At 46.9% G+C, this 69,880-nt stretch overlaps 2 protein-coding genes and 1 long non-coding RNA gene across 4 annotated transcripts in view; all 3 read left to right on the top strand.

Moving 5' to 3' along the window:
- Positions 1-46,709: 46,709 nt before the first annotated feature.
- Positions 46,710-52,421, top strand: LOC124018127 (trinucleotide repeat-containing gene 18 protein-like). The gene is made up of 5 exons (XM_046333401.1): positions 46,710-46,867; positions 48,500-48,607; positions 48,682-48,869; positions 49,550-49,914; positions 52,418-52,421. Exons 1-5 carry the CDS (start codon positions 46,741-46,743, stop codon positions 52,419-52,421), a joined length of 792 nt encoding a protein of 263 aa, XP_046189357.1. The 5' UTR covers positions 46,710-46,740.
- A 1,646-nt stretch (positions 52,422-54,067) lies between these two features.
- On the top strand, positions 54,068-58,592 carry LOC124018125. Of its 2 annotated transcripts, none has more exons than XR_006835577.1 (3): positions 54,068-54,215; positions 56,335-56,483; positions 58,568-58,592. It is a non-coding gene; the product is annotated as an uncharacterized LOC124018125 (long non-coding RNA). The 2 variants fall into 2 exon arrangements; XR_006835576.1 differs by having other exon boundaries at positions 58,571-58,591.
- A 6,418-nt stretch (positions 58,593-65,010) lies between these two features.
- Positions 65,011-69,880, top strand: part of LOC124018136 (trinucleotide repeat-containing gene 18 protein-like) — a 329,221-nt gene continuing 324,351 nt past the window's right edge. The window contains exon 1 of the mRNA XM_046333410.1: positions 65,011-65,271. The gene's annotated coding sequence lies outside the window, so the exon portion shown is untranslated. The remainder of the gene's footprint in view (positions 65,272-69,880) is intronic.

Genomic DNA, 69,880 nt, shown 5'->3' on the forward strand with positions numbered 1-69,880 from the left:
AGCTGCTACATGTTAATGGTTAATGGACCCCAGGTAGAGTAGCTGCTACATGTTCAGTGTTAATGGACCCCAGGTAGAGTAGCTGCTACATGTTCAGTAATGGACCCCAGGTAGAGTAGCTGCTACATGTTCATGTTAATGGACCCCAGGTAGAGTAGCTGCTACATGTTAATGGACCCCAGGTAGTAGCTGCTACATGTTAATGGACCCCAGGTAGAGTAGCTGCTACATGTTCAGTAGTTAATGGACCCCAGGTAGAGTAGCTGCTACATGTTAATGGACCCCAGGTAGAGTAGCTGCTACATGTTCAGTAGTTAATGGACCCCAGGTAGAGTTACATGGACCCCAGGTAGAGTAGCTGCTACATGTTAATGGACCCCAGGTAGAGTAGCTGCTACATGTTCAGTAGTTAATGGACCCCAGGTAGAGTAGCTGCTACATGTTCAGTAGTTAATGGACCCCAGGTAGAGTAGCTGCTACATGTTCAGTAGTTAATGGACCCCAGGTAGAGTAGCTGCTACATGTTCAGTAGTTAATGGACCCCAGGTAGAGTAGCTGCTACATGTTAATGGACCCCAGGTAGAGTAGCTGCTACATGTTCAGTAGTTAATGGACCCCAGGTAGAGTAGCTGCTACATGTTCAGTAGTTAATGGACCCCAGGTAGAGTAGCTGCTACATGTTCAGTATTAATGGACCCCAGGTAGAGTAGCTGCTACATGTTCAGTAGTTAATGGACCCCAGGTAGAGTAGCTGCTACATGTTAATGGACTGCTACATGTTAATGGACCCCAGGTAGAGTAGCTGCTACATGTTCATAGTTAATGGACCCCAGGTAGAGTAGTGCTACATGTTAATGGACTGCTGCTACATGTTAATGGACAGTAGAGTTAATGTTAATGGACCCCAGGTAGAGTAGCTGCTACATGCAGGTAGTTAATGGACCCCAGGTAGAGTAGCTGCTACATGTTAATGGACCCCAGGTAGAGTAGCTGCTACATGTTCAGTAGTTAATGGACCCCAGGTAGAGTAGCTGCTACATGTTCAGTAGTTAATGGACCCCAGGTAGAGTAGCTGCTACATGTTCAGTAGTTAATGGACCCCAGGTAGAGTAGCTGCTACATGTTAATGAACCCCAGGAAGAGTAGCTGCTACATGTTAATGGGCCCCAGGTAGAGTAGCTGCTACATGTTAATGGACCCCAGGTAGAGTAGCTGCTACATGTTAATGGACCCCAGGTAGAGTAGCTGCTACATGTTAATGGAGCTACATGTTCAGTTAATGGACCCCAGGTAGAGTAGCTGCTACATGTTAATGGACCCCAGGTAGAGTAGCTGCTACATGTTAATGGACCCCAGGAAGAGTAGCTGCTACATGTTAATGGACCCCAGGTAGAGTAGCTGCTACATGTTAATGGACCCCAGGTAGAGTAGCTGCTACATGTTCAGTAGTTAATGGACCCCAGGTAGAGTAGCTGCTACATGTTCAGTATTAATGGACCCCAGGTAGAGTAGCTGCTACATGTTCAGTAGTTAATGGACCCCAGGTAGAGTAGCTGCTACATGTTCAATGGACCCCAGGTAGAGTAGCTGCTACATGTTCAGTAGTTAATGGACCCCAGGTAGAGTAGCTGCTACATGTTCAGTAGTTAATGGACCCCAGGTAGAGTAGCTGCTACATGTTAATGGACCCCAGGTAGAGTAGCTGCTACATGTTCAGTTTAATGGACCCCAGGTAGAGTAGCTGCTACATGTTCAGTAGTTAATGGACCCCAGGTAGAGTAGCTGCTACATGTTCAGTAGTTAATGGACCCCAGGTAGAGTAGCTGCTACATGTTCAGTAGTTAATGGACCCCAGGTAGAGTAGCTGCTACATGTTAATGGACCCCAGGTAGAGTAGCTGCTACATGTTCAGTAGTTAATGGACCCCAGGTAGAGTAGCTGCTGCATGTTCAGTAGTTAATGGACCCCAGGAAGAGTAGCTGCTACATGTTAATGGACCCCAGGAAGAGTAGCTGCTACATGTTAATGGACCCCAGGTAGAGTAGCTGCTACATGTTAATGGACCCCAGGTAGAGTAGCTGCTACATGTTAATGGACCCCAGATAGAGTAGCTGCTACATGTTAATGGACCCCAGGTAGAGTAGCTGCTACATGTTCAGTAGTTAATGGACCCCAGGTAGAGTAGCTGCTACATGTTCAGTAGTTAATGGACCCCAGGTAGAGTAGCTGCTACATGTTCAGTAGTTAATGGACCCCAGGTAGAGTAGCTGCTACATGTTCAGTAGTTAATGGACCCCAGGTAGAGTAGCTGCTACATGTTCAGTAGTTAATGGACCCCAGGTAGAGTAGCTGCTACATGTTAATGGACCCCAGGTAGAGTAGCTGCTACATGTTCAGTAGTTAATGGACCCCATGTAGAGTAGCTGCTACATGTTCAGTAGTTAATGGACCCCAGGTAGAGTAGCTGCTACATGTTCAGTAGTTAATGGACCCCAGGTAGAGTAGCTGCTACATGTTCAGTAGTTAATGGACCCCAGGTAGAGTAGCTGCTACATGTTCAGTAGTTAATGGACCCCAGGTAGAGTAGCTGCTACATGTTCAGTAGTTAATGGACCCCAGGTAGAGTAGCTGCTACATGTTAATGGACCCCAGGTAGAGTAGCTGCTACATGTTCAGTAGTTAATGGACCCCAGGTAGAGTAGCTGCTACATGTTCAGTAGTTAATGGACCCCAGGTAGAGTAGCTGCTACATGTTAATGGACCCCAGGTAGAGTAGCTGCTACATGTTAATGAACCCCAGGAAGAGTAGCTGCTACATGTTAATGGGCCCCAGGTAGAGTAGCTGCTACATGTTAATGGACCCCAGGTAGAGTAGCTGCTACATGTTAATGGACCCCAGGTAGAGTAGCTGCTACATGTTAATGGACCCCAGGAAGAGTAGCTGTTACATGTTAATGGACCCCAGATAGAGTAGCTGCTACATGTTAATGGACCCCAGGAAGAGTAGCTGCTACATGTTAATGGACCCCAGGAAGAGTAGCTGCTACATGTTAATGGACCCCAGGAAGAGTAGCTGCTACATGTTAATGGACCCCAGATAGAGTAGCTGCTACATGTTAATGGACCCCAGGTAGAGTAGCTGCTACATGTTAATGGACCCCAGATAGAGTAGCTGCTACATGTTAATGGACCCCAGGTAGAGTAGCTGCTACATGTTAATGGACCCCAGATAGAGTAGCTGCTACATGTTAATGGACCCCAGATAGAGTAGCTGCTACATGTTAATGGACCCCAGGTAGAGTAGCTGCTACATGTTAATGGACCCCAGGAAGAGTAGCTGCTACATGTTAATGGACCCCAGATAGAGTAGCTGCTACATGTTCAGTAGTTAATGGACCCCAGATAGAGTAGCTGCTACATGTTAATGGACCCCAGGTAGAGTAGCTGCTACATGTTCAGTAGTTAATGGACCCCAGGTAGAGTAGCTGCTACATGTTAATGGACCCCAGGTAGAGTAGCTGCTACATGTTAATGGACCCCAGGAAGAGTAGCTGCTACATGTTAATGGACCCCAGGTAGAGTAGCTGCTACATGTTAATGGACCCCAGGTAGAGTAGCTGCTACATGTTCAGTAGTTAATGGACCCCAGGTAGAGTAGCTGCTACATGTTAATGGACCCCAGGTAGAGTAGCTGCTACATGTTCAGTAGTTAATGGACCCCAGGTAGAGTAGCTGCTACATGTTCAGTAGTTAATGGACCCCAGGTAGAGTAGCTGCTACATGTTCAGTAGTTAATGGACCCCAGGTAGAGTAGCTGCTACATGTTCAGTAGTTAATGGACCCCAGGTAGAGTAGCTGCTACATGTTAATGGACCCCAGGTAGAGTAGCTGCTACATGTTCAGTAGTTAATGGACCCCAGGTAGAGTAGCTGCTACATGTTCAGTAGTTAATGGACCCCAGGTAGAGTAGCTGCTACATGTTCAGTAGTTAATGGACCCCAGGTAGAGTAGCTGCTACATGTTCAGTAGTTAATGGACCCCAGGTAGAGTAGCTGCTACATGTTAATGGACCCCAGGTAGAGTAGCTGCTACATGTTCAGTAGTTAATGGACCCCAGGTAGAGTAGCTGCTGCATGTTCAGTAGTTAATGGACCCCAGGAAGAGTAGCTGCTACATGTTAATGGACCCCAGGAAGAGTAGCTGCTACATGTTAATGGACCCCAGGTAGAGTAGCTGCTACATGTTAATGGACCCCAGGTAGAGTAGCTGCTACATGTTAATGGACCCCAGATAGAGTAGCTGCTACATGTTAATGGACCCCAGATAGAGTAGCTGCTACATGTTCAGTAGTTAATGGACCCCAGGTAGAGTAGCTGCTACATGTTCAGTAGTTAATGGACCCCAGGTAGAGTAGCTGCTACATGTTCAGTAGTTAATGGACCCCAGGTAGAGTAGCTGCTACATGTTCAGTAGTTAATGGACCCCAGGTAGAGTAGCTGCTACATGTTAATGGACCCCAGGTAGAGTAGCTGCTACATGTTCAGTAGTTAATGGACCCCAGGTAGAGTAGCTGCTGCATGTTCAAGTAGTTAATGGACCCCAGGAAGAGTAGCTGCTACATGTTAATGGACCCCAGGAAGAGTAGCTGCTACATGTTAATGGACCCCAGGTAGAGTAGCTGCTACATGTTAATGGACCCCAGGTAGAGTAGCTGCTACATGTTAATGGACCCCAGATAGAGTAGCTGCTACATGTTAATGGACCCCAGATAGAGTAGCTGCTACATGTTCAGTAGTTAATGGACCCCAGGAAGAGTAGCTGCTACATGTTAATGGACCCCAGGTAGAGTAGCTGCTACATGTTCAGTAGTTAATGGACCCCAGGTAGAGTAGCTGCTACATGTTCAGTAGTTAATGGACCCCAGGAAGAGTAGCTGCTACATGTTCAGTAGTTAATGGACCCCAGGAAGAGTAGCTGCTACATGTTAATGGACCCCAGGTAGAGTAGCTGCTACATGTTAATGGACCCCAGGTAGAGTAGCTGCTACATGTTCAGTAGTTAATGGACCCCAGGTAGAGTAGCTGCTACATGTTAATGGACCCCAGGTAGAGTAGCTGCTACATGTTCAGTAGTTAATGGACCCCAGGTAGAGTAGCTGCTACATGTTAATGGGCCCCAGGTAGAGTAGCTGCTACATGTTAATGGACCCCAGGTAGAGTAGCTGCTACATGTTCAGTAGTTAATGGACCCCAGGAAGAGTAGCTGCTACATGTTAATGGACCCCAGGTAGAGTAGCTGCTACATGTTCAGTAGTTAATGGACCCCAGGTAGAGTAGCTGCTACATGTTAATGGGCCCCAGGTAGAGTAGCTGCTACATGTTAATGGACCCCAGGTAGAGTAGCTGCTACATGTTCAGTAGTTAATGGACCCCAGGAAGAGTAGCTGCTACATGTTAATGGACCCCAGAAAGAGTAGCTGCTACATGTTAATGGACCCCAGAAAGAGTAGCTGCTACATGTTAATGGACCCCAGGTAGAGTAGCTGCTACATGTTAATGGACCCCAGGTAGAGTAGCTGCTACATGTTAATGGACCCCAGAAAGAGTAGCTGCTACATGGTAATGGACCCCAGGTAGAGTAGCTGCTACATGTTAATGGACGCCAGGTAGAGTAGCTGCTACATGTTAATGGACCCCAGGTAGAGTAGCTGCTACATGTTCAGTAGTTAATGGACCCCAGGTAGAGTAGCTGCTACATGTTCAGTAGTTAATGGACCCCAGGTAGAGTAGCTGCTACATGTTAATGGACCCCAGGTAGAGTAGCTGCTACATGTTCAGTAGTTAATGGACCCCAGGTAGAGTAGCTGCTACATGTTAATGGACCCCAGGTAGAGTAGCTGCTACATGTTAATGGACCCCAGGTAGAGTAGCTGCTACATGTTCAGTAGTTAATGGACCCCAGGTAGAGTAGCTGCTACATGTTCAGTAGTTAATGGACCCCAGGTAGAGTAGCTGCTACATGTTAATGGACCCCAGGTAGAGTAGCTGCTACATGTTAATGGACCCCAGGTAGAGTAGCTGCTACATGTTAATGGACCCCAGGTAGAGTAGCTGCTACATGTTCAGTAGTTAATGGACCCCAGGTAGAGTAGCTGCTACATGTTAATGGACCCCAGGTAGAGTAGCTGCTACATGTTAATGGACCCCAGGTAGAGTAGCTGCTACATGTTCAGTAGTTAATGGACCCCAGGTAGAGTAGCTGCTACATGTTCAGTAGTTAATGGACCCCAGGTAGAGTAGCTGCTACATGTTCAGTAGTTAATGGACCCCAGGTAGAGTAGCTGCTACATGTTAATGGACCCCAGGTAGAGTAGCTGCTACATGTTCAGTAGTTAATGGACCCCAGGTAGAGTAGCTGCTACATGTTAATGGACCCCAGGTAGAGTAGCTGCTACATGTTCAGTAGTTAATGGACCCCAGGTAGAGTAGCTGCTACATGTTCAGTAGTTAATGGACCCCAGGTAGAGTAGCTGCTACATGTTCAGTAGTTAATGGACCCCAGGTAGAGTAGCTGCTACATGTTAATGAACCCCAGGTAGAGTAGCTGCTACATGTTCAGTAGTTAATGGACCCCAGGTAGAATAGCTACATGTTCAGTAGTTAATGGACCCCAGGTAGAGTAGCTGCTACATGTTCAGTAGTTAATGGACCCCAGGAAGAATAGCTGCTACATGTTAATGGACCCCAGGTAGAGTAGCTGCTACATGTTCAGTAGTTAATGGACCCCAGGTAGAGTAGCTGCTACATGTTAATGGACCCCAGGTAGAGTAGCTGCTACATGTTCAGTAGTTAATGGACCCCAGGTAGAGTAGCTGCTACATGTTCAGTAGTTAATGGACCCCAGGTAGAGTAGCTGCTACATGTTCAGTAGTTAATGGACCCCAGGTAGAGTAGTTGCTACATGTTAATGGACCCCAGGTAGAGTAGCTGCTGCATGTTCAGTAGTTAATGGACCCCAGGAAGAGTAGTTTGGCACGTCAACCATTTGTTGATGCATGAAAACTTCTGAGCAGGGGAACGCAACCATTGGTTGATGTAGATATGTCATCCAACTCTGGTCCTGTGATCCAATAGGAATTAAAGGTAACTCTGGTCCTGTGGTCCAATAGGTATTAAAGGTAACTCTGGTCCTGTGGGCCAATATTAATTAAAGGTAACTCTGGTCCTGTGGTCCAATAGGAATTAAAGGTATCTCTGGTCCTGTGGTCCAATAGGAATTAACGGTAACTCTGGTCCTGTGGGCCAATATTAATTAAAGGTAACTCTGGTCCTGTGGGCCAATATTAATTAAAGGTAACTTTGGTCCTGTGGTCCAATAAGAATTAAAGGTAACTCTGGTCCTGTGATCCAATATTAATTAAAGGTAACTTTGGTCCTGTGGTCCAATAAGAATTAAAGGTAACTCTGGTCCTGTGGTCCAATATTAATTAAAGGTAACTCTGGTCCTGTGGTCCAATAGGAATTAAAGGTAACTCTGGTCCTGTGGTCCAATATTAATTAAAGGTAACTTTGGTCCTGTGGTCCAATATTAATTAAAGGTAACTGAATCTAATCTATAATAAATTGTATCAGCAGCTAGGTTGAGTCTGAGTGGGTAGAGACCTGTGGATGGGATTAGGGCTGTGAGAGATGGGTTATTCAGAATGTTGAGAGGGGTTGATGGGTAGAGAGACCTGTGGATCGGATTAGGGCTGTGAGAGATGGGTTATGGGTTATTTAGAATGTTGAGAGGGTTGATGGGTAGAGAGACCTGTGGATGGGATTAGGGCTGTGAGAGATGGGTTATGGGTTATTTAGAATGTTGAGAGGGGTTGATGGGTAGAGAGACCTGTGGGTGGGATTAGGGCTGTGAGAGATGGGTTATGGGTTATTTAGAATGTTGAGAGGGGTTGATGGGTAGAGAGACCTGTGGGTGGGATTAGGGCTGTGAGAGATGGGTTATGGGTTCAAATCAAATCAAATTTTATTTGTCACATACACATGGTTAGCAGATGTTAATGCGAGTGTAGCGAAATGCTTGTGCTTCTAGTTCCGACAATGCAGTGATAACCAACAAGTAATCTAACTAACAATTCCAAAACTACTGTCTTATACACAGTGTAAGGGGATAAGGAACATGTACATAAGGATATATGAATGAGTGATGGTACAGAGCAGCATACAGTAGATGGTATCGAGTACAGTATATACATATGAGATGAGTGTGTAGACAAAGTAAACAAAGTGGCATAGTTAAAGTGGCTAGTGATACATGTGTTACATAAGGATGCAGTCGATGATGTAGAGTACAGTATATACATATGCATATGAGATGAATAATGTAGGGTAAGTAACATTATATAAGGTAGCATTGTTTAAAGTGGCTAGTGATACATGTGTTATAAGGATGCAGTCGATGATAGAGTACATCATTGCATATGAGATGAATAATGTAGGGTAAGTAACATTATATAAGTGCAGTCGATGATGTAGAAGTACATATATACATAAGGTAATAATGCCATCAATTCCCATTATTAAAATGGCTGGAGTTGGGTCAGTGTCAATGACAGTGTGTTGGCAGCAGCCACTCAATGTTAGTAATGGCTGTTTAACAGTCTGATGGCCTTGAGATAGAAGCTGTTTTTCAGTCTCTCGGTCCCAGCTTTGATGCACCTGTACTGACCTCGCCTTCTGGATGATAGCGGGGTGAACAGGCAGTGGTTCGGGTGGTTGATGTCCTTGATGGTTATTTAGGATGTTGAGAGGGGTTGATGGGTAGAGAGACCTGTGGATGGGATTAGGGCTGTGAGAGATGGGTTATGGGTAATTTTGAATGTTGAGAGGGTTTGATTTAACATGTTGTGTTTTATGCCATAAACACTGTGATAAACATACAGCCTACACCCCTCCCCTTGCATATAGGTGCCATTACAGACCATAATGCATCACGGTCATACAGCTGTTACATTAACACCCATAACACTGCTTGTAACGCCCCTACACACTATAACAGCATTTATTGCGTTTAACGGGCCAGAGTCGCCCCCCCTCCTGCCTGACTGCAGAGCTGTGTGAGTCTCTGCTGCGGTCCTGAAGTCTCTCTACACAGACTTTTTCTATCAGCAAGGAACACCAGGGCCGCCTGAAACCGACTCCCCCCCAAAAATTCCCACTGCTTGTTTTTGAAGGCAGGGGCCATTTGAAACAGTCAGACTCCTTGGGCCATAATTGGTTTTTATAGAGCTGGCGCTGGACCCAAGTGTATACATCCGGGTGACTGACACCTCCCTCGGCCAATCAGAGAGTGAGTTGCGGAGGTCCTTGTAAAAACAATGCGCGTTTCATTGCGGTGGATTTTAATGGTCTGACGAGGGGCCTTGTCCCCCCCCCGGCTCCTTTAGGACGGCCCAGATGGACCACAGAACAGAACGGCCTGATAACAGTACAGAACCAAAGGACCGATTCAGACCAAAATACGGATTTTACTGGTTTCTAAACACGTTTCCTTCTCAAGTAAGAGGCTAACTTGTTCTCCGTACTGTCACACTCGTCGCCTTAATATCGCGAAACCTTGTTAAAAAAACCCTGTTTTAACATGTTTCTACTTAAAGGTTAATCAGTAAAAAAAAGGCGGGGGGTTGCTGTGTTTATCGTCACTTTGAAACGTTGTTGAATCTGTTCGTTGTTAGATACAGGAGAATAACCGCGTTTGCTGCTTTAAAGTTTAGTTTCATAATAATGGACCTGAGAAAAGTTTGAAACGTGGCCGCCGGAGCCTCTCCCTGCGCCGCATGGCCTGCAGCACCGCACCCCTCCACTAACCGGGTGTCTCGGTGCCTCGGAATCAAATATTATCGCTTCTTTATAGAAATATACACCGTCCAAATAATGTAATTAAAATATATATATATATATATTTGATCAGATCTGCTGCCTGCCACGACTCAAAAATCCGCGGTGTGACCAGGAAGGTTAAAATTAAACATTTAGCCCGTTGTTTACTAAAATAACTTAATGAAAAATTATAATTGTACTTTTAATGAGACTTTTAGCGTATATTTATTTTTTTATAACACAAATAGCGTTTTGTTAACCTTGTACCTAAGCAGACTGTATGTAGAATCCACAACAAGAAGCAACTGCTGAGAAACCTGGGATTAATTACGGAGGATTTGGACGAGTTGACCATTCAGGTTTTCTTTTCCAGCACGAAAAGTCCGCTTTTTATTTGTGATGTTTTAATGATTCAGATCGCCTACATAAGAGTCATTCAAGACTACCGTTTAGATAATTATTCTACATTTAAAAACAACGCGAGACTAGCCGAGTCTACTCGCTTGGCTGCATTTGGCACAAAACACACATTAAATGTTATTATCGGGCTGTTTAGTGTGTTGTAAACGCACACCAACTAAATAGACTCGGCAGTAGGCTGCCATCTAAATCTTTATAGAAATAGTGTTTTCTTACATTTGAAACCTTTTCCGTGACCAACACGGTCGCCGAGGAGTGGTGTGAACAGCCGCCTGGGTGTGAACGGGTTGGGGTCAGATCCTCCAGGTGGCCTCGGGGATATCTGAACACTAACTGCGGATCAAGAGGCTCCAACACACCGCTCAACTCTTCTGATCAACGAGACGGGCTCTTCTGCAACCGTATTTTTTTTAAAATCTCTATTGGTTTTGATATATATTTGATGCGCCTGTGATATTTACGGTGTGTTTGTTTCATGTGGAGCCTTTTGGTCGGTGGAGCTGGCTGGTTCAGGGCTGGCGGAACAACTCGGCCATCGAGGCTATTCGAGAAGGAATCCATATTATAGAAGGAATCCATTTGACGACGAGTGTTTTTGGCTGAGCGTTTTTTTTGGGGGGGATCATTGGGATCCTGATACCTCCAGTCTGGTCCAACTAACCGCTCAGTCCCCTGCCCCGTCAGCGGGAAGAGCGACGGCTTCACCGTCTGCCCGAGAGTCGCGGAAGAAACGCAGCTGGCCAACTAAACCTTTTCAATAATCATATTATTATTATTATTATTAGCACACAGTGGCTCATAGGAAGGGTCTCTACAACCGCTTAACAGTTATTCCCATTTGCGCGTTTATGGAAGATTGTAAATTAAGTTTTTAAAGTGTTTTTCCAAACTGCGTCATTACCCCTCTAATGGACCGAGCTCCGTAGATTCCGGTAGGCTCTTGGGTAAAAAAACGACTGAAAGTCCCCTAAAAAAACAAACCGTCTGTTACTAGTCGTATGATCTGACCTCGCCAGAGACAGACGTACGGTGTGATTGTATGTCAAGCGATTTGCTTGGTGTTTTTATAGGTCAGGATGTCGATGGGCATGGATCCACAGGAGACCCGCCGCCAGCCTAGCCTTTAGCGGCTCTTTGGGAACACTATCCCGGACACAGGGCTAGCTCCGGACGCTCCACTCCCCTCCACACACTGGAGAATGGATGGCCGAGATTTCGGACCCCCTCGGTCTGTCCATGTTCCCCCTCCCCTGTTGGCCATGGAGACCCACCGACTCGGAGCTGCTGCAGCAGCCAGGAGGATCCCTCCCTCGCCCGGACACTTGGGCACAGGGCATCCAGCAAACCTCCACGTCGGGAAATTCCTTCCAACGGTCATGAACCTCCATCCACATCACAGTAAGATCTATCGATCTATCCATCTATCGTTCTATCGTTCTACTTCACAGATATATATATATATATTAGGCTTTATGTAGGTTAATGTAGTAATGACACTTCACATATATATAGGCTTTATGTAGTAATGACACTTCACAGATATATAGGCTTTATGTAGTAATGACACTTCACAGATATATAGGCTTTATGTAGTAATGACACTTCACAGATATATAGGCTTTATGTAGTAATGACACTTCACAGATATATAGGCTTTATGTAGTAATGACACTTCACAGATATATAGGCTTTATGTAGGTTAATGTAGTAATGACACTTCACAGATATATATAGGCTTTATGTAGGTTAATGTAGTAATGACACTTCACAGATATATATATAGGCTTTATGTAGGTTAATGTAGTAATGACACTTCACAGATATATATAGGCTTTATGTAGGTTAATGTAGTAATGACACTTCACAGATATATATAGGCTTTATGTAGGTTAATGTAGTAATGACACTTCACAGATATATATAGACTTTATGTAGGTTAATGTAGTAATGACACTTCACAGATATATATAGGCTTTATGTAGGTTAATGTAGTAATGACACTTCACAGATATATAGGCTTTATGTAGGTTAATGTAGTAATGACACTTCACAGATATATAGGCTTTATGTAGGTTAATGTAGTAATGACACTTCACAGATATATAGGCTTTATGTAGGTTAATGTAGTAATGACACTTCACAGATATATAGGCTTTATGTAGGTTAATGTAGTAATGACACTTCACAGATATATAGGCTTTATGTAGGTTAATGTAGTAATTACACTTCACAGATATATAGGCTTTATGTAGTAATGACACTTCACAGATATATAGGTAATTGAGGTAGCTATGTACATATTAGGGGTAAAGTGACTAAGCAACAGGATAGATGATAAACAGTAGCTTTAGTGTAGGCCTCAGTTCAGCTGGTGGCTAGGACAACTTGTCTTCTCATATTCCCTTAAAAGATTCACTTGGGGGAAAACAAGAAGGCGCAATAGTACTGTTTGTCCATTTTCAGACGCCGTAGCCAGTATGCACTTTCTCAAAAATAGTATTGAGTTCCTTTTTAAGATAATTGGATAGATCTTTGCGATGGGACAGAGTTGTGGGATAATGTAAACAGTCTCTCCACTGCTCAACTAGAATCGTCTGTGCAGCTGCCAACGCCTCCAACACGTTGATCCGTTAGAACAAGCAACCCCCAGAATTCATACCGCCGGAGCAAGACAGAAACTCAACAAGATAATCAACTTCATCTCCCCTCTGCATTCAAGCAGCCCTTTTACAGTGGAGTATGTGTCTATCTGTGGATAGGGGTCTGTTCTCTGAGTACTAGACATGTTTCTAGTGTGGATAGGGGTCTGTTCTCTGAGTACTAGACATGTTTCTATCTGTGGATAGGGGTCTGTTCTCTGAGTACTAGACATGTTTCTAGTGTGGATAGGGGTCTGTTCTCTGTACTAGACATGTTTCTAGGTGGATAGGGGTCTGTTCTCTGAGTACTAGACATGTTTCTAGTGTGGATAGGGGTCTGTTCTCTGAGTCCTAGACATGTTTCTAGTGTGGATAAGTACTAGACATGTTTCTAGTGTGGATAGGGGTCTGTTCTCTGAGTACTAGACATGTTTCTAGTGTGGATAGGGGTCTGTTCTCTGAGTACTAGACATGTTTCTAGTGTGGATAGGGGTCTGTTCTCTGAGTACTAGACATGTTTCTAGTGTGGATAGGGGTCTGTTCTCTGAGTACTAGACATGTTTCTAGTGTGGGATAGGGGTCTGTTCTCTGAGTACTAGACATGTTTCTAGTGTGGATAGGGGTCTGTTCTCTGAGTACTAGACATGTTTCTAGTGTGGATAGGGGTCTGTTCTCTGAGTACTAGACATGTTTCTAGTGTGGATAGGGGTCTGTTCTCTGAGTACTAGACATGTTTCTAGTGTGGATAGGGGTCTGTTCTCTGAGTACTAGACATGTTTCTAGTGTGGATAGGGGTCTGTTCTCTGAGTACTAGACATGTTTCTAGTGTGGATAGGGGTCTGTTCTCTGAGTACTAGACATGTTTCTAGTGTGGATCTCTGAGTACTAGACATGTTTCTAGTGTGGATAGGGGTCTGTTCTCTGAGTACTAGACATGTTTCTAGTGTGGATAGGGGTCTGTTCTCTGAGTACTAGACATGTTTCTAGTGTGGATAGGGGTCTGTTCTCTGAGTACTAGACATGTTTCTAGTGTGGATAGGGGTCTGTTCTCTGAGTACTAGACATGTTTCTAGTGTGGATAGGGGTCTGTTCTCTGAGTACTAGACATGTTTCTAGTGTGGATAGGGGTCTGTTCTCTGAGTACTAGACATGTTTCTAGTGTGGATAGGGGTCTGTTCTCTGAGTACTAGACATGTTTCTAGTGTGGATAGGGGTCTGTTCTCTGAGTACTAGACATGTTTCAGTGTGGATAGGGTCTGTTCTCTGAGTACTAGACATGTTTCTAGTGTGGATTCTGTTCTCTGAGTACAGACATGTTTCTAGTGTGGATAGGGGTCTGTTCTCTGAGTACTAGACATGTTTCTAGTGTGGATAGGGGTCTGTTCTCTGAGTACTAGACATGTTTCTAGTGTGGATAGGGGTCTGTTCTCTGAGTACTAGACATGTTTCTAGTGTGGATAGGGGTCTGTTCTCTGAGTACTAGACATGTTTCTAGTGTGGATAGGGGTCTGTTCTCTGAGTACTAGACATGTTTCTAGTGTGGATAGGGGTCTGTTCTCTGAGTACTAGACATGTTTCTAGTGTGGATAGGGTCTGTTCTCTGAGTACTAGACATGTTTCTAGTGTGGATAGGGTCTGTTCTCTGAGTACTAGACATGTTTCTAGTGTGGATAGGGGTCTGTTCTCTGAGTACTAGACATGTTTCTAGTGTGGATAGGGGTCTGTTCTCTGAGTACTAGACATGTTTCTAGTGTGGATAGGGTCTGTTCTCTGAGTACTAGACATGTTTCTAGTGTGGATAGGGGTCTGTTCTCTGAGTACTAGACATGTTTCTAGTGTGGATAGGGGTCTGTTCTCTGAGTACTAGACATGTTTCTAGTGTGGATAGGGGTCTGTTCTCTGAGTACTAGACATGTTTCTAGTGTGGATAGGGGTCTGTTCTCTGAGTACTAGACATGTTTCTAGTGTGGATAGGGGTCTGTTCTCTCTGTTTCTAGTGTGGATAGGGGTCTGTTCTCTGAGTACTAGACATGTTTCTAGTGTGGATAGGGGTCTGTTCTCTGAGTACTAGACATGTTTCTAGTGTGGATAGGGGTCTGTTCTCTGAGTACTAGACATGTTTCTAGTGGGATCTGTTCTCTGAGTACTAGACATGTTTCTACTGTTCTCTGAGTACTAGACATGTTTCTAGTGTGGATAGGGGTCTGTTCTCTGAGTACTAGACATGTTTCTAGGTGGATAGGGGTCTGTTCTCTGAGTACTAGACATGTTTCTAGTGTGGATAGGGGTCTGTTCTCTGAGTACTAGACATGTTTCTAGTGTGGATAGGGGTCTGTTCTCTGAGTACTAGACATGTTTCTAGTGTGGATAGGGGTCTGTTCTCTGAGTACTAGACATGTTTCTAGTGTGGATAGGGGTCTGTTCTCTGAGTACTAGACATGTTTCTAGTGTGGATAGGGGTCTGTTCTCTGAGTACTAGACATGTTTCTAGTGTGGATAGGGGTCTGTTCTCTGAGTACTAGACATGTTTCTAGTGTGGATAGGGGTCTGTTCTCTGAGTACTAGACATGTTTCTAGTGTGGATAGGGTCTGTTCTCTGAGTACTAGACATGTTTCTAGTGTGGATAGGGGTCTGTTCTCTGAGTACTAGACATGTTTCTAGTGTGGATAGGGGTCTGTTCTCTGAGTACTAGACATGTTTCTAGTGTGGATAGGGGTCTGTTCTCTGAGTACTAGACATGTTTCTAGTGTGGATAGGGTCTGTTCTCTGAGTACTAGACATGTTTCTAGTGTGGATAGGGGTCTGTTCTCTGAGTACTAGACATGTTTCTAGTGTGGATAGGGGTCTGTTCTCTGAGTACTAGACATGTTTCTAGTGTGGATAGGGGTCTGTTCTCTGAGTACTAGACATGTTTCTAGTGTGGATAGGGGTCTGTTCTCTGAGTACTAGACATGTTTCTAGTGTGGATAGGGGTCTGTTCTCTGAGTACTAGACATGTTTCTATCTGTGGATAGGGGTCTGTTCTCTGAGTACTAGACATGTTTCTAGTGTGGATAGGGTCTGTTCTCTGAGTACTAGACATGTTTCTAGTGGATAGGGGTCTGTTCTCTGAGTACTAGACATGTTTCTAGTGTGGATAGGGGTCTGTTCTCTGAGTACTAGACATGTTTCTAGTGTGGATAGGGGTCTGTTCTCTGAGTACCAGACATGTTTCTGTGTGGATAGGGGTCTGTTCTCTGAGTACTAGACATGTTTCTATATAGGGGTCTGTTCTCTGAGTACTAGACATGTTTCTAGTGTGGATAGGGGTCTGTTCTCTGAGTACTAGACATGTTTCTAGTGTGGATAGGGGTCTGTTCTCTGAGTACTAGACATGTTTCTAGTGTGGATAGGGGTCTGTTCTCTGAGTACTAGACATGTTTCTATCTGTGGATAGGGGTCTGTTCTCTGAGTACTAGACATGTTTCTAGTGTGGATAGGGGTCTGTTCTCTGAGTACTAGACATGTTTCTAGTGTGGATAGGGGTCTGTTCTCTGAGTACTAGACATGTTTCTAGTGTGGATAGGGGTCTGTTCTCTGAGTACTAGACATGTTTCTAGTGTGGATAGGGGTCTGTTCTCTGAGTACTAGACATGTTTCTAGTGTGGATAGGGGTCTGTTCTCTGAGTACAGACATGTTTCTAGTGTGGATAGGGGTCTGTTCTCTGAGTACTAGACATGTTTCTATCTGTGGATAGGGGTCTGTTCTCTGAGTACTAGACATGTTTCTAGTGTGGATAGGGGTCTGTTCTCTGAGTACTAGACATGTTTCTATCTGTGGATAGGGGTCTGTTCTCTGAGTACTAGACAATTCATTGATCACTTAAGCAAGCTAAAGTGGTCAATGAATGGGCCAATGCACCCTGTGTTGGGCTAACTAAAGATTGAACTGACCTCCAGAGAGGTACCTAACAGTGACATCACATGACCCTGTAGTGGGGTGCACCCTGTGTTGGCCTAACTACAGATGAACTGACCTCAGAGAGGTACCTATAACATCATATTTATATAACCCTGGAAACGTGGGTCATATTTATATAACCCTGGAGACCAGACCTCTGGTAACGTGTTTCATATTTATATAACCCTGGAGACCAGACCTCTGGTAACGTGGGTCATATTTATATAACCCTGGAGACCAGACCTCTGTCAACGTGGGTCATATTTATATAACCCTGGAGACCAGACCTCTGGTCTGTGGTCCTTCTGTAGCTCAGTTGGTAGAGCAGACGCTCGCCAGGGTAGTGGGTTCGTTCCCGGGACCACCCATACGTAGAATGTATGCATGACTGTATCGCTTAAAAGACTGGATAAACCCTGGAGACCAGACCTCTGGTAACGTGGGTCATATTTATATAACCCTGGATACCAGACCTCTGGTATAAATGATACAAGTCAACTCAGACTGGTCTGTGGTCCTTTGTAGCTCAGTTGGTAGAGATGATACCATTGGGTATCCCGGGACCACCCTAAAATGTATGCAACACATGACTGTAAGTCTGGATAAAAGCTCTGGTATTTTTATATATATATAAGTCAGACTGGTAACAGATGATACATTGTATCAACATAAAGTCAACTCAGACTGGTCTGTGCTCTTGGTTTTAACAGATTAAATGATACATTGTATCAACATAAAGTCAACTCAGACTGGTCTGTGCTCTTGGTTTTAACAGATTAAATGATACATTGTATCAACATAAAGTCAACTCAGACTGGTCTGTGCTCTTGGTTTTAACAGATTAAATGATACATTGTATCAACATAAAGTAAACTCAGACTGGTCTGTGCTCTTGGTTTTAACAGATTAAATGATACATTGTATCAACATAAAGTAAACTCAGACTGGTCTGTGCTCTTGGTTTTAACAGATGATACATTGTATCAACATAAAGTCAACTCAGACTGGTCTGTGCTCTTGGTTTTAACAGATGATACATTGTATCAACATAAAGTCAACTCAGACTGGTCTGTGCTCTTGGTTTTAACAGATTAAATGATACATTGTATCAACATAAAGTCTGCTCAGACTGGTCTGTTCTCTTGGTTATAACAGATTAAATGATACATTGTATCAACATAAAGTCAACTCAGACTGGTCTGTGCTCTTGGTTTTAACAGATTAAATGATACATTGTACCAACATAAAGTCTGCTCAGACTGGTCTGTGCTCTTGGTTTTAACAGATTAAATGATACATTGTATCAACATAAAGTCAACTCAGACTGGTCTGTGCTCTTGGTTTTAACAGATTAAATGATACATTGTATCAACATAAAGTCTGCTCAGACTGGTCTGTGCTCTTGGTTTTAACAGATTAAATGATACATTGTATCAACATAAAGTCAACTCAGACTGGTCTGTGCTCTTGGTTATAACAGATTAAATGATACATTGTATCAACATAAAGTCAACTCAGACTGGTCTGTGCTCTTGGTTTTAACAGATTAAATGATACATTGTATCAACATAAAGTCAACTCAGACTGGTCTGTGCTCTTGGTTTTAACAGATGATACATTGTATCAACATAAAGTCAACTCAGACTGGTCTGTGCTCTTGGTTATAACAGATTAAATGATACTTTGTATCAACAAAAAGTCTACTCAGACTGGTCTGTGCTCTTGGTTATAACAGATGATACATTGTATCAACATAAAGTCAACTCAGACTGGTCTGTGCTCTTGGTTATAACAGATTAAATGATACATTGTATCAACATAAAGTCAACTCAGACTGGTCTGTGCTCTTGGTTTTAACAGATTAAATGATACATTGTATCATCATTGGAGCAGTGAGCAAAGCCAGCAATGTAAGGAATGTAGAAATCTAACAAGCGATGACTCATCAGGGTCTGGTGTCTGCATCCCTCCTCGCCAACGCTGACGGAAGAATAGATGTTTATGAAGAGAGGGGGACGGGGAGGCGCGAGCGACTGAAGGCTGGTAGTGGATGTTAGCGCGTGGATTACAGCTGCAACACGTGATCTGCGCATGAAAGCTAAGAGGGACGTTGGACCTGCGCGTGCGTTCAAGAGACACAAGTGGCAGTTGGGTTTAAATTCAACAGGATTTCAACAGCGGGTTTATGATTGATCGGTAGGAAACGGGTACTACGGTATTCTGAAATGCTGGTATCGCGATGTTTTGGTGTTACCGTGCAATAAATACTACTGTGCATGTGACTACATTTAAAAAAAAAAAGCGTATTGTTGTTTTGGACTATTGTCCAAGAGAACATTAGACCTTTTAAAAAATATATAATTTTATGTAACCTTAGAGATTAGTCTTATTTCCAGTTTTAATGCAAGATATGAATTTGCCACAATGTTTGTTCTTCAAATGAGGTATTTCATAAAAACTATAATGTAAATAAGTAAGTAAATAGCCCACATAAACTTGAAAAATGTATTTAAGGTTTTGTTTTTCCAGTTTTCAGGGTTTTCACTCTCAAATCGCACGTTGTTTTAATAGAAAATCCAATATGGCTTTTCTTCTAAATCCACAACGATGCTTAAACCACATCAGGAGACCACTACTGAGGTCTGGGGGAAAATCTGAGACATTTCGATATTTGGGTGAAGTTACCCTTTAATACAAGTGAGAACCGAGCAAGAGGCTGTTGTTGGTTGTTTAGCACCTAGCAAGAGGCTGTTGTTGTTGTTTACTACCTAGCAAGAGGCTGTGGTTGTTGTTGTTGTTTAGCACCTAGCAAGAGGCTGTGGTTGTTGTTGTTGTTTAGCACCTAGCAAGAGGCTGTGGTTGTTGTTGTTGTTTAGCACCTAGCAAGAGGCTGTTGTTGTTGTTTACTACCTAGCAAGAGGCTGTTGTTGTTGTTTACTACCTAGCAAGAGGCTGTTGTTGTTTAGCACCTGGCAGGGGGAGGCTGTTGTTGTTTAGCGCCTAGCAAGAGGCCGTGGTTGTTTAGCGCCTAGCAAGAGGCCGTGGTTGTTTAGCGCCTAGCAAGAGGCCGTGGTTGTTTAGCGCCTAGCAAGAGGCTGTGGTTGTTTAGCGCCTAGCAAGAGGCTGTGGTTGTTTAGCGCCTAGCAAGAGGCTGTGGTTGTTTAGCGCCTAGCAAGAGGCTGTGGTTGTTTAGCGCCTAGCAAGAGGCTGTGGTTGTTTAGCGCCTAGCAAGAGGCTGTGGTTGTTTAGCACCTGGCAGGGGGAGGCTGTTGTTGTTTAGCACCTGGCAGGGGGAGGCTGTTGTTGTTTAGCACCTAGCAAGAGACTGTTGTTGTTTAGCACCTAGCAAGAGGCTGTTGTTTGGCACCTGGCAGGGGGAGACTGTTGTTTGGCACCTGGCAGGGGGAGACTGTTGTTTGGCACCTGGCAGGGGGAGGCTGTTGTTTGGCACCTGGCAGGGGGAGGCTGTTGTTTGGCACCTGGCAGGGGGACGCTGTTGTTGTTTAGCGCCTGTCAGGGGGAGGCTGTTGTTGTTGTTGTTGTTTAGCGCCCAACAAGGGGAGGCTGTTGTTGTTGTTTAGTGCCCAACAAGGGGAGGCTGTTGTTGTTTAGCGCCCGGCAAGGGGAGGCTGTTGTTGTTGTTGTTGTTGTTTAGCGCCCGGCAAGGGGAGGCTGTTGTTGTTTAGCGCCCGGCAAGGGGAGGCTGTTGTTGTTTAGCGCCCGGCAAGGGGAGGCTGTTGTTGTTGTTGTTGTTTAGCGCCCGGCAAGGGGAGGCTGTTGTTGTTGTTTAGCGCCCGGCAAGGGGAGGCTGTTGTTGTTGTTGGTGTTTAGCGCCCGGCAGGGGGAGGCTGCTGTTGTTGTTGTTTAGCGCCCGACAAGGGGAGGCTGTTGTTGTTGTTTAGCGCCCGGCAAGGGAAGGCTGTTGTTGTTGTTGTTGTTGTTTAGCGCCCGACAAGGGGAGGCCTTTGTTGTTGCTGTTTAGCGCCCGGCAAGGGGAGGCCGTTGTTGTTTAGCGCCCGACAAGGGGAGGCTGTTGTTGTTGTTTAGCGCCCGACAAGGGGAGGCTGTTGTTGTTTAGCGCCCGACAAGGGGAGGCTGTTGTTGTTTAGCGCACGACAAGGGGAGGCTGTTGTTGTTTAGCGCCCGTCAAGGGGAGGCTGTTGTTGTTGTTGTTTAGCGCCCGGCAAGGGGAGGCTGTTGTTGTTGTTTAGCGCCCGGCAAGGGGAGGCTGTTGTTGTTGTTGTTTAGCGCCCGGCAAGGGGAGGCCGTTGTTGTTGTTGTTTAGCGCCCGGCAAGGGGAGGCTGTTGTTGTTGTTGTTTAGCGCCCGGCAGGGGGAGGCTGCTGTTGTTGTTGTTGTTTAGCGCCCGACAAGGGGAGGCTGTTGTTGTTGTTGTTTAGCGCCCGGCAAGGGGAGGCAGTTGTTGTTGTTGTTGTTTAGCGCCCGGCAAGGGGAGGCCGTTGTTGTTGTTGTTGTTGTTTAGTGCCTGGCAAGGGGAGGCCGTTGTTGTTGTTGTTGTTTAGCGCCCGGCAAGGGGAGGCTGTTGTTGTTGTTGTTTGGACTCATCGTTAGTGTTTACTGGTGGGAGGGGTAGAACCATTAAGAGAGCATGGTGAGGACAGGGGAATGTGTGTTAGTGTTTACTGGTGGGAGGGGTAGAACCATTAAGAGAGCATGGTGAGGACAGGGGAATGTGTGTTTACTGGTGGGAGGGGTAGAACCATCAAGAGAGCATGGTGAGGACAGGGGAATGTGTGTGTGTGTGTGTGTGTGTGTGTGTGTGTGTGTGTGTGTGTGTGTGTGTGTGTGTGTGTTCTTGCTGGTCATCAGAAGTGATATGATTTCTCAGCTCCACAACCATCTCTAAACACTTGTGTGATTTGTAGCTGTGGGGGATTAGAGATGAGGTGTGTGTATGTTGCAGCGCGGTATGGCAGTTGAAATACTTTTCCATGAGAGGAGCCATTTTGTTCACACACAGTTTTTTGTTGAAGTTTTTTTTGTGTGGAATTTCAGATAAATATCCTCTGGTTTCTTCTCCTCTCCAGAATGAAGGGTATTTATCTCTGTTGACCCACCTTCTCCTCTCCAGAATGAAGGGTATTTATCTCTAGTGACCCACCTTCTCCTCTCCAGAATGAAGGGTATTTATCTCTGTTGACCCACCTTCTCCTCTCCTGAATGAAGGGTATTTATCTCTAGTGACCCACCTTTTCCTCTCCTGAATGAAGGGTATTTATCTCTAGTGACCCACCTTCTCCTCTCCAGAATGAAGAGTATTTATCTCTAGTGACCCACCTTCTCCTCTCCAGAATGAAGGGTATTTATCTCTAGTGACCCACCTTTTCCTCTCCTCTCCAGAATGAAGGGTATTTATCTCTGGTGACCCACCTTCTCCTCTCCAGAATGAAGGGTATTTATCTCTAGTGACCCACCTTCTCCTCTCCAGAATGAAGGGTATTTATCTCTAGTGACCCACCTTCTCCTCTCCAGAATGAAGGGTATTTATCTCTAGTGACCCACCTTTTCCTCTCCAGAATGAAGGGTATTTATCTCTAGTGACCCACCTTCTCCTCTCCAGAATGAAGGGTATTTATCTCTAGTGACCCACCTTCTCCTCTCCTCTCCAGAATGAAGGGTATTTATCTGTAGTGACCCACCTTCTCCTCTCCTCTCCTCTCCAGAATGAAGGGTATTTATCTCTAGTGACCCACCTTCTCCTCTCCAGAATGAAGGGTATTTATCTCTAGTGACCCACCTTCTCCTCTCCAGAATGAAGGGTATTTATCTCTAGTGACCCACCTTCTCCTCTCCTCTCCAGAATGAAGGGTATTTATCTCTGGTGACCCACCTTCTCCTCTCCAGAATGAAGGGTATTTATCTCTAGTGACCCACCTTCTCCTCTCCAGAATGAAGGGTATTTATCTCTAGTGACCCACCTTCTCCTCTCCAGAATGAAGGGTATTTATCTCTAGTGACCCACCTTCTCCTCTCCAGACTGAAGGGTATTTATCTCTAGTGACCCACCTTCTCCTCTCCAGAATGAAGGGTATTTATCTCTAGTGACCCACCTTCTCTCCAGAATGAAGGGTATTTATCTCTGTTGACCCACCTTCTCCTCTCCAGAATGAAGGGTATTTATCTCTAGTGACCCACCTTCTCCTCTCCAGAATGAAAGGTATTTATCTCTAGTGACCCACCTTCTCCTCTCCAGAATGAAGGGTATTTATCTCTAGTGACCCACCTTCTCCTCTCCAGAATGAAGGGTATTTATCTCTAGTGACCCACCTTTTCCTCTCCAGAATGAAGGGTATTTATCTCTAGTGACCCACCTTCTCCTCTCCAGAATGAAGGGTATTTATCTCTAGTGACCCACCTTCTCCTCTCCTCTCCAGAATGAAGGGTATTTATCTCTGGTGACCCACCTTCTCCTCTCCAGAATGAAGGGTATTTATCTCTAGTGACCCACCTTCTCCTCTCCAGAATGAAGGATATTTATCTCTAGTGACCCACCTTCTCCTCTCCAGAATGAAGGGTATTTATCTCTAGTGACCCACCTTCTCCTCTCCAGAATGAAGGGTATTTATCTCTGGTGAAATTGTACCATTGATCTGTGTGTGTGTAGTTGGGTTTAGAGGCAGAGTTGTTTGTCAGATAGTGACGTCAAACCCTGGGTATTTTAACGTGCCATGACACACACACACACACACACACACACACACACACACACACACACACACACACACACACACACACACACACACACACACACACACACACACACACACACACACACACACCCCACACACAACAAGCCCAACCCTCTGTGTGTGACAGCTGCTGTGTGTGGTGGAGTGAGGAGAGGATCGTGGGTGTATGTACGCACATTGTGTGTGTGAGCAAGTGTTGGTACAGTGTGTGTGTTGGTACAGTGTGTGTGTAGCGACAGTGTGTGTGTGTTGGTGCAGTGTGTGTGTGTGTGTGTGTGTGTGTGTGTGTGTTGGTGCAGTGTGTGTGTTGGTGCAGTGTGTGTGTTGGTGCAGTGTGTGTGTTGGTGCAGTGTGTGTGTTGGTGCAGTGTGTGTGTTGGTGCAGTGTGTGTGTGTGTTGGTGCAGTGTGTGTGTGTGTTGGTGCAGTGTGTGTGTGTGTTGGTGCAGTGTGTGTGTGTGTTGGTGCAGTGTGTGTGTGTGTTGGTGCAGTGTGTGTGTGTGTGTGTGTTGGTACAGTGTGTGTGTGTGTGTGTGTGTTGGTACAGTGTGTGTGTGTGTGTGTTGGTACAGTGTGTGTGTGTGTGTGTTGGTACAGTGTGTGTGTGTGTTGGTGCAGTGTGTGTGTGCGTTGGTGCAGTGTGTGTGTGTTGGTGCAGTGTGTGTGTGTGTGTGTGTGTGTGTGGTCATTATATCAGTGACAGCTTTATGCTATCTTGTTTCCTCTCTATTCATCTAAGACACACTGTGTGAGCGCTGACCAGTGGACATGGTGCCATGGTAACAGAGAGACTCAGCCTATAAGCGTTCCCTACTCCTCTCTTCTTCTGTGGTTTGTGTTTTATAATGGAGCTCTAGTGGTTTATATGAATGGAGCTCTAGTGGTGGTGTATATGAATGGAGTTCTAGTGGTGTATATGGATGGAGCTCTAGTGGTTTATATGAATGGAGCCCTAGTGGTGTATATGAATGGAGCTCTAGTGGTGTATATGAATGGAGCTCTAGTGGTGTATATGAATGGAGCTCTAGTGGTGTATATGAATGGAGCTCTGGTGGTGTATATGAATGGAGCTCTAGTGGTGTATATGAATGGAGCTCTAGTGGTTTATATGAATGGAGCTCTAGTGGTGTATATGAATGGAGCTCTAGTGGTGGTGTATATGAATGGAGCTCTAGTGGTGTATATGAATGGAGCTCTAGTGGTTTATATGAATGGAGCTCTAGTGGTTTATATGAATGGAGCTCTAGTGGTTTATATGAATGGAGCTCTAGTGGTTTATATGAATGGAGCTCTAGTGGTTTATATTAATGGAGCTCTAGTGGTTTATATGAATGGAGCTCTAGTGGTGTATATGAATGGAGCTCTAGTGGTGTATATGAATGGAGCTCTAGTGGTTTATATGAATGGAGCTCTAGTGGTTTATATGAATGGAGCTCTAGTGGTTTATATGAATGGAGCTCTAGTGGTGTATATGAATGGAGCTCTAGTGGTGGTGTATATGAATGGAGTTCTAGTGGTTTATATGAATGGAGCTCTAGTGGTGGTGTATATGAATGGAGCTCTAGTGGTGGTGTATATGAATGGAGCTCTAGTGGTGGTGTATATGAATGGAGTTCTAGTGGTTTATATGAATGGAGCTCTAGTGGTTTATATGAATGGAGTTCTAGTGGTTTATATGAATGGAGCTCTAGTGGTGTATATGAATGGAGCTCTAGTGGTTTATATGAATGGAGCTCTAGTGGTTTATATGAATGGAGCTCTAGTGGTGTATATGAATGGAGCTCTAGTGGTGTATATGAATGGAGCTCTAGTGGTTTATATGAATGGAGCTCTAGTGGTGTATATGAATGGAGCTCTGGTGGTGTATATGAATGGAGCTCTGGTGGTGTATATGAATGGAGCTCTAGTGGTGTATATGAATGGAGCTCTAGTGGTGTATATGAATGGAGCTCTGGTGGTGTATATGAATGGAGTTCTAGTGGTTTATATGAATGGAGCTCTAGTGGTGTATATGAATGGAGTTCTAGTGGTGTATATGAATGGAGCTCTAGTGGTGGTGTATATGAATGGAGTTCTAGTGGTGGTGTATATGAATGGAGCTCTAGTGGTGTATATGAATGGAGCTCTAGTGGTGTATATGAATGGAGCTCTAGTGGTGTATATGAATGGAGCTCTAGTGGTGTATATGAATGGAGCTCTAGTGGTGGTGTATATGGATGGAGCTCTAGTGGTGTATATGAATGGAGCTCTAGTGGTGTATATGAATGGAGCTCTAGTGGTGTATATGAATGGAGCTCTAGTGGTGTATATGAATGGAGCTCTAGTGGTGTATATGGATGGAGCTCTAGTGGTTTATATGGATGGAGCTCTAGTGGTTTATATGAATGGAGCTCTAGTGGTTTATATGAATGGAGCTCTAGTGGTGTATATGAATGGAGCTCTAGTGGTGTATATGAATGGAGCTCTAGTGGTGTATATGAATGGAGCTCTAGTGGTTTATATGAATGGAGCTCTAGTGGTTTATATGAATGGAGCTCTAGTGGTGTATATGAATGGAGCTCTAGTGGTGTATATGAATGGAGCTCTAGTGGTGTATATGAATGGAGCTCTAGTGGTGTATATGAATGGAGCTCTAGTGGTGTATATGAATGGAGCTCTAGTGGTGTATATGAATGGAGCTCTAGTGGTGTATATGAATGGAGCTCTAGTGGTTTATATGAATGGAGCTCTAGTGGTTTATATGAATGGAGCTCTAGTGGTTTATATGAATGGAGCTCTAGTGGTTTATATGAATGGAGCTCTAGTGGTTTATATGGATGGAGCTCTAGTGGTGTATATGAATGGAGCTCTAGTGGTGTATATGAATGGAGCTCTAGTGGTTTATATGAATGGAGCTCTAGTGGTTTATATGAATGGAGCTCTAGTGGTTTATATGAATGGAGCTCTAGTGGTTTATATGAATGGAGCTCTAGTGGTGTATATGAATGGAGCTCTAGTGGTGTATATGGATGGAGCTCTAGTGTTTTATATGAATGGAGCTCTAGTGGTGTATATGAATGGAGCTCTAGTGGTGTATATGAATGGAGCTCTAGTGGTTTATATGAATGGAGCTCTAGTGGTTTATATGAATGGAGCTCTAGTGGTTTATATGAATGGAGCTCTAGTGGTTTATATGAATGGAGCTCTAGTGGTGGTGTATATGAATGGAGCTCTAGTGGTTTATATGAATGGAGCTCTAGTGGTTTATATGGATGGAGCTCTAGTGGTTTATATGAATGGAGCTCTAGTGGTGTATATGAATGGAGCTCTAGTGGTGTATATGAATGGAGCTCTAGTGGTGTATATGAATGGAGCTCTAGTGGTTTATATGAATGGAGCTCTAGTGGTGTATATGAATGGAGCTCTAGTGGTTTATATGAATGGAGCTCTAGTGGTGTATATGAATGGAGCTCTAGTGGTTTATATGAATGGAGCTCTAGTGGTTTATATGAATGGAGCTCTAGTGGTGTATATGAATGTAACCCTCCACACCAGATAAATGTGTTCTAAGTCCAGGTGTGATGTCATAGCCGATACCCCATTATGTCAGCAGACGTCTTTTGAATCTGATGTCAGATCAGATATTTATACTGAAATATCAACGCAACATGCAGCAGTCTCAATGATTTTACTGAATAAATCTATTAGTCTCTATAATCTATTGATTTCACTTGACTGAGAATACAGATTGTTGGTCACAGAGACCTTAATAAAAATGGGCCTCGCGACTGTATTTCTGTGGATTCAAATTTCCATCGATTTTAAAATGCAATTGTGTCCGTTGTCCGTATCCCATGTTGCACTCTGTTCACAGCGTTGACATCAACTAACCGCACGACCACACGATGCCATACACTGCGGTTGTGAGGCCAAACTCTCGAAAACGGCGGAGGCCGGCATATGGTAGAGAAATTAACATTCAATTCTCTGGCAACAGCTCTGGTGGACATTCCAGCAGTCAGAATGCCAATTGCACGCTCCCTAAAAACTTGAGACATCTGTGACAAAACTGCACATTTTAGAGTGGCCTTTTATGGTCCCCCAGCACAAGGTGCACCTGTGTAATGATCATGCTGTTTTAATCAGCTTCTTGATATGCCACACCTGTCAGGTGGATGGATTATCTTGGCAAAGGAGAAATACTCACTAACAGGGATGTAAACAAATTTGTGTACAAGATTAGAGAGAAATACTCACTAACAGGGATGTAAACAAATTTGTGTACAAGATTAGAGAGAAATACTCACTAACAGGGATGTAAACAAATTTGTGTACAAGATTAGAGAGAAATACGTTTTTTTTGTGCTTATGGAACATTTCTGTGATCTTTTAGTTCAGCTCATGAAACATTGGACCAACACTTTACATGTTGTCTTTATATTGTTCTGGGTAATGAGAGTTTTATAAAGTAGACGTGTTAAAAGTACAGTAGGGTTCAAATCTTTATATATTCTTAATTCCTTTACTTAGATTTGTGTGTATTAGGTGTCTGTTGTGAAGCAGGGCCTTATTTCTATTACATCGTATTGAATGACTGTCATTCATATTCCATTCACCCAGTTCAATGTAACAGTGACAGGTTTAGGTTACTGTCATTCATATTCACCCAGTTCAATGTAACAGTGACAGGTTTAGGTTACTGTCATTCATATTCACCCAGTTCAATGTAACAGTGACAGGTTTAGGTTACTGTCATTCATATTCACCCAGTTCAATGTAACAGTGACAGGTTTAGGTTACTGTCATTCACCCAGCTCAATGTAACAGTGACAGGTTTAGGTTACTGTCATTCACCCAGTTCAATGTAACAGTGACAGGTTTAGGTTACTGTCATTCATATTCACCCAGTTCAATGTAACAGTGACAGGTTTAGGTTACTGTCATTCACCCAGTTCAATGTAACAGTGACAGGTTTAGGTTACTGTCATTCATATCCACCCAGCTCAATGTAACAGTGACAGGTTTAGGTTACTGTCATTCATATTCACCCAGTTCAATGTAACAGTGACAGGTTTAGGTTACTGTCATTCACCCAGCTCAATGTAACAGTGACAGGTTTAGGTTACTGTCATTCATATTCACCCAGTTCAATGTAACAGTGACAGGTTTAGGTTACTGTCATTCACCCAGTTCAATGTAACAGTGACAGGTTTAGGTTACTGTCATTCACCCAGTTCAATGTAACAGTGACAGGTTTAGGTTACTGTCATTCATATTCACCCAGTTCAATGTAACAGTGATAGGTTTAGGTTACTGTCATTCATATTCACCCAGTTCAATGTAACAGTGACAGGTTTAGGTTACTGTCATTCACCCAGTTCAATGTAACAGTGACAGGTTTAGGATACTGTCATTCACCCAGTTCAATGTAACAGTGACAGGTTTAGGTTACTGTCATTCACCCAGCTCAATGTAACAGTGACAGGTTTAGGTTACTGTCATTCACCCAGTTCAATGTAACAGTGACAGGTTTAGGTTACTGTCATTCATATTCACCCAGTTCAATGTAACAGTGACAGGTTTAGGTTACTGTCATTCATATTCACCCAGTTCAATGTAACAGTGACAGGTTTAGGTTACTGTCATTCACCCAGTTCAATGTAACAGTGACAGGTTTAGGTTACTGTCATTCACCCAGTTCAATGTAACAGTGACAGGTTTAGGTTACTGTCATTCATATTCACCCAGTTCAATGTAACAGTGACAGGTTTAGGTTACTGTCATTCACCCAGTTCAATGTAACAGTGACAGGTTTAGGTTACTGTCATTCATATTCACCCAGTTCAATGTAACAGTGACAGGTTTAGGTTACTGTCATTCACCCAGTTCAATGTAACAGTGACAGGTTTAGGTTACTGTCATTCATATTCACCCAGTTCAATGTAACAGTGACAGGTTTAGGTTACTGTCATTCATATTCCCCCAGTTCAATGTAACAGTGACAGGTTTAGGTTACTGTCATTCATATTCACCCAGTTCAATGTAACAGTGACAGGTTTAGGATACTGTCATTCATATTCACCCAGTTCAATGTAACAGTGACAGGTTTAGGTTACTGTCATTCACCCAGTTCAATGTAACAGTGACAGGTTTAGGTTACTGTCATTCACCCAGTTCAATGTAACAGTGACAGGTTTAGGTTACTGTCATTCACCCAGTTCAATGTAACAGTGACAGGTTTAGGTTACTGTCATTCACCCAGTTCAATGTAACAGTGACAGGTTTAGGTTACTGTCATTCACCCAGTTCAATGTAACAGTGACAGGTTTAGGTTACTGTCATTCACCCAGTTCAATGTAACAGTGGCAGGTTTAGGTTACTGTCATTCATATATTCACCCAGTTCAATGTAACAGTGACAGGTTTAGGTTACTGTCATTCACCCAGTTCAATGTAACAGTGACAGGTTTAGGTTACTGTCATTCATATTCACCCAGTTCAATGTAACAGTGACAGGTTTAGGTTACTGTCATTCACCCAGTTCAATGTAACAGTGACAGGTTTAGGTTACTGTCATTCACCCAGTTCAATGTAACACAGTGACAGGTTTAGGTTACTGTCATTCACCCAGTTCAATGTAACAGTGACAGGTTTAGGTTACTGTCATTCATATTCACCCAGTTCAATGTAACAGTGACAGGTTTAGGTTACTGTCATTCACCCAGTTCAATGTAACAGTGACAGGTTTAGGATACTGTCATTCACCCAGTTCAATGTAACAGTGACAGGTTTAGGATACTGTCATTCACCCAGTTCAATGTAACAGTGACAGGTTTAGGTTACTGTCATTCACCCAGTTCAATGTAACAGTGACAGGTTTAGGATACTGTCATTCACCCAGTTCAATGTAACAGTGACAGGTTTAGGTTACTGTCATTCATATTCACCCAGTTCAATGTAACAGTGACAGGTTTAGGTTACTGTCATTCACCCAGTTCAATGTAACAGTGACAGGTTTAGGTTACTGTCATTCACCCAGTTCAATGTAACAGTGACAGGTTTAGGTTACTGTCATTCACCCAGTTCAATGTAACAGTGACAGGTTTAGGTTACTGTCATTCACCCAGTTCAATGTAACAGTGATAGGTTTAGGTTACTGTCATTCACACAGTTCAATGTAACAGTGACAGGTTTAGGTTACTGTCATTCATATTCACCCAGTTCAATGTAACAGTGACAGGTTTAGGTTACTGTCATTCACCCAGTTCAATGTAACAGTGACAGGTTTAGGTTACTGTCATTCATATATTCACCCAGTTCAATGTAACAGTGACAGGTTTAGGTTACTGTCATTCATATTCACCCAGCTCAATGTAACAGTGACAGGTTTAGGTTACTGTCATTCATATTCACCCAGCACAATGTAACAGTGATAGGTTTAGGTTACTGTCATTCATATATTCACCCAGCTCAATGTAACAGTGACAGGTTTAGGTTACTGTCATTCATATTCACCCAGTTCAATGTAACAGTGACAGGTTTAGGTTACTGTCATTCATATTCACCCAGTTCAATGTAACAGTGACAGGTTTAGGTTACTGTCATTCACCCAGTTCAATGTAACAGTGACAGGTTTAGGTTACTGTCATTCATATTCACCCAGCTCAATGTAACAGTGATAGGTTTAGGTTACTGTCATTCACCCAGCTCAATGTAACAGTGACAGGTTTACATGATGCTCTAATTTCCCCCTATACCCATCATGAGGTTGCTACAACCTAGCGTACGAATGAAACGTTTATTACGAAGGAGCACACAGGTCGAGAGACACATTGTTGTCAAGGAGATGGTGACATGTACAATATCGCCTTGAAAAGTCTTGACTGCATCTAGCTGTTCTAGGGTGTGATCATTAGTCCAGACTCTTGTCTGCATCTAGCTGTTCTAGGGTGTGATCATTAGTCCGGACTCTTGTCTGCATCTAGCTGTTCTAGGGGTGTGATCATTAGTCCAGACTCTTGTCTCCATCGAGCTGTTCTAGAGTGTGATCATTAGTCCAGACTCTTGCCTGCATCTAGCTGTTCTAGGGGTGTGATCATTAGTCCAGACTCTTGTCTGCATCTAGCTGTTCTAGGGTGTGATCATTAGTCCAGACTCTTGTCTGCATCTAGCTGTTCTAGGGGTGTGATCATTAGTCCAGACTCTTGTCTCCATCGAGCTGTTCTAGAGTGTGATCATTAGTCCAGACTCTTGCCTGCATCTAGCTGTTCTAGGGGTGTGATCATTAGTCCAGACTCTTGTCTGCATCTAGCTGTTCTAGGGTGTGATCATTAGTCCAGACTCTTGTCTGCATCTAGCTGTTCTAGGGGTGTGATCATTAGTCCAGACTCTTGCCTGCATCTAGCTGTTCTAGGGGTGTGATCATTAGTCCGGACTCTTGCCTGCATCTAGCTATTCTAGGGTGTGATCATTAGTCCGGACTCTTGCCTGCGTCTAGCTGTTCTAGGGGTGTGATCATTAGTCCAGACTCTTGTCTGCATCTAGCTGTTCTAGGGTGTGATCATTAGTCCAGACTCTTGTCTGCATCTAGCTGTTCTAGGGGTGTGATCATTAGTCCAGACTCTTGCCTGCATCTAGCTGTTCTAGGGGTGTGATCATTAGTCCGGACTCTTGCCTGCATCTAGCTATTCTAGGGTGTGATCATTAGTCCGGACTCTTGCCTGCGTCTAGCTGTTCTAGGGGTGTGATCATTAGTCCAGACTCTTGTCTGCATCTAGCTGTTCTAGGGGTGTGATCATTAGTCCAGACTCTTGCCTGCATCTAGCTGTTCTAGGGGTGTGATCATTAGTCCGGACTCTTGCCTGCATCTAGCTATTCTAGGGTGTGATCATTAGTCCGGACTCTTGCCTGCGTCTAGCTGTTCTAGGGGTGTGATCATTAGTCCAGACTCTTGCCTGCATCTAGCTGTTCTAGGGTGTGATCATTAGTTTAGACTCTTGTCTGCATCTAGCTGTTCTAGGGTGTGATCATTAGTCCGGACTCTTGCCTGCATCTAGCGGTTCTAGGGTGAGGTCATTAGTCCAGACTCTTGCCTGCATCTAGCTGTTCTAGGGTGTGATCATTAGTCTAGACTCTTGTCTGCATCTAGCTGTTCTAGGGTGTGATCATTAGTCTAGACTCTTGTCTGCATCTAGCTGTTCTAGGGTGTGATCATTAGTCCGGACTCTTGCCTGCATCTAGCGGTTCTAGGGTGAGGTCATTAGTCCAGACTCTTGCCTGCATCTAGCTGTTCTAGGGTGTGATCATTAGTCCAGACTCTTGCCTGCATCTAGCTGTTCTAGGGTGTGATCATTAGTCCAGACTCTTGCCTGCATCTAGCTGTTCTAGGGTGTGATCATTAGTCCAGACTCTTGTCTGCATCTAGCTGTTCTAGGGTGTGATTATTAGTCCGGACTCTTGCCTGCATCTAGCTATTCTAGGGTGAGGTCATTAGTCCAGACTCTTGCCTCTATCCAGCTGTTCGAGGGTGTGAGCATTAGTCTAGACTCTTGCTGTTCTAGGGTGTGATCATTAGTCAACTCTTGCCTGCATCTAGCTGTTCTAGGGTGTGATCATTAGTCCAGACTCTTGCCTGCATCCAGCTTTTCTAGGGTGTGATCATTAGTCCAGACTCTTGCCTCTATCCAGCTGTTCGAGGGTGTGATCATTAGTCCAGACTCTTGCCTGCATCTAGCTGTTCTAGGGTGTGATCATAATGTCCATACATTTGCAAACGAGAGTTTCAAATCTTCGTACCATAACCGCTGCACACATCGTTATCAATGTCACCATATTTTTTAACCTTTATTTAACCTTTATTTACCTTGATTTAACCAGGCAAGTCAGTTAAGAACAAATTCTTATTTTCAATGACGGCCTAGGAACGGTGGGTTAACTGCCTGTTCAGGGGCAGAACGACAGATTTGTACCTTGTCAGCTCGGGGGTTTGAACTCGCAACCGGTTACTAGTCCAACGCTCTAACCACTAGGCTACCCTGCGTAGTTAACATCGCTCCCTAGAACTAAAATCAAATCAAATCAAATTTTATTTGTCACATACACATGGTTAGCAGATGTTAATGCGAGTGTAGCGAAATGCTTGTGCTTCTAGTTCCGACAATGCAGTGATAACCAACAAGTAATCTAACTAACAATTCCAAAACTACTGTCTTATACACAGTGTAAGGGGATAAGGAACATGTACATAAGGATATATGAATGAGTGATGGTACAGAGCAGCATACAGTAGATGGTATCGAGTACAGTATATACATATGAGATGAGTGTGTAGACAAAGTAAACAAAGTGGCATAGTTAAAGTGGCTAGTGATACATGTGTTACATAAGGATGCAGTCGATGTTGTAGAGTACAGTATATACATATGCATATGAGATGAATAATGTAGGGTAAGTAACATTATATAAGGTAGCATTGTTTAAAGTGGCTAGTGATATATTTACATCATTTCCCATCAATTCCCATTATTAAAATGGCTGGAGTTGGGTCAGTGTCAATGACAGTGTGTTGGCAGCAGCCACTCAATGTTAGTGGTGGCTATTTAACAGTCTGATGGCCTTGAGATAGAAGCTGTTTTTCAGTCTCTCGGTCCCAGCTTTGATGCACCTGTACTGACCTCGCCTTCTGGATGATAGCGGGGTGAACAGGCAGTGGTTCGGGTGGTTGATGTCCTTGATGATCAACTAATGAGTTAGTATAATTATACAACGAAATATAGCTCTCTGCAGATTCTCAAGAGGAATAAATTAATTTGTTCATAACTATTCAACTAATGTCTCTCTCTCTCTCTCTGAGTCAACTACTTACCACATTGTAATGCATTGCAGTGCTAGCTAGCTGTAGTTTCATTGCATTCAGTACTAGATTCATTCTCTGATCCTTTGATTGGGTGGACAATGTGTCAGTTCCGTGGCGCTACCTTGCAGAGTGCTGTTGAGGCTACTGTAGACCTTCTTTAAAAACAGTTTTAATCAGTTATTTGGTGACGTGAATATAATTTCTGAACTTAAAAAACAAAACATGTTTCATTATTTTCTATTATTCTGAAATTCACCGAGTAGGATGGTCTTAGGAGCTACTCTACTGGTTTACACACCCACTCGGGCGCTTGTGATTTGAGCAGGTCTGAATTTGTCTTTAGAGTCATTAATACACCGGTTTGTGTGTGTGTGTTCCAGTTTAGGATGTGTTGGTTCTGAGTGGTGTGTTATTTAGAGAACTGGCTGTGTGTCATTTAGATTGCTGGGTGTGCACAGATTTACAAAGCGTGTGTGTGTGTGTGTGTGTGTGTGTGTGTGTGTGTGTGTGTGTGTGTGTGTGTGTGTGTGTGTGTGTGTGTGTGTGTGTGTGTGTGTGTGTGTGTGTGTGTGTGTGTGTGTGTGTGTGTGTGTGTGTGAGAGAGGTTTAATACACTGATTTAGCTGCAGGAAGACTCGGGGAAACACGTCTCCACATCCCTCAGGGGACCACACACACACACACACACACACACACAGTGACACACACACACACACACAGTGACACACACACACTAACCCCGAGGCTGGCTGCGTCGTCTTCAGGGGTTCAAAAGGTCAAATAGTTGGTGACCTGTACAGTGTGAGGTGTTAAATGGAACTGTGTTTTGTGCCCATGAGACACTCTCGTAGAGTCGGCTCAGGACCTTTGCCCTCGGAGAGTCGGCTCAGGGCCTTTACCCTCGGAGAGTCGGCTCGGGACCTTTACCCTCGGAGAGTAGGCTCGGGGCCTTTACCCTCGGAGAGTAGGCTCGGAGAAGTGGGACCTTTACCCCCCGTCGGAGAGTAGGGACCTTTACCCTCGGAGAGTAGGCTCAGGACCTTTACCCTCGGAGAGTAGGCTCGGGACCTTTACCCTCGGGACCTTTACCCCTCGGAGAGTAGGCTCGGGACCTTTTACCCTCGGAGAGTAGGCTCGGGACCTTTACCCTCGGAGAGTAGGCTCGGGACCTTTACCCCCCGTCGGAGAGTCTCGGGACCTTTACCCCGGGAGAGTGGGCTCTTTACCCTCGGAGAGTCGGGGCTCAGGGCCTTCCCCTCGGAGAGTCGGCTCCCCGTCGGGAGTCCTTCCCCGTCGGAGAGTGGGCTCAGGGCCTTCCCCGTCGGAGAGTGGGCTCAGGGCCTTCCCCGTCGGAGAGTGGGCTCAGGGCCTTCCCCGTCGGAGAGTGGGCTCAGGGCCTTCCCCGTCGGAGAGTGGGCTCAGGGCCTTCCCCGTCGGAGAGTGGGCTCAGGGCCTTCCCCCGTCGGAGAGTGGGCTCAGGGCCTTCCCCCGTCGGAGAGTGGGCTCAGGGCCTTCCCCCGTCGGAGAGTGGGCTCAGGGCCTTCCCCCGTCGGAGAGTGGGCTCAGGGCCTTCCCCCGTCGGAGAGTGGGCTCAGGGCCTTCCCCCGTCGGAGAGTGGGCTCAGGGCCTTCCCCCGTCGGAGAGTGGGCTCAGGGCCTTCCCCCGTCGGAGAGTGGGCTCAGGGCCTTCCCCCGTCGGAGAGTGGGCTCAGGGCCTTCCCCCGTCGGAGAGTGGGCTCAGGGCCTTTACCCCGTCGGAGAGTGGGCTCAGGGCCTTCCCCCGTCGGAGAGTGGGCTCAGGGCCTTTACCCTCGGAGAGTGGGCTCAGGGCCTTTACCCTCGGAGAGTGGGCTCAGGGCCTTCCCCCTCGGAGAGTGGGCTCAGGGCCTTTACCCTCGGAGAGTGGGCTCCCCCGTCGGGCCTTTACCCTCGGGAGAGTGGGCTCAGGGCCTTTACCCTCGGAGAGTGGGCTCAGGGCCTTTACCCTCGGAGAGTGGGCTCAGGGCCTTTACCCTCGGAGAGTGGGCTCAGGGCCTTTACCCTCGGAGAGTGGGCTCAGGGCCTTTACCCTCGGAGAGTGGGCTCAGGGCCTTCCCCCGTCGGACCCTCGGAGAGTGGGCTCAGGGCCTTCCCCCGTCGGAGAGTGGGCTCAGGGCCTTCCCCCGTCGGAGAGTGGGCTCAGGGCCTTTACCCTCGGAGAGTGGGCTCAGGGCCTTTACCCTCGGAGAGTGGGCTCAGGGCCTTTACCCTCGGAGAGTGGGCTCAGGGCCTTTACCCTCGGAGAGTGGGCTCAGGGCCTTTACCCTCGGAGAGTGGGCTCAGGGCCTTTACCCTCGGAGAGTGGGCTCAGGGCCTTCCCCTTCCCCTCAGGCCTTCCCCCTCGGAGAGTGGGCTCAGGGCCTTTACCCTCGGAGAGTGGGCTCAGGGCCTTTACCCTCGGAGAGTGGGCTCAGGGCCTTTACCCTCGGAGAGTGGGCTCAGGGCCTTTACCCTCGGAGAGTGGGCTCAGGGCCTTTACCCTCGGAGAGTGGGCTCAGGGCCTTTACCCTCGGAGAGTGGGCTCAGGGCCTTTACCCTCGGAGAGTGGGCTCAGGGCCGCGGGGCTTTTACCCTCAGAGAGTGGGCTCAGGGCCTTTACCCTCGGAGAGTGGGCTCAGGGCCTTTACCCTCGGAGAGTGGGCTCAGGGCCTTTACCCTCGGAGAGTGGGCTCAGGGCCGCGGGGCGTCTACCCTCGGAGAGTGGGCTCAGGGCCGCGGAGTTTTAGCCTCGGAGAGTGGGCTCAAGGCCTTTACCCTCGGAGAGTGGGCTCAGGGTCGCGGGGCTTTTACCCTCGGAGAGTGGGCTCAGGGCCGCGGGGCGTCTACCCTCGGAGAGTGGGCTCAGGGCCGCGGGGCTTCTACCCTCGGAGAGTGGGCTCAGGGCCGCGGGGCTTTTACCCTCGGAGAGTGGGCTCAGGGCCGCGGGGCGTCTACCCTCGGAGAGTGGGCTCAGGGCCGCGGGGCGTCTACCCTCGGAGAGTGGGCTCAGGGCCGCCGGGCTTCTACCCTCGGAGAGTGGGCTCAGGGCCGCGGGGCGTCTACCCTCGGAGAGTGGGCTCAGGGCCGCGGGGCGTCTACCCTCGGAGAGTGGGCTCAGGGCCGCGGAGCTTTTTTCTCCTGTTTTTGTCCTTTTTAGTGTTTTGATCTTGTTCATCTTCTGGGATGTATTCTGGATGGGTGTGATGATGTCATAATCGGTCGACCTCTAGTATGATGATGTCAGTCTGTATTGACTACTTTGTATGTCTGTGTGTCTCGTCTCAATAAAGCTTCAAAGTCTCCTTATCTCATCCCTCCAGTTGATGCCTTCCCAGCAGCCTCCAGTCCCTTCCTGCCGGGCTATTCCGGCCCCTCCCCCCTAACCTCTGACCCAGCCTACAGATCACCCAATCAGATGGCTCAGCTCTGGGCCTCACACGCTGCCGCCCACGAAGGTAACGGACTGTTTCAGACTGTCCTTCATGTTCTGTCAGTGTTCTATCTGCGTTCCTATCTGCTCGCTTCACTACTGTCCCCTCTCTCTCCTGCTCCTGTCCTCTCTCCTCCTCCTGTCCTCTCTCTCTCCTGCCCCACTTCTATCCCTCCTCCTGTTCTCTCTCTCTTCTGCCCCACTTCTATCCCTCCTCCTGTCCTCTCTCTCTCCTCAGCTCTCTCTCTTGCCCCACTTCTATCCTTCCTCCTGTCCTCTCTCTCTCTTCTTGTCCCTCAGCTCTCTCTCTCCTCTTCCCTCATTTCTCTCTCTCTCTCCTCGTCCCTCATCTCTCTCCTGCCCCACTTCTATCCCTCCTCCTGTCCTCTTTCCTAGAGGGAAGATAGGCACATCTCTCGCGCTCTCTCTCGCTCTCTCTCTCGCGCTCTCTCTCGCGCTCTCTCGCGCGCTCTCTTAGGCAGAGTAGGTCAACCATGTGTCTACAGGTCAGAGGTCAGTAGTAGGGCTATCCATTCCTGGGGTTCCCACCGCCTAAGAAGTGCAGGTATTTGCTCTGTCCCAGCACCGACCCAGCTGATGTGTGTTGTTGCTCTTCCAGGCTACGCCCCTCTCCCAGGCGGTCTGTACCCCAACCCCTACCACCTCCCCCTGGGTAACCTGGAGCCTCCTCCCCCCTCGCTGGGCTTGGCTCAGCACCACCACCTCTACAACGCACCACACCAAGGTTAGTACACACTACCACTTCTAGACCACACTACGAGCCCCAAAATATTCAGTCTCTTCAGACCATACTGCCTTCAGATTGAAATACGGTCTCATTTCAGTCTCTTCAAACCATACTGCCTTCAGATCAAAGTATTGATTTGTAATAGACGGTCTGAGCCCCAATAAACAGGCCTTATTGGTCGTTGATTACATCACCTCTCCCACGTGGTGGGGACACAAACAAATGTGTATCAAAGTGGCGTCTCGGGACCAACGTGGCGTCTCGGGACCAACGTGGCGTCTCGGGACCAGCGTGGCGTCTTCTCGGGACCAACGTGGCGTCTTCTCGGGACCAACGTGGCGTCTTCTCGGGACCAACGTGGCGTCTTCTCGGGACCAACGTGGCGTCTTCTCGGGACCAACGTGACGTCTCGGGACCAACGTGGCGTCTCGGGACCAACGTGGCGTCGTCTCGGGACCAACGTGGCGTCGTCTCGGGACCAACGTGGCGTCGTCTCGGGACCAGCGTGGCGTCGTCTCGGGACCAGCGTGGCGTCGCCTCGGGACCAGCGTGGCGTCGCCTCGGGACCAGCGTGGCGTCGCCTCGGGACCAGCGTGGCGTCGCCTCGGGACCAGCGTGGCGTCGCCTCGGGACCAGCGTGGCGTCGCCTCGGGACCAGCGTGGCGTCGCCTCGGGACCAGCGTGGCGTCGCCTCGGGACAGATTTGTTTTGCAAACCTGTTACTGTATCTGATGTGTTGTTGTGTTCTGATGGATAATAAATTATTTTATTTCACCTTTATTTATTTAACCAGGTAGGCTGGTTGAGAACAAGTTCTCATTTACAACTGCGACCTGGCCAAGAATAAAGCAAAGCAGTGAGACACAAACAACAACAACAGTTACACACAAACAAACGTACAGTCAATAACACTAACGAAAAGTCTATGTACGGTGTGTACAAATGTAGAGGCGAAATAATTACAATTTAGCATTAACACTGGAGTGAGAGATGTGCAGATGATGATGTGCAAGTAGAGATACTGGGGTGCAAAAGAGCAAGAGGATCAATAACAATATGGGGATGAGGTAGTTGGGTGGGCTATTTACAGATGGGCTGTGTACAGGTACGGTGATCTGTGAGCTGCTCTGACAGCTGATGCTTAAAGTTAGAGAGGGAGATATGAGACTCCAGCTGTAGAGATTTTTGCCATTTGTTCCAGTCATTGGCAGCAGAGAACTGGAAGGAAAGGTGGCCAAAGGGAGTGTTGGCTTTGGGGATGACCAGTGAAATTGACCTGAAACACTATACTCAGCAAATTGATGGATGTGGTGGTGGTGTTGTTGGAGGATGAGGTGGGTGTTGGAGGATGAGGTGATGGTGTTGTTGGGAGGATGAGGTGTTGTTGTTGTTGGAGGATGAGGTGTTGGTGTTGTTGGAGGATGAGGTGATGGTGTTGGAGGATGAGGTGATGGTGTTGTTGTTGGAGGATGAGGTGATGGTGTTGTTGGAGGGAGGATGAGGTGGTGTTGTTGTTGTTGGAGGATGAGGTGATGGTGGTGTTGTTGGAGGATGAGGTGATGGTGTTGTTGTTGGAGGATGAGGTGATGGTGTTGTTGGAGGATGAGGTGATGGTGTTGTTGTTGGAGGATGAGGTGATGGTGTTGGTGTTGGAGGATGAGGTGATGGTGTTGTTGGAGGATGAGGTGATGGTGGTGTTGTTGGAGGATGTGGTGGTGGTGTTGTTGTTGGAGGATGAGGTGGTGGTGGTGTTGTTGGAGGATGAGGTGATGGTGGTGTTGTTGGAGGATGTGGTGGTGGTGTTGTTGTTGGAGGATGAGGTGGTGGTGGTGTTGTTGGAGGATGAGGTGATGGTGTTGTTGTTGGAGGATGAGGTGATGGTGGTGTTGTTGGAGGATGAGGTGATGGTGGTGTTGTTGGAGGATGAGGTGATGGTGGTGTTGTTGGAGGATGAGGTGATGGTGGTGTTGTTGGAGGATGAGGTGATGGTGGTGTTGTTGGAGGATGAGGTGATGGTGTTGGGGTGATGGTGTTGGGGTGATGGTGTTGTTGTTGGAGGATGTGGTGATGGTGTTGGTGTTGGAGGATGAGGTGATGGTGTTGGTGTTGGGAGGATGAGGTGATGGTGGTGTTGTTGGAGGATGAGGTGATGGTGGTGTTGTTGGAGGATGAGGTGATGGTGGTGTTGTTGGAGGATGTGGTGTTGTTGGAGGATGAGGTGATGGTGGTGTTGTTGGAGGATGTGGTGATGGTGTTGGTGTTGGAGGATGAGGTGGTGGTGTTGTTGGAGGATGTGGTCTGATGGTGTTGTGATGTTTGTGTTCCAGAGAGGTTCTTCCTGCCGGTGTCGTTACCCCAGCCGCCTCTCCAACCCTTCTCCGTCCCCCCCAGTTCCACCCCCCAGAGTAGCTCCCGGGAGGGGGGCAGGGACCGAGACAGACTCTACCGTGAGGAGAGGGAGGAGCCTCAGGAGGGGGGCAGGGACCGAGACAGACTCTACCGTGAGGAGAGGGAGAGAGAGGAGCCCCAGGAGGGGGGCAGGGACCGAGACAGACTCTACCGTGTGGCGAGGGAGAGAGAGGAGCCTCAGGAGGGGGGCAGGGACCGAGACAGACTCTACCACGAGGAGAGGGAGAGAGAGGAGCCCCAGGAGGGGGGCAGAGAGATACCCTACCGCGAGGAGAGAGGCGAGAGGGCCCTCGTCCATACAGTGTGGTAGATCTGACACAGGATGGGAGGAGTGGAGAGAGAGAACGCCACAGAGAACGAGAGACGGAGCGTGATGGAGACCGAGAGAGAGAAAGAGGGTTTTCCTCCACCACCCCTCTGCTTCTCGACCCCCCCAGGGCTCCTCCTCTTCTGGGCGTTACCCAGAGACTGATGACACACCCACTCGCTCCCCCAACCCTAACCCTAGCCCCCACACACACACAGACAGGCTGAGGAAGACTGAATCTATCTACAGCGGTGGACTCCTCCCTGGCCCCGCCTACCCTGCACACCGGGAGCCTATCAGGGAACAGCGTGTGAGCGCGCCCACTTACGTGCCTTCTGTGGAGGTCTATGATGAGCAGATCGGCCCGATCCAGATCGCATCGCAGGCCAGGGACAAACAGGACAAACTGAGAGAAAGAGAGAGAGAAAGAGAGAGAGAAAGAGAGAGAGAAAGAGAGAGAGAAAGAGAGAGAGAAAGAGAGAGCGAGAGGTTTCCTGAAAAGACACTATCGGACCGTCGCGCTTCTCTTCCTGGTGATTTGTCCAATCAGAGAGAGCGGGAGGAGGGCTCTGTGATCTGCTCCAACGGTTCGGCGCTGAAACGAGACGGTTACGTCAGCCAATCAGGGTTCAGCCCGGACCCCAGGGACACGCCAAAACATGCCATCCGATTGGGCTTGGAGCGGGTGGGGGAAGGGCCTAAATGGAACCCCATCAGCCCATTGGTCAACTACGCCACCAGTCATATGGCAGCTCTGGCCTCCCAGCACGGACACGCACACTCCGCACAGCAGGCACGCACACACACTCAGCCCTCACACAACAACCAGCCGGAACTCAACACACCCCCTTCCAACCCCCACACACTCCAACACAGACACACACACACTCAACCCTCACACCATAACCAACAGGAACTCAACAGACCCCCTTCCAACCCCCACACACCCCAACACAGACACACACACACTCAACCCTCACACCATAACCAACAGGAACTCAACAGACCCCCTTCCAACCCCCACACACCCCAACACAGACACACACACACTCAACCCTCACACCATAACCAACAGGAACTCAACAGACCCCCTTCCAACCCCCACACACTCCAACACAGACACACACATTCCCCCCACCCTCCGCCCCAACCCCAGAGGGGAGAGGAGGGACAGGGGCGCTACATGGACACCTCAGCCCTGTACCGCCCAGTTGGGGGAAGGAGAGGCAGTGGAGGAGGAGGGTCTGAGGGGGGAGCAGACGGAGGAGAGGTGTCGGCCATGCAGAGTCTTATCAAATACAGTGGGGCCTTCCCACCTGAACGCCAGGGGTCCTCCAGGCAGAACACTGACAACCAAGCCGCGTTCGGAGGGCTGGCGTTCATGAGGCTGGAGGGAGGAGGAGGAGGAGCGGGGGGGAGGCTGATGAAGAGAGAGCAGGAGCGTCCCGACAGCTCTCGGTCGTTGGGACGCGGCGAAGGGGCGGGGCCAGGCGAGGGTGGGGGAGAGGTCCGTCACCCTCCTGTTGGGATAGCTGTGGCAGTGGCCAGACAGAGCAATACAGACTCCCAGAGACCTCTACAACTGCACGCAGGGGTTAAAGGTGAGACTATTTATTTACATCTTATAGCAAGGGGACAGCTGTTGTTTAGATATGGGGGGGGGGACAAACAGTTTTGTTTTGACATTTTAAGACACTTCCTACAATTCTACACAGTTTTTTTCACACACCGAAATTCTTTGCATCCCTGTTAGTGAGCATTTCTCCTTTGCCAAGATAATCCATCCACCTGACAGGTGTGGCATATCAAGAAGCTGATTAAAACAGCATGATCATTACACAGGTGCACCTTGTGCTGGGGACAGGCCACTAAAATGTGAAGTTACCACAAAAATGCCACGGATTTTCTCAAGTTTGTATTTAATCTGTTAAAAATTTTCTTATGTTTATTTTATATATATATATATAAATATATATAGATATATATATAAAACATGAGATTCTTTTTTATATATATTTTTTTGTTAATTGTATCCCTTTTTCTCCACAATTTCTGGTATCCAATTGGTCGTCCAACAGATGCATATCTGTATTCCCAGTCATGTGAAATCCATAGATTAATTAATTTAAATATACATAGATTAATTAATTTAAATATACATAGATTAATTTATTTAAATATACATAGATTGGTTCATTTAAATATCCATAAATTAAGTAATTTTAATATCCATAGATTAATTCATTAAAATAGCCACAGATTAATTAATTAAAATATACATAGATTAATTAATTTAAATATACATAGATTGATTCATTTAAATATCCATAGATTGATTAATTTAGATATCCACAGATTGATTAATTTAAATATACATAGATTGATTAATTTACATATCCATAGATTAATTAATTTAAATATCCATAGATTTTAAGTTCTGTATATGTTAATATACCAGATATCACCAAATCTACTGTTGTTGTGCATTATGGATCACTATGTTCTATTCTGTCGTCCAAACAGACGAGGAGCGGGGGGACGAGCGAGCCCGTCACCGTGGTGACAGACTGGGGTGCCTGGAGCGTGAGCAGGAGAAGTTGCTCAGGTTAGGGGGCGTGACTAACGGCTCACCTGTGATAGGCTGCAGTAAAGGCAGTCTGTCACATTTTCTGACCTGCAACCTGTTAGGAAACTGTAGTGGTTAGATATATAACCTCTTAGCTTGATTCCCTTGTTGGGTTAGGGGTTGATTCCCTGGTTGGGGGTTGATCCCCTGGTTGGGTTAGGGGTTGTTTCCCTGGTTGGGTTGGGGGTTGATTCCCTGGTTGGGGGTTTATCCCCTGGTAGGGTTAGGGGTTGATCCCCTGGTAGGGTTGGGGGTTGATTCCCTGGTAGGGTTGGGGGTTGATTCCCTGGTTGGGTTAGGGGTTGATTCCCTGGTTGGGTTGGGGGTTGTTTCCCTTGTTGGGTTAGGGGTTGATTCCCTGGTTGGGTTGGGGTTGATTCCCTGGTTGGGTTGGGGTTGTTTCCCTTGTTGGGTTAGGGGTTGATTCCCTGGTTGGGTTGGGGTTGATTCCCTGGTGGGGTTGTTTCCCTGGTTGGGTTGGGGTTGTTTCCCTGGTTGGGTTGGGGTTGATTCCTGGTGGGGTTAGGGGTTGATTCCCTGGTTAGGGGTTGATTCCCTGGTTAGGGGTTGATTCCCTGGTTGGGTTGGGAATTGATTCCCTGGTTAGGGTTAGATTCCCTGGTTGGGTTGGGAATTGATTCCCTGGTTAGGGGTTGATTTCCTGGTTGGGTTGGGAATTGATTCCCTGGTTAGGGGTTGATTCCCTGGTTGGGTTGGGAATTGATTCCCTGGTTAGGGGTAGATAATAATAATAATAGATTCCCTGGTGGGTTGGGAATTGATTCCCTGGTTAGGGGTTGATTCCCTGGTTGGGTTGGGAATTGATTCCCTGGTTAGGGGTTGATTCCCTGGTTAGGGGTTGATTCCCTGGTTAGGGGTTGATTCCCTGGTTAGGGGTTGATTCCCTGGTTAGGGGTTGATTCCCTGGTGGGGTTGGGGGTAGATTCCCTGGTGGGGTTGGGGGTTGATTCCCTGTTTTTTTTTTTTTTTTAACCTTTATTTTACTAGGCAAGTCAGTTAAGAACAAATTCTTATTTTCAATGACGTCCTAGGAACAGTGGGTTAACTGCCTGTTCAGGGGCAGAACGACAGATTTGTACCTTGTCAGCTCGGGGATTTGAACTTGCAACCTTTCGGTTAGGGGTTGATTCCCTGGTTGGGTTGGGAATTGATTCCCTGGTGGGGTTGGGGGTAGATTCCCCGGTGGGGTTGGGGGTAGATTCCCCGGTGGGGTTGGGGATTGATTCCCGGGTGGGGTTGGGGTTGATTCCCAGGTGGGGTTGGGGTTGATTCCCTGGATGGGTTGTTTCCCTGGTGGGGTTGGGAATTGATTCCCTGGTGGGGTTGGGGGTAGATTTCCCTGGTGAGGTTGGGGGTAGATTTCCCTGGTGGGGTTGGGGGTAGATTTCCCTGGTGGGGTTGGGGGTAGATTTCCCTGGTGGGGTTGGGGGGTAGATTTCCCTGGTGGGGTTGGGGGTTGATTCCCTGGTGGGGTTGGGGTAGATTCCCTGGATGGGTTGTTTCCCTGGTGGGGTTGGGAATTGATTCCCTGGTGTGGTTGGGGGTAGATTCCCTGGTGGGGTTGGGGGTGGGGGTAGATTTCCCTGGTGGGGTTGGGGTTAGTAGATTTCCCTGGTGGGGTTGGGGGTAGATTTCCCTGGTGGGGTTGGGGGTTGATTCCCTGGTGGGGTTGGGGGTTGATTCCCTGGTGGGGTTGGGGGTTGATTCCCTGGTGGGGTTGGGGGTTGATTCCCTGGTGGGGTTGGGGGGTTGATTCCCTGGTGGGGTTGGGGGTTGATTCCTGGTGGGGTTGGGGGTTGATTCCCTGGTTGGGTTGGGGGTTGATTCCCTGGTTGGGTTGGGGGTTGATTCCCTGGTTGGGTTGAGGGGTTGATTCCCTGGTTGGGTGAGGGGTTGATTCCCTGGTTGGGTGAGGGGTTGATTCCCTGGTTGGGTTGGGGGTTGATCCCCTGGTAGGGTTAGGGGTTGATCCCCTGGTAGGGTTAGGGGTTGATTCCCTGGTGGGGTTGGGGTTGATTCCCTGGTTGGGTTTGGGGTTGATTCCTGGTTGGGTTGGGTGTTGATTCCTGGTTGGGTTAGGGGTTGATTCCCTGGTTGGGTTAGGGGTTGATTCCCTGGTTGGGTTAGGGGTTGATTCCCTGGTTGGGTTGGGGGTTGATTCCCTGGTTGGGTTGGGGGTTGATTCCCTGGTTGGGTTGGGGGTTGATTCCCTGGTTGGGTTAGGGGTTGATTCCCTGGTTGGGGGTTGATTCCCTGGTGGGTTTGGGGTTGATTCCCGGGTTGGGTTTGGGGTTGATTTCCTGGTTGGGGTTGATTTCCTGGTTGGGGTTGATTTCCTGGTTGGGGGTTGATTTCCTGGTTGGGGGTTGATTCCCTGGTTGGGGGTTGATTCCCTGGTTGGGTTGGGGGTTGATTCCCTGGTTGGGTTGGGGTTGATTCCCTGGTTGGGTTAGGTGTTGATTCCCTGGTTAGCGGTTGATTCCTGGTTAGGGATTGATTCCCTGGTTGGGTTAGGGGTTGATTCCCTGGTTAGGGGTTGATTCCCTGGTTGGGTTGGGGTTGATTCCTGGTTGTGTTGATTCTCTTGTGCCTGAAGTGTGTGCACTCTATCACTCCATATCAAGGATGGATATAAAGAGTGTTATGAATTAGGTGTGTGTGTGTGTGTGTGTGTGTGTGTGTGTGTGTGTGATCAGAGAGAGTAAGGAGCTGGCAGAGTTCACCCAGATGCACCCCCTTGGTGTCCAGCGCCCTGAACTCTAACCTCATGACCTCCAACCTCATGGTGACTGGAGGCTCCGCCCGCTGGCCCCACGACCCCTCCCCCCTGACCTCTCACTCCTGGATGCCCCGCCAAGGAGCACCGCCCATCTGGCTGTCGGGATCCCCCTACGGTACAGACACGCTATACTCTCTATAACCACTATGCCCACTACACACACACTATACCCACTACACACCCACTATACCCTCTATAACCACTATGCCCACTACACACACACTACACACCCACTATACCCACTACACACCCGCTATACCCACTACACACCCGCTATACCCACTACACACCCACTATACCCTCTATAACCACTATGCCCACTACATACACACTACACACCCACTATACCCACTACACACCCACTATACCCACTATACCCACTACACACCCACTATACCCTCTATAACCACTACGCCCACTACACACCCACTATATCCACTACACATCCACTATATCCACTATACCCACTATATCCACACACACACACTATACCCACTATATCCACTATACCCACTATATCCACTATATCCACACACACTATACCCACTATATCCACACACACTATACCCACTATATCCACTATATCCACTATATCCACACACACTATACCCACTATATCCACTATACCCACTATATCCACTATATCCACACACACTATACACACTATATCCACTTTTCCCACTACACACTATACCCACTACACACACACTATACCCACTACACACACACTATATCCACTACATACCCACTACACACACACACACTATACCCACTGCACACCCACTATACCCACTACACACACACTATACCCACTACACACCCACTATACACACTATACCCACCATATCCATTATACCCACCACACACACAGACACACTATATCCACTCTACCCACTACACACTATATCCACTACACACACACACACACACACACTATACCCACCTCACACATTGTACCCACTTTACCCACTACACACACACTATACCCACTATATCCACTATACCCACCTCTCACACTGTACCCACTTTACCCACTAAACACACACTATACCCACTATAACCACACTATTTCCCCTATATCCACACTATACCCACTATACCCACACTATTTCCACTATATCCACACTATACCCACTATACCCACACTATTTCCACCATATCCACACTATACCCACTATACACACACACCCTATTTCCACTATACCCACACTATACCCACTATACCCACACACATTATTTCCATTATACCCACTATACCCACACTATTTCCACCATATCCACACTATACCCCCACACACACACTATACCCACTATACCACCCCCACACACACACTATACCCACTATACCCCCCACACACACACTATACCCCCACACACACACACTATACCCACTATACCCCCCACACACACACTATACCCACTATACCCACACACACACTATATCCACTATACCAACTATATCCACACACACACTATACACACACTATATCTACACACACTATACCCACTACACACCCACTATATCTACACACACTATATCCACTACACACCCACTATACCCACTACACACACACTATACCCACTACACACCCACTATACACACTATACCCACCATATCCACTATATATATATATCTATCTATCTATCTATATATATATGTCTCTCTCCCTGTCTCTCTCCCTGTCTCTCTCCCTGTCTCTCTCCCTGTCTCTCTCCCCGTCTCTCTCCCTGTCTCTCTCCGCCCCAGGTTTAGGCCCCTCTCCGCTGCACCAGGCCCTCCCTCCCTACCAGCTGGCCAGAGACCCCCAGTCAGGACAGCTGATGGTTATAGCCACAGAACACATCCCACGCTACGGTACGATGTGAGGATGACTGGGGTGTGTGGAACACTGCTTTGATCATGCATAACCTTATATCGTGTCCCCGTAGGAGGAGATGTGTTGGATGGGGGTGGCGCCCCCCAGTGGCCAGGGGTGTACGGAGCAGGCAGTTCTCTGCAACATGCCGCTCAGCTGCAGATGTTGTCACAGCAACAGATGCTGAGGCAACATGAGCTGGTGATGATTCAACAACATGCTGCTCAGGTCCTGGAGCTGCAGAGGAACGCTCAACTGATGGTGAGGACGCACCTGATGCACACCTGATGCACACCTGATGCACACCTGATGCACACCTGATGCACACCTGATGCGCACCTGATGCGCACCTGATGCGCACCTGATGCGCACCTGATGCGCACCTGATGCGCACCTGATGCGCACCTGATACGCACCTGATACACATCTGACTGGTGCTGACAGACCTGATACACACCTGACTGGTGCTGACACACCTGATACACACCTGACTGGTGCTGACACACCTGATACACACCTGACTGGTGCTGACACACCTAATACACACCTGATACACACCTGACTGGTGCTGACACACCTGATACACACCTAACTGGTGCTGACATACCTGATACACACCTGACTGGTGCTGACAGACCTGATACACACCTAATACACACCTAATACACACCTGATACGCACCTGATACACACCTGATACACACCTGACTGGTGCTGACAGACCTGATACACACCTGACTGGTGCTGACAGACCTGATACACACCTGACTGGTGCTGACAGACCTGATACACACCTGACTGGTGCTGACAGACCTGATACACACCTGACTGGTGCTGACAGACCTGATACACACCTGACTGGTGCTGACAGACCTGATACACACCTGACTGGTGCTGACACACCTGATACACACCTAACCCCCCCCCCTCTCTCTGTTGTAGGAGCGTCTGAAGGCCAGTGAACAGAGGGCAGAGCTAGAAGAGAAGACCAATAAGAGGTGTTCCGAGCCCAAACCCCGCCCCTCGCCACGCCCCACTGCCTCCCCCTCCCTCCACTGCCATAAAACTCCTCTCCGTTCACCTCCCCCCTCCACCTCCTCCCTCACCCCCCTGTCCTCCCCCAGGCCCACTCTCCAACACCCGGAGGTCCAGAGAGAGAGGTCTCACCCTTCCTCTCCCCTTCCTCGCCCTCCCGCCCCACACTCTGCCTCCCCCCTGAGACCCAAACAGGACACTGACGAGGGAGAGGAGGAGGGGGAGAGAGAGGGGAGAAACAGACCACCGCCCCTATCACCGAATCTACACAGGTGAGCATCCTGTTAAAACTAATATTCTATTCTGTTACATTCTATTGTTGTATTCTATTCTGTTATAATATAATGCTATTATGTTACATTCTATTGTTGTATTCTATTGTATTATATTATATTCTGTTATAATAGAATGCTATTCTGTTACATTCTATTGTTGTATTCTATTGTATTATATTCTATTCTGTTATAATAGAATGCTATTCTGTTACATTCTATTGTTGTATTCTATTGTATTCTATTATGATATAATGCTATTATGTTACATTCTATTGTTGTATTCTATTTTATTATATTCTATTCTGTTATAATAGAATGCTATTCTGTTACATTCTATTGTTGTATTCTATTGTATTATATTCTATTCTGTTATAATAGAATGCTATTCTGTTACATTCTATTGTTGTATTCTGTTGTATTATATTATATTCTGTTATAATAGAATGCTATTCTGTTACATTCTATTGTTGTATTCTATTGTATTCTATTCTGTTATAATAGAATGCTATTCTGTTACATTCTATTATTGTATTCTGTTGTATTCTGTTACATTCTATTGTTGTATTCTATTGTATTATATTATATTCTGTTATAATAGAATGCTATTCTGTTACATTCTATTGTTGTATTCTATTGTATTATATTATATTCTGTTATAATAGAATGCTATTCTGTTACATTCTATTGTTGTATTCTGTTACATTCTATTGTTGTATTCTATTGTATTATATTATATTCTGTTATAATAGAATGTTATTCTGTTACATTCTATTGTTGTATTCTATTGTATTATATTATATTCTGTTATAATAGAATGCTATTCTGTTACATTCTATTGTTGTATTCTATTGTATTCTATTATAATATAATGCTATTCTGTTACATTCTATTGTCGTATTCTATTGTATTATATTCTATTCTGTTATAATAGAATGCTATTCTGTTACATTCTATTGTTGTATTCTATTGTATTATATTATATTCTGTTATAATAGAATGCTATTCTGTTACATTCTATTGTTGTATTCTATTGTATTCTATTATATTCTGTTACATTCTATTGTTGTATTCTATTGTATTATATTCTATTCTGTTATAATAGAATGTTATTCTGTTACATTCTATTGTTGTATTCTATTGTATTATATTATATTCTGTTATAATAGAATGCTATTCTGTTACATTCTATTGTTGTATTCTATTGTATTATATTCTATTCTGTTATAATAGAATACTATTCTGTTACATTCTATTGTTGTATTCTGTTGTATTCTATTATATTCTGTTACATTCTATGATTGTATTCTATTGTATTATATTATATTCTGTTATAATAGAATGTTATTCTGTTACATTCTATTGTTGTATTCTATTATAATATAATGCTATTCTGTTACATTCTATGGTTGTATTCTATTGTATTATATTATATTTGTTATAATAGAATGTTATTCTGTTACATTCTATTGTTGTATTCTATTATAATATAATGCTATTCTGTTACATTCTATTGTTGTATTCTATTGTATTATATTATATTCTGTTACATTCTATTGTTGTATTCTATTGTATTATATTATAATATAATGCTATTCTGTTACATTCTGTTGTTGTATTCTATTATAATATAATGCTATTCTGTTACATTCTATTGTTGTATTCTATTGTATTATATTATATTCTGTTACATTCTATTGTTGTATTCTATTGTATTCTGTTATAATAGAATGCTATTCTGTTACATTCTATTGTTGTATTATATTATATTCTGTTACATTCTATTATTTTATTATATTGTATTGTTATATTCTATTCTGTTACATTCTATTGTTGTATTCTATTGTTGTATTCTATTGTTGTATTATATTGTTAAATTCTATTCTGTTACATTGTATTGTTGTATTCTATAAATTCTATTTTTACATTCTATTCTGTTACATTATATTCTGTTGCATTCTGTATTGTTGTATTCTATTGTTGTATTCTATTGTTGTATTCTATTGTTGTATTCTATTGTTATATTCTATTGTTACATTCTGTTCTGTTACATTATATTCTGTTGTATTATATTGTTGTATTCTATACATTCTATTTTTACATTCTATTATGTTACATTATATTCTGTTGCATTCTGTATTGTTGTATTCTATTGTTGTATTCTATTGTTGTATTCTATTGTTACATTCTGTTCTGTTACATTATATTCTGTTGTATTCTATTGTTGTATTCTATAAATTCTATTTTTACATTCTATTCTGTTACATTCTATTCTGTTATTCTATTGTATTATATTCTATTATGGTGTATTCTATTCTACTATTGTGATTCTATTGTTCTGTTGAATTCAATTCTCTTATTCTATAGTTGTTCTGTTGAATTCAATTCTCTTATTCTCTAATTGAATTCTAGTCTTTTATTCTCTAATTGAATTCTAGTCTTATTCTCTAATTGAATTCTATTCTCTTATTCTCTAGTTGAATTCTCGTCTCTTATTCTCTAGTTGAATTCTAGTCTCTTATTCTCGTCTCTTATTCTCTAATTGAATTCTATTCTCCTATTCTCTAGTTGAATTCTAGTCTCTTATTCTCTAGTTGAATTCTAGTCTCTTATTCTCTAATTGAATTCTAGTCTCTTATTCTCTAGTTGAATTCTAGTCTCTTATTCTCTAGTTGAATTCTAGTCTCTTATTCTCTAATTGAATTCTAGTCTCTTATTCTCTAATTTAATTCTAGTCTCTTATTCTCTAGTTGAATTCTAGTCTCTTATTCTCTAATTTAATTCTAGTCTCTTATTCTCTAGTTGAATTCTAGTCTCTTATTCTCTTATTGAATTCTAGTCTCTTATTCTCTAGTTGTTCTGTTGAATTCTAGTCTCTTATTCTCTAATTGAATTATAGTCTCTTATTCTCTAATTGAATTCTAGTCTCTTATTCTCTTATTGAATTCTAGTCTCTTATTCTCTAGTTGTTCTGTTGAATTCTAGTCTCTTATTCTCTAGTTGAATTCTAGTCTCTTATTCTCTAATTGAATTCTATTCTCCTATTCTCTAGTTGAATTCTAGTCTCTTATTCTCTAGTTGAATTCTAGTCTCTTCTATTATGTTAAATTCTGTTGTGTTGTCTCTATATAACCAGTCTGTTTAGATACACCACTGCTTGATGAGAGGGATCATGTGTGTTATTTACCTGTGTGTGTTTGTACAGATATCACCCCTGGTTACCGTTACCAGTCCATCACCCCGCCGTTCAGCGCCCTATTCCCCCCCGCCCCTCCCCATCCAGCAGGGGGTAACAAACACCCCTCGGTCTCCTCCCTGCCACCACTCCTCCGGGCCACAGCTCCAGACACGAAGCCTCGGGGCCTGGAACTCCGGCCAGACCAGGGGACCACGCTGAAGCATGACCCCGACCAGGAGCCACCCCAGCTGGGCATGAGTCCTGCTGCCCTGGACCCTCAGCTCAGGACCTCCAGCCCTCCAACCCTCAGCCAAATAGAGAGAGACGAAGGGTCAAGCCTCAAACACACACATCTCACACACACACACACACATTACACACACATCCCAGCCTTACACACCCACATAAATACACCAGCCTCCCTCAGCCCCCAGCCCTGTCCTTCTCTACCATCCACACAGCCACATGAACACACCAGCCTCCCCACAGGCCCCCAGCCCTGTCCTCCCCCCACACAGCCACATAAACACCAGCCTCCCCACAGGCCCCCAGCCCTGTCCTCCCCCCACACAGCCACATAAACACACCAGCCTCCCCACAGGCCCCCAGCCCTGTCCTCCCCCCACACAGCCACAAGAACAACAGACCGAGGAGGAAGAGGAGGAAGCAGGAACGGTCAAGATGGAGGTGTTGACCCACGGCTGCCGAGGAGCCTATCAGCTTCCACCGTCCGTCCCGAAGGTGGAGACTAAACCAGAGGTCGCAGAGAAGTCGAGTCCCGTCCATTACCCATCATGCACCACGGCAAGCTCCGAGCGACCGGCCTTTAGACCCAGCCCCGACACACACGCATCCTCTCCTCCCCTCTCTCTCCCTGTCCTCCCTCTCCCTCCCCTCTAAACATCGTCCCTGATGACCCCATGGCTGGTCTGATGACGCTGTTGGCTGCCAGTCAGATGCCCCAGGCTGCCCCCTGCCCTACCCACCCTGCCCCAGACAGAGGCCTCCTCGCTGGGGAGAGACGTGGCCAGTCCTGGGTGTCTGGAGGTCTGGGCTCTGGAGGGGATGACTCTACTCAGCGACATGGCCTCACTAGAGATGGATCGGATACAGCTGGAGCAGGGTGAGGAGGGAGGGAGGAGGAGGAGGAGGGGGAGGGGGGTAGAAGGAGAGGAGGGGGGGGGGGGGGGGTAGAAGGAGAGGGGGAGGGGGAGGGGGGGGGTAGAAGGAGAGGAGGGGGGGTAGAAGGAGAGGAGGGGGGGTAGAAGGAGAGGAGGGGGGGGGGTAGAAGGAGAGGAGGGGGAGGGGAAGGAGAGGGGGGTAGAAGGAGAGGGGGGTAGAAGGAGAGGGGGAGGGGAAGGAGAGAGGGGGGGTAGAAGGAGAGGGGGGTAGAAGGAGAGGGGGGGTAGAAGGAGAGGGGGGGTAGAAGGAGAGGGGGGGTAGAAGGAGAGGAGGGGGGTAGAAGGGGGGTAGAAGGAGAGGAGGGGGGTAGAAGGAGAGGAGGGGGGGGGTAGAAGGAGAGGAGGGGGGGGTAGAAGGAGAGGAGGGGGAGGGAAGGAGAGGGGGGTAGAAGGAGAGGGGGAGTAGAAGGAGAGGGGGTAGGGGAAGGAGAGGGGGTAGAAGGAGAGGGGGGGTAGAAGGAGAGGGGGGGAAGGAGAGGGGGTAGAAGGAGAGGGGGTAGAAGGAGAGAGGGGGGTAAGGGGGTAGAAGGAGAGGAGGGGGGGAGGAGGGGAAGGAGGGGGTGGAAGGGGGGGGGGGTAGAAGGAGAGGAGGGGGAGGGGAAGGAGAGGGGGAGGGAAGGAGAGAGGGGGGTAGAAGGAGAGGGGGGGTAGAAGGAGAGGGGGGGTAGAAGGAGAGGGGGTAGAAGGGAGAGGGGGGTAGAAGGAGAGGAGGGGGGTAGAAGGAGAGGAGGGGGAGAGAAGGAGGAGGGAGGAGAGGAGGGAGGGGGGGTAGAAGGAGAGGAGGGGAGAGAAGAGGAGGGAGGGAGGAGGAGGGGGTAGAAGGAGAGGAGGGGAGAGGAGGAGGGAGGGAGGAGGAGGAGGAGGAGGGGAGGGGGGGTAGAAGGAGAGGAGGGGAGGAAAGGAGAGAAGGAGGAGGGGGGGAGAGGAGGGAGGAGGAGATGGGATGGGAGAGGGGGAAATGGAAGGGCGAGAGGGGAGGAGGAGGTGGGGTGAGAGGAGAGGGGGAAAGGAAGGAGGGAGGGGGAAGGAGGAGAAGGAGGGGGGAGAACGGTTTGAATGTGACTAATTCAAAAAGTTCCTACACTGAATCTAATGCTGTGTCTGTTTCTCTCTCTGTGTGTCTCTGTTTCTCTCTGTGTCTGTCTGTTTCTCTCTGTGTCTGTCTGTTTCTCTCTGTGTGTCTGTCTGTTTCTCTCTGTCTGTTTCTCTCTCTGTGTGTTTGTCTGTTTCTCTCTCTGTGTGTCTGTCTGTTTCTCTCTGTGTCTGTCTGTCTGTTTCTCTCTGTGTCTGTCTGTTTCTCTCTGTGTCTGTCTGTTTCTCTCTGTGTGTCTGTCTGTTTCTCTCTGTTTGTCTGTTTCTCTCTCTGTGTGTTTGTCTGTTTCTCTGTGTGTTTGTCTGTCTGTTTCTCTGTGTGTCTGTCTGTTTCTCTCTGTGTCTGTCTGTTTCTCTCTCTGTGTCTGTCTTTTTCTCTCTCTGTGTGTCTGTCTGTCTGTTTCTCTCTCTGTGTGTCTGTCTGTCTGTTTCTCTCTCTGTGTGTCTGTCTGTTTCTCTCTCTGTGTGTCTGTCTGTTTCTCTCTCTGTGTGTCTGTCTGTTTCTCTCTCTGTGTGTCTGTCTGTTTCTCTCTCTGTGTGTCTGTCTGTTTCTCTGTGTGTCTGTCTGTTTCTTTCTCTGTGTGTTTGTCTGTTTCTCTCTCTGTGTGTTTGTCTGTTTCTCTCTCTGTGTGTTTGTCTGTTTCTCTCTGTGTTTGTCTGTTTCTCTCTCTGTGTGTTTGTCTGTCTGTTTGTCTCTGTGTGTTTGTCTGTCTGTTTGTCTCTGTGTGTCTGTTTGTCTCTGTGTGTCTGTTTCTCTGTGTGTTTGTCTGTCTGTTTCTCTGTGTGTTTGTCTGTCTGTTTCTCTCTGTGTGTGTGTGTCTGTTTCTCTCTGTGTGTGTGTGTGTCTGTTTCTCTCTCTGTGTGTGTGTGTGTGTGTGTGTGTGTGTGTGTGTGTGTGTGTGTGTGTGTGTGTGTGTGTGTGTGTGTGTGTGTGTGTGTGTGTGTGTGTGTGTGTGTGTGTGTGTGTAGGTGAGGTGTTGTGTGGTCTTGACCGCCTGTTAGAGGCAGGTAGAAAGGTGTTGCTGGAGGCCATTGAGAGCCAGTCTCACATCAACCTCCCCAGACAACTACACCCCAGCAAGACCTACAGCTGGAGGATGAGGACAGACCCACAAGAGGTACCAGACTGTAGACCAGGGGGGATGAGGACAGACCCACAGGGGGATGAGGACAGACCCACAGGAGGTACCAGACTGTAGACCTGGGGGGGATGAGGACAGACCCACAGGAGGTACCAGACTGTAGACCTGGGGGGATGAGGACAGACCCACAGGAGGTACCAGACTGTAGACCTGGGGGGATGAGGACAGACCCACAGGGGGATGAGGACAGACCCACAGGAGGTACCAGACTGTAGACCTGGGGGATGAGGACAGACCCACAGGGGGATGAGGACAGACCCACAGGAGGTACCAGACTGTAGACCTGGGGGGATGAGGACAGACACACAAGAGGTACCAGACTGTAGACCTGGGGGGATGAGGACAGACCCACAGGAGGATGAGGACAGACCCACAGGAGGTACCAGACTGTAGACCTGGGGGATGAGGGACAGACCCACAGGGGGATGAGGACAGACCCACAGGGGATGAGGACAGACCCACAGGAGGTACCAGACTGTAGACCTGGGGGATGAGGACAGACACACAGAGGTACCAGACTGTAGACCTGGGGATGAGGACAGACCCACAGGAGGTACCAGACTGTAGACCTGGGGGGGATGAGGACAGCCCCACAGGAGGTACCAGACTGTAGACCTGGGGGGATGAGGACAGACCCACAGGGGGATGAGGACAGACCCACAGGGGGATGAGGACAGACTCACAGGGGGATGAGGACAGACCCACAGGAGGTACCAGACTGTAGACCTGGGGGATGAGGACAGACCCACAGGAGATACCAGACAGACCTGCGGGGATGAGGACAGACCCCACAGGGGGATGAGGACAGACCCACAGGGGGATGAGGACAGACCCACAGGGGGATGAGGACAGACCCACAGGAGGTACCAGACTGTAGACCTGGGGGGATGAGGACAGACCCACAGGGGATGAGACAGACCCACAGGAGGTACCAGACTGTAGACCTGGGGGGATGAGGACAGACACACAGGAGAGTACCAGATCTGAGCCTGGGGGATGAGACAGACCCACAGGAGGTACCAGACTGTAGACCTGGGGGATGAGGACAGACCCACAGGAGGTACCAGACTGTAGACCTGGGGGGATGAGGACAGACCCACAGGAGGTACCAGACTGTAGACCTGGGGGGATGAGGACAGACACACAGGAGGTACCAGACTGTAGACCTGGGGGGGATGAGGACAGACTCACAGGAGGTACCAGACTGTAGACCTGGGGGGATGAGGACAGACCCACAGGAGGTACCAGACTGTAGACCTGGGAGGATGAGGACACACCCACAGGAGGTACCAGACTGTAGACCTGGGGGGATGAGGACAGACCCACAGGGGGATGAGGACAGACCCACAGGAGGTACCACACTGTAGACCTGGGGGGATGAGGACAGACCCACAAGAGGTACCAGACTGTAGACCTGGGGGGATGAGGACAGACCCACAGGAGGATGAGGACAGACCCACAGGAGGTACCAGACTGTAGACCTGGGGGGATGAGGACAGACCCACAGGAGGTACCAGACTGTAGACCTGGGGGGATGAGGACAGACCCACAAGAGGTACCAGACTGTAGACCTGGGGGGATGAGGACAGACCCACAGGAGGATGAGGACAGACCCACAGGAGGTACCAGACTGTAGACCTGGGGGATGAGGACAGACCCACAGGGGTACCAGATGTAGACCTGGGGGGATGAGGACAGACCCACAGGGGATGAGAGGACAGACCCAGGAGGTACCAGACTGTAGACCTGGGGGATGAGGACAGACCCACAGAGGTACCAGACTGTAGACCTGGGGGGATGAGGACAGACCCACAGGAGGTACCAGACTGTAGACCTGGGGGGATGAGGACAGACCCACAGGAGGTACCAGACTGTAAACCTGGGGGGGATGAGGACAGACCCACAGGAGGTACCAGACTGTAGACCTGGGGGGATGAGGACAGACCCACAGGGGGATGATTTGTAAGTCGCTCTGGATAAGAGCGTCTGCTAAATGACTTAAATGTAAATGTAAATGGATGAGGACAGACCCACAGGAAGCTGTATGTGTGTGTGTCCAGCAGCTCTTCAGTAAGCTGTGTGTGTGTGTGTGTCCAGCAGCTCTTCAGTAAGCTGTGTGTGTGTGTGTGTCCAACAGCTCTTCAGTAAGCTGTGTGTGTGTGTCCAGCAGCTCTTCAGTAAGCTGTGTGTGTGTGTCCAGCAGCTCTTCAGTAAGCTGTGTGTGTGTGTGTGTCCAGCAGCTCTTCAGTAAGCTGTGTGTGTGTGTTTGTCCAGCAGCTCTTCATTAAGCTGTGTGTGTGTGTGTGTCCAGCAGCTCTTCAGTAAGCTGTGTGTGTGTGTGTGTGTGTGTGTGTCCAGCAGCTCTTCAGTAAGGTGTGTGTGTGTGTGTGTGTGTGTGTGTGTGTGTGTGTGTGTGTGTGTGTGTGTGTGTGTGTGTGTGTGTGTGTGTCCAGCAGCTCTTCACTAAGCTGTGTGTGTGTGTGTCCAGCAGCTCTTCACTAAGCTGTGTGTGTGTCCAGCAGCTCTTCAGTAAGGTGTGTGTGTGTGTGTGTGTCCAGCAGCTCTTCAGTAAGCTGTGTGTGTGTGTGTCCAGCAGCTCTTCAGTAAGCTGTGTGTGTGTGTGTGTCCAGCAGCTCTTCAGTAAGCTGTGTGTGTGTCCAACAGCTCTTCAGCAAGCTGTGTATGTGTCCAGCAGCTCTTTGCAAGGCTGTGTGTGTGTCCAACAGCTCTTCAGTAAACGTGTGTGTCCAGCAGCTCTTCAGTAAGCTGTGTGAGGTGTGTGATGGAGGGAGTCTCAGCATCGGATGAGATTAGCGGAGCTACAGAGGCAGTACAAGGACAAGCAGAGACAACTGGACCGGCTGCAGAGGCGCTCTGACACCCAGTGAGTAAGACAGACGGACGGACGGACGGATTCGAGCAGGCAGACAGACAGACACACACACAGCTACAGACACACAGACACCTGACACACAGACACTGGGACTTACCGGAGACAGACAGATGACAGACAGACAGACAGACAGACAGACAGACAGACAGACAGACAGACAGACAGACAGACAGACAGACAGACAGACAGACAGGTCCTCTCTAATCACTTTCTCTTCTGTTCAGAGAGGTTCAGCAGCAGGAGGAGGAGAGGCGGAGTCTAACCAGACGTGGGCGGGGCCGACCGAGGAAGAGGAAACGGGCAGCGACGCCCTGGCAAGATGGAGTCCCTGACAGGGAAGTAAGTGGAACGACCAGCTGTTATGAGAATTTAACATGGATTAAAGTTGAAATGTTGTGTTACTGGTCTACACATAATACAGGACAGGCTGATACTGTGTTTATAGCTGTCATTGGACTGAATGAGGACAGGCTGATACTGTGTTTATAGCTGTCATTGAGACTGAATGAGGACAGGCTGATACTGTGTTTCATTGAGACTGTGAAGACAGGTGATACTGTGTTTATAGCTGTCATTGAGACTGAATGAGGACAGGCTGTTACTGTGTTTATAGCCGTCATTGAGACTGGGAATGAAGACAGGCTGATACTGTGTTTATAGCTGTCACAGACTGAATGAAGACAGGCCTATACTGTGTTTCTCTGTGTGTTTATAGCTGTCATTGAGACTGAATGAAGACAGGCTTGATACTGTGTTTCTCTGTGTGTTTATAGCTGTCATTGAGACTGAATGAGGACAGGTTGATACGGTGTTTATAGCTGTTTATTGAGACTGAAATGAAGACAGGCTGATACTGTGTTTCTCTGTGTGTTTATAGCTGTCATTGAGACTGAATGAGGACAGGCTGTGCTTATAGCTGTGTTTTGAGGACAGCTGATACTGTGTTTATAGCAGTCATTGAGACTGAATGAAGACAGGCTGATACTGTTTATAGCTGTCATTGACTGAATGAAGACAGGCTGATACTGTGTTTATAGCTGTCATTGAGACTGAATGAGGACAGGTGTTTCTGTGTTTATAGCTGTCATTGAGACTGAATGAGGACAGGCTGATACTGTGTTTATAGCTGTCATTGAGACTGGAATGAAGACAGGCTGATACTGTGTTTATAGCTGTCATTGAGACTGAATGAAGACAGGCTGATACTGTGTTTATAGCTGTCATTGAGACTGAATGAAGACAGGCTGATACTTGTGTTTTTGGAGCTGTCATTGAGACTGAATGAAGACAGGCTGATACTGTGTTTCTCTGTGTGTTTATAGCTGTCATTGAGACTGAATGAGGACAGGGCTGATACTGTGTTTATAGCTGTCATTGAGACTGAATGAAGACAGGCCGATACTGTGTTTAGCTGTCATTGAGACTGAATGAAGACAGGCTGATACTGTGTTTCTCTGTGTGTTTATAGCTGTCATTGAGACTGAATGAAGACAGGCTGATACTGTGTCTATAGCTGTCATTGAGACTGAATGAAGACAGGCTGATACTGTGTTTCTCTGTGTGTTTATAGCAGTCATTGAGACTGAATGAAGCAGGCTGATATCAGGCTTTGTGTGTATGAGTAGCTGTCATTGAGACTGAATGAAGAGCAGGCTGATACTGTGTTTCTCTGTGTGTTTATAGCTGTCATTGAGACTGAATGAGGACAGGCGATACTGTGTACTGAGTTCTGAATGAGGACTTGTAAATGAGTGTTAACTGTGTTTTCCTAACGTGTGTGTTTATGTGTCTGTCATTAGACTGAATAAGTGTCAGAGCTGATATATTGTGTCTGTGTGTGTGTGTGTGTGTGTGTCTGTGTGTGTGTGTGTGTCAGGCCGGGCAGGAGAGTGCGGTACTCTGAGGTGGGGATGGAGGAGGAAGAGGTTCCTGTTCCAGAGGAGAGGATGATGAGTTGGAGGGAGGAAGAGGAGGAGAGAAGAGGAGTTGGTAGGATCAGGAGCCATCCACTAGTCACTTTCTGGAGGTACTGTGTGTGTCTAACCGGTGTGTGTGTAATGGAGGGTGTGTGTTCTCTCCACCAGGTCTTTAAGGCTCGTCATGTGTGTGTTTTTATAATGGTGTGTGTGTTTTTATAATAGTGTGTGTTTTTATAATGGTGTGTGTGTGTTTTGTAATGGTGTGTGTTTTTATAATGGTGTGTGTGTTTTTGTGTTTGTGTGTGTGTGTGTGTGTGTGTGTGTGTGTGTGTGTGTGTGTGTGTGTGTGTGTGTGTGTGTGTGTGTGTGTGTGTGTGTGTGTGTGTGTGTGTGTGTGTGTGTGTGTGTGTGGTGTGTGTGTGTGTAATGGTGTGTGTGTGTGTGTAATGGTGTGTGTGTGTGTGTAATGGTGTGTGTGTGTGTGTAATGGTGTGTGTGTGCTGTGTAATGGTGTGTGTGTGTGTGTGTAATGGTGTAATGGTGTGTGGTGTGTGTGTGTGTGTGTGTGTAATGGTGTGTGTGTGTGTGTGTGGTGTGTGTGTGTAATGGTGTGTGTGTGTGTGTAATGGTGTGTGTGTGTGTGTGTGTGTGTGTGTAATGGTGTGTGTGTGTGTGTAATGGTGTGTGTAATGGTGTGTGTGTGTAATGGTGTGTGTGTGTGTAATGGTGTGTGTAATGGTGTGTGTGTGTGTAATGGTGTGTGTGTGTGTGTGTAATGGAGGGTGTGTGTAATGGTGTGTGTGTGTGTGTGTGTGTGTGTGTGTGTGTGTGTGTGTGTGTGTGTGTGTGTGTGGTGTGTGTGTGTGTAATGAATTGTGTGTGTGTGTGTGTAATAATTTATTATGTATAATTAATAATAATATGTAATAATTATGTGTGTAATAGTGTGTGTGTGTGTGTAATGGTGTGTGTGTGTGTAATGGTGTGTGTGTGTGTAATGGTGTGTGTGTGTGTGTGTAATGGTGTGTGTGTGTGTGTGTGTAATGGTGTGTGTGTAATGGTGTGTGTGTGTGTGTGTAATGGTGTGTGTGTGTGTGTGTGTGTGTGTGTAATGGTGTGTGTGTGTGTGTAATGGTGTGTGTGTGTGTGTGTAATGGTGTGTGTGTGTGTGTGTAATGGTGTGTGTGTGTGTGTGTGGTGTGTGTGTGTGTGTGTGTAATGGTGTGTGTGTGTAATGGTGTGTGTGTGTGTAATGGTGTGTGTGTGTGTGTGTAATGGTGTGTGTGTGTGTGTGTGTGTGTGTGTAATGGTGTGTGTGTGTGTGTAATGGGTGTGTGTGTGTGTAATGGTGTGTGTGTGTGTGTGGTGTAATGGTGTGTGTAATGGTGTGTGTGTGTGTGTGTAATGGTGTGTGTGTGTGTGTAATGGTGTGTGTGTGTGTGTGTAATGTGTGTGTGTAATATGGTGTGTGTGTAATGGTGTGTGTGTGTGTGTAATGGTGTGTGTGTAATGTGTAATGTGTGTGTGTGTGTGTAATGGTGTGTGTGTGTGTAATGGTGTGTGTGTAATGGTGTGTGTGTAATGGTGTGTGTGTGTGTGTGTGTGATGGTGTGTGTGTGTGTGTAATGGTGTGTGTGTAATGGTGTGTGTGTGTGTGTAATGGTGTGTGTGTGTGTGTGTAATGGTGTGTGTGTAATGGTGTGTGTGTGTGTGTAATGGTGTGTGTGTGTGTGTAATGGTGTGTGTGTGTGTGTAATGGTGTGTGTGTGTAATGGTGTGTGTGTAATGGTGTGTGTGTGTGTGTAATGGTGTGTGTGTGTGTGTGTGTGTAATGGTGTGTGTAATGGTGTGTGTGTAATGGTGTGTGTGTGTGTGTAATAGTTATTGTGTGTAATGGTGTAATGGTGTGTGTAATGGTGTGTGTGTAATGGTGTGTGTGTGTGTGTAATGGTGTGTGTGATGGTGTGTAATGGTGTGTGTAATGTGTGTGTGTAATGGTGTGTGTGTGTGTGTAATGGTGTGTGTGTGATGGTGTGTGTGTGTGTGTGTGTAATGGTGTGTGTAATGGTGTGTGTGTGTGTGTAATGGTGTGTGTGTGTGTGTAATGGTGTGTGTGTGTGTGTAATGGTGTGTGTGTGTGTGTAATGGTGTGTGTGTGTGTGTAATGGTGTGTGTGTGTGTGTAATGGTGTGTGTGTGTGTGTGTAATGTGTGTGTGTGTGTGTGTGTGTGTGTGTGTAATGGTGTGTGTGTGTGTGTGTAATGGTGTGTGTGTGTGTGTGTAATGGTGTGTGTGTGTGTGTAATGGTGTGTGTGTGTGTGTAATGGTGTGTGTGTGTGTGTGTAATGGTGTGTGTAATGGTGTGTGTGTGTGTGTAATGGTGTGTGTGTGTGTGTAATGGTGTGTGTGTAATGGTGTGTGTGTGTGTGTAATGGTGTGTGTGTGTGTGTAATGGAGGGTGTGTGTAATGGTGTGTGTGTGTGTGTGTAATGGTGTGTGTGTGTAATGGTGTGTGTGTGTGTAATGGAGGGTGTGTGTGTAATGGAGTGTGTGTGTGTAATGGTGTGTGTGTGTGTGTAATGGTGTGTGTGTGTGTAATGTGTGTGTAATGGTGTGTGTGTGTGTAATGGTGTGTGTGTGTGTGTAATGGTGTGTGTGTGTGTGTGTGTGATGGTGTGTGTGTGTGTGTAATGGTGTGTGTGTAATGGTGTGTGTGTAATGGTGTGTGTGTGTGATGGTGTGTGTGTGTGTGTAATGGTGTGTGTGTAATGGTGTGTGTGTGTGTGTGTGTGATGGTGTGTGTGTGTGTGTAATGGTGTGTGTGTAATGGTGTGTGTGTGTGTGTAATGGTGTGTGTGTAATGGTGTGTGTGTGTGTGTAATGGTGTGTGTGTGATGGTGTGTGTGTGTGTGTAATGGTGTGTGTGTAATGGTGTGTGTGTGTGTGTAATGGTGTGTGTGTGATGGTGTGTGTGTGTGTGTGTGTAATGGTGTGTGTGTAACGGTGTGTGTGTGTGTGTAATGGTGTGTGTGTGTGTGTGTAATGGTGTGTGTGTGTGTGTAATGGTGTGTGTGTGTTGGTGTGTGTGTGTGTGTGTGTAATGGTGTGTGTGTAACGGTGTGTGTGTGTGTGTAATGGTGTGTGTGTGTGTGTAATGGTGTGTGTGTGTGTGTAATGGTGTGTGTGTGTGTGTGTAATGGTGTGTGTGTGTGTGTAATGGTGTGTGTGTGTGTGTAATGGTGTGTGTGTGTGTGTAATGGTGTGTGTGTGTGTGTGTAATGGTGTGTGTGTGTAATGGTGTGTGTGTAATAATGTGTGTGTGTGTAATATAATAAGTGTGTGTGTGTGTGTGTGTAATGGTGTGTGTGTGTGTGTAATATGTAATGGTGTGTGTAATGGTAGTAGTATTGTGTGTGTAATAATGTGTGTGTGTGTGTAATAATGTATGTGTGTGTAATAATGGTGTGTGTGTGTAATGTGTGTGTGTGTAATAATGTGTGTAATGGTGTAATGGTGTGTGTGTAATGGTGTGTGTGTGTGTGTGTAATGGTGTGTGTGTGTAATGTGTGTGTGTAATGGTGTGTGTGTGTAATGGTGTGTGTGTGTGTAATGGTGTGTGTGTGTGTAATGGTGTGTGTGTGTGTGGTGTGTGTGTGTAATGGTGTGTGTGTGTGTGTGTGTAATGGTGTGTGTGTGTAATGGTGTGTGTGTTCTCCACCAGGTCTTTAAGACTCGTCGTGTCGGTCTGTGTGACCATGAGCAACTAGCCTGTGACCTGGACAGAGCTCTCTCCCTGTCCGTACTCAGTACCAGCGCCGGACGCCCTCTGACCCGGCGGGAGGATGGAGGGTGATCCCCTCGTCTGGAGGGAAACAGAAGGTTGGAGGTCAGAGGAAGACGGTTTCTCCTCCTCTTCCTCACTCCTCCTCTCAACGCTCCAGCTACGACTACAGTGAGTTACACTTTGTTAGTACTGTGTGTGTGTCAGTGTGTCCTAACCCTGTACAGACTGAGGATGTGTGTGTGTGTGTGTGTGTGTGTGTGTGTGTGTGTGTGTGTGTGTGTGTGTGTGTGTGTGTGTGTGTGTGTGTGTGTGTGTGTGTGTGTGTGTGTGTGTGTGTGTGTGTGTGTGTGTGTGTGTGTGTTATTGTAAGCTTCATGAAATGGGTTTCCATGGCTGAGCAGCCGCACACAAGCCTAAGATCAACATGCACAAGTGCCAGGCGTCGGCTGGAGTGGTGTAAACCAAGCGTAGGCTGGAGTGGTGTAAACCAGGCTGGAGTGGTGTAAACCAGGCTGGAGTGGTGTAAACCAAGCGTAGGCTGGAGTGGTGTATACCAGGCTGGAGTGGTGTAAACCAGGCTGGAGTGGTGTAAACCAGGCTGGAGTGGTGGAGGCTGGAGTGGTGTAAACCAGGCGGAGTGGCTGGAGTGGTGTAAACCAGGCGGAGTGGTGTAAACCGGCTGGAGTGGTGTAAACCAGGCGTAGGCTGGAGTGGTGTAAACCAGGCTGGCTGGAGTGGTGTAAACCAGGCTGGAGTGGTGTAAACCAGGCTGGAGTGGTGTAAACCAAGCGTAGGCTGGAGTGGTGTAAACCAAGCGTAGGCTGGAGTGGTGTAAACCAGGCTGGAGTGATGTAAACCAGGCTGGAGTGGTGTAAACCAGGCTGGAGTGGTGTAAACCAGGCTGGAGTGGTGTAAACCAGGCTGGAGTGGTGTAAACCAGGCGTAGGCTGGAGTGGTGTAAACCAGGCGTAGGCTGGAGTGGTGTAAACCAGGCGTAGGCTGGAGTGGTGTAAACCAGGCGTAGGCTGGAGTGGTGTAAACCAGGCGTGGCTGGAGTGGTGCAAAACCAGGCGTAGGCTGAGTGGTGTAAACCAGGCGTAGGCTGGAGTGGTGTAAACCAGGCGTAGGCTGGAGTGGTGTAAACCAGGCTGGAGTGGTGTAAACCAGGCGTAGGCTGGAGTGGTGTAAACCAGGCTGGAGTGGTGTAAACCAGGCTGGAGTGGTGTAAACCAGGCTGGAGTGGTGTAAACCAGGCTGGAGTGGTGTAAACCAAGCTGGAGTGGTGTAAACCAGGCTGGAGTGGTGTAAACCAGGCTGGAGTGGTGTAAACCAAGCAGGAGTGGTGTAAACCAAGCAGGAGTGGTGTAAACCAGGCTTGGGCTGGAGTGGTGTAAACCAGGCTTGGGCTGGAGTGGTGTAAACCAGGCGTGGGCTGGAGTGGTGTAAACCAGGCTGGAGTGGTGTATACCAGGCTGGAGTGGTGTAAACCAGGCTGGAGTGGTGTATACCAGGCTGGAGTGGTGTAAACCAGGCTGGAGTGGTGTAGACCAGGCTGGAGTGGTGTAGACCAGGCTGGAGTGGTGTATACCAAGCTGGAGTGGTGTAAACCAAGCTGGAGTGGTGTAAACCAGGCTGGAGTGGTGTAAACCAGGCTGGAGTGGTGTAAACCAGGCTGGAGTGGTGTAAACCAGGCTGGAGTGGTGTAAACCAGGCTGGAGTGGTGTAAACCAGGCTGGAGTGGTGTAAACCAGGCTGGAGTGGTGTAAACCAGGCTGGAGTGGTGTAAACCAGGCGTGGGCTGGAGTGGTGTAAACCAGGCTGGAGTGGTGTAAACCAGGCGTCGGCTGGAGTGGTGTAAACCAGGCTGGAGTGGTGTAAACCAGGCGTGGGCTGGAGTGGTGTAAACCAGGCTGGAGTGGTGTAAACCAGGCTGGAGTGGTGTATACCAGGCTGGAGTGGTGTAAACCAGGCTGGAGTGGTGTATACCAGGCTGGAGTGGTGTATACCAGGCTGGAGTGGTGTATACCAGGCTGGAGTGGTGTAAACCAGGCTGGAGTGGTGTATACCAGGCTGGAGTGGTGTATACCAAGCTGGAGTGGTGTATACCAGGCTGGAGTGGTGTAAACCAGGCTGGAGTGGTGTAAACCAGGCGTGGGCTGGAGTGGTGTAAACCAGGCATCGGCTGGAGGGTGTAAACCAGGCGTGGGCTGGAGTGGTGTAAACCAGGCATCGGCTGGAGTGGTGTAAACCAGGCTGGAGTGGTGTAAACCAGGCTGGAGTGGTGTAAACCAGGCTGGAGTGGTGTATACCAGGCTGGAGTGGTGGATACCAGGCTGGAGTGGTGTATACCAGGCTGGAGTGGTGTATACCAGGCTGGAGTGGTGTATACCAGGCTGGAGTGGTGTATACCAGGCTGGAGTGGTGTATACCAAGCTGGAGTGGTGTATACCAGGCTGGAGTGGCGTAAACCAGGCTGGGCTGGAGTGGTGTAAACCAAGCTGGGCTGGAGTGGTGTAAACCAGGCTGGAGTGGTGTAAACCAGGCTGGAGTGGGGTAAACCAGGCTGGAGTGGTGTATACCAAGCTGAGTGGTGTAAACCAGGCGTGGCTGGAGTGGTGTAAAGCTGCCGCCATTGGACTCTGGAGCAGTGAAACGCGTTTTCTGGAAGTGATGAATCACGCTTCACCACCTGGCAGTCCAAAGGATGAATCTGGGTTATGGCGGATGCCAGGAGAACACTACCTGCCCTAATGTAAAGTTTGGTGGAGGAGGAATAATGGTTTGTTTTTCATGGTTCCTCGGGCCCCCTTTTAGTTCCCAGTGAAGGGAAATCTTAACGCTACAACGCATACATTCTAGGACGATTCTGTGATTCCAACTTTGTGGCAACAGTTTGGGAAGGCCCTTCCATGTTTCAGCATGACAATCCCCCCCGCTCACAAAGTGAGTCCATTCAGAAATAGTTTGTCGATCGGTGTGGAAGAACTTGACTGGCCTGCACAGAGCCCTGACCTCAACCCCATTGAACACCTTTTGTGATGAATTGAAAAGACGACTCGAGCCTAATCGCCCGTCCCGTAGCAATGTTCCAATGTTCGTAGCAATGTTCCAATGTTCCGTAGCAATGTTCCAATGTTCCGTAGCAATGTTCCGTAGCAATGTTCCAATGTTCGTAGCAATGTTCCAATGTTCGTAGCAATGTTCCATCTTCATGTTTCCGTACTATTTCAATGTTCCGTAGCAATGTTCCAATGTTGTGCTTGTCTTCCAATGTTCCAACATAGCAGCTAGTGGAACCAACTCCCATATTGCCTTCCCAGAAGAGTGGAGGCTGTTATAGCAAGCAAGGGAACCAGCTCCATGTAAATGCCTTCCCAGAAGAGTGGAGGCTGTTATAGCAGCAAGGGGAACCAACTCCCATATTAAAGCCTTCCCAGAAGAGTGGACTGTTATAGCAGCAAAGGGAACCAACTCCATATTAATGCCTTCCCAGAAGTGGAGGCTGTTATAGCAGCAAAGGGGACCAACTCCCATATTAATGCCTTCCCAGAAGAGTGGGAGGCTGTTATAGCAGCAAAAGGGGGAACTAACTCCATAGCCAATGCCTTCCCAGAAGAGTGGAGGCTGTTATGGCAGCAAGGGGAACCAACTCCCATGTAATGCCTTCCCAGAAAGTGGAGGCTGTTATGGCAGCAAAGGGGGCCCAACCCATGGCCAAAGCCTTCAGAAGAGTGACTGTTATAGCAACTTAAAGGAATAACTCATATTAATGCCTTCCCAGAAGAGTGGAGGCTGTTATAGCAGCAAAGGGGGACCAACTCTATATTAATGCCTTCCCAGAAGAGTGGAGGCTGTTATAGCAGCAAAGGGGAACCAACTCCATATTAAAGCCTATGATTTAGGAATGAGATGTTGGACCAGCAGGGGTCCACGTCCTGTTGGTGGTGTCGTGTAGGACAGTAGAGTCCGTGCCAATATTAGACTTTATTAAGGAAATGGGTTCTTATTGTACTATGACTGTGATATGTGGTTGTCCCACCTAGCCATCACCTAGCCATCACCTAGCCATCACCTAGCCATCACCTAGCCATCACCTAGCCATCACCTAGCCATCACCTAGCCATCACCTAGCCATCACCTAGCCATCACCTAGCCATCTGAATATACTAACTACTGTGATATGTGGTTGTCCCACCTAGCCATCACCTAGCCATCACCTAGCCATCACCTAGCCATCACCTAGCCATCACCTAGCCATCTGAATATACTAACTACTGTGATATGTGGTTGTCCCACCTAGCCAACACCTAGCCAACACCTAGCCATCACCAAGCCATCACCAAGCCATCACCTAGCCATCACCTAGCCATCACCAAGCCATCACCAAGCCATCACCAAGCCATCACCAAGCCATCACCAAGCCATCACCAAGCCATCACCTAGCCATCACCTAGCCATCACCTAGCCATCACCTAGCCATCACCTAGCCATCACCTAGCCATCACCTAGCCATCTGAATATACTAACTACTGTAATATGTGGTTGTCTGAAGATGAATATACTGTAAGTTAATGTAACTGAGTCTCTGGATAAGAACGTCTGTTAAATGACTAACATGTTAATGTAACTGAGTCTCTGGATAAGAACGTCTGTTAAATGACTAACATGTTAATGTAACTGAGTCTCTGGATAAGAACGTCTGTTAAATGACTAACATGTTAATGTAACTGAGTCTCTCTGGATAAGAACGTCTGTTAAATGACTAACATGTTAATGT

Source organism: Oncorhynchus gorbuscha, unplaced genomic scaffold (assembly GCF_021184085.1).
Source record: "Oncorhynchus gorbuscha isolate QuinsamMale2020 ecotype Even-year unplaced genomic scaffold, OgorEven_v1.0 Un_scaffold_396, whole genome shotgun sequence".
In the NCBI taxonomy this organism is placed as follows: Eukaryota; Metazoa; Chordata; class Actinopteri; order Salmoniformes; family Salmonidae; genus Oncorhynchus; species Oncorhynchus gorbuscha.

Coding starts and splice junctions, on each gene's coding strand:
- LOC124018127 (XM_046333401.1), top strand. CDS start 46,741: ATGACCTCCAACCTCATGGTGACTGGAGGCTCCGCCCGCTGGCCCCAC. Junction 46,868..48,499: donor GCTGTCGGGATCCCCCTACG/GTACAGACACGC, acceptor TCTCCGCCCCAG/GTTTAGGCCCCTCTCCGCTG. Junction 48,608..48,681: donor AGAACACATCCCACGCTACG/GTACGATGTGAG, acceptor GTGTCCCCGTAG/GAGGAGATGTGTTGGATGGG.